Here is a 64,092-nt window from a genome sequence, read left to right as displayed (position 1 = left end):
CAAGGAGCATAAATTAGATAAAGAGGAATCATAGATGCTGAATGTGTCCACTTGGTCCCAACATTGCTAAAAAAACATCATTCTTTTCCTTTTATGTTCCAAAGTTACAAATGAGGAAACAGAATCACAGGAGTCTGAGTGGACACACACCAGCAGTGTGCTCTGTAGATTGGCAATGGCTGCATTTGTTTTTCTTCTTTGGGTGTAGCTCCAGCGCTGATTTGTACCGTCGACTCTTTGCCCTACCCTTTGTAGTAGACCTTGGAGGATCCCTGGGCACAAAATCATCAGAAGCTTGTGCAAGGGATGCAGCCTCCAACGGGGCAGTAGGACTGTCACGATCACCTGTGTAATAATCATATAAAAAGTTTAGTATTTTTGTTACTGTGCAACCAACACTAATACTCTGTGCAACCACACAACACATTTTTGTGCAACTAACTGGTTGTTGTGTGCAGTTAAGTTGGAAAAAACACCTGTAGTAGCACGACCCGTCATGGTACTTGGATTGTGTAAGTGCATCTAGTGCCACCCCTAGTTGGTTTTGGAGTATTAACGACAAATCTAGTTGAAGGACTAATGTGTTTGTGAGAATTGCAGGATAACACAGGTAGAAGTCCCTCATTGATTCGGTTTTACTACCAGAGATGATCCCTAAAAATGTATGAAGACATTGAAGTCAAAGGTGGTATATGAAGATATTCACATTGAAGACTATGATAAAAGAAGACACGTTATGAAGCCTATGGAGCTCGAAGACTTAGATCTTTCGTAGTTCTTTTTCTTTTTGTGTTGAGTCATAGGAACCACCGTACTGTTAAGTGGGGTCCAGGAGAACCAGTCAGAATGACTGAAGTGATGCCTAAACCAAAAACCTATGTCTTCGAGTGAAGACAATGAGAGCGAATCTTGTCCAGAGCCGGTCAAGTCAGCTTTGCTTGTAGCCCAAGTAAAGTTGCCATGAGAGTTTGAAATCTGACCGTTGAGATACGTGTCAGTTCCTTAGTGACCCAGGGTCATTTCGGACAAATCAGGTCGGGTTGCGAAGTGGCTATAAATAGCCCACCCCCTACAACCATAAACGGTTGGCTGCTCAGATTTCAGTGCACGACTTTTGTCGTTTGAGAGCAACCCACCTCGAAGCCTTTGAGAGAAAATTCCTAGCGAGGAGAAAGCCCTAACCACTCAGAGCCAGAGTAAATTGGGCATCACTTAAGTCTTCTTGTCTGTGTGATTTGAAGACTTATTACACTTGAGGACTGTGCATCCTCCAGACGGTTAGGCGTCGCGTTCTGAGCATCCAAGAGACATTGTGGATTGCCAGTGAACGAAGTCTGTGAAGGTTTGGGAGTCTACCTTGAAGACTTACCTGAGTGATTGGGCGAGGATTATGTGACCTTAGCTCAAGGAGAATACGGTGAGGACTTGGTGTCCTGAGCTGCGTGTTCAGGACTGGGTGTCCGGGACTGAGTGTCCTAAGGTTTAAATACCTAGCCGCTCCAACCAGACGTACAGTTGTCACAGCAACTGGAACTGGTCCAACACATCACTGTCTTCAACGAGTCACTGGTTTCATCTTCACTTTTTTTTACTTACTGTTACTCATTGTGAAGCCATTGCATGCTTGCTATATCTTTTGTCTTCACAACGTAACTGTATAATTTGTTTGGCTTCATAGTATGTTCCTACCTGATCCTAATTACACTATAGCTATTTGTCACTGTGCTTTCACTCTGTTGATACTTGACCATGGCTTGCCTAGTGTAGTCTAACTTCCGCTGCATAGTAATAGGCATATCTCTACTGTTTGTCTTCATAACTTCCACATTTTGAAGACTTTCATAAAAATCGCCTATTCACCCCCCTCTAGTCGATATAACGCACTTTTAATTGGTATCAGAGCAAGGTGCTCCCTTATTCTGTGTGATTCGGTTTAACCACCTGGAGTTTTAGCTATGTCGACTGCAGGGATAATTAAAGTCTCCGCTGCGTGCCCCGTCTTCGATGGAACTGAATATCCCTACTAGAAGAATAAGATGCGTATGCATCTTGAAGCCATTGACGTCGACCTATGGTATATCGTCGAGAACGGCGTTCCCAAGGCTGGAGAAGGTGTCACTGCTGCTGATGTCAAGAAATTCGTTCAACTGGACTCTACTGCCAAGAATATCATCTGTGGACATCTGACCAAAGGACAGTATGGCTGTGTGAGTGCTTTGAAGACATCCAAGCTGGTCTGGGACTGGCTCTCCAAGGTCAATGAAGGCATCTCAACGCAGAGAGATCAGAGAATCAGTGTCCTTCGCAACCTCTTCAACCGCTTCAAGCGAAATGACAATGAGAATGTCCAGCACACATTTGATCGACTCACTGACATCACAAATGAGCTTCAAGCCCTCGGCGCTACTGAGATCACCAAACATGAAGTCGTCAAGACGCTGCTGAGATCACTTGATAGTTCATTTGACATCCTAGCCCTGATGATTCAAGAACGCCCTGATTTCAAGACACTCGATCCATTTGACATACTTGAGAGGCTCAACACACATGAGTTTCAACTTTCTGAGAAAAGAGATATCTACGGTCCAAACTATGGGCGAACTCGTGCCTTGAAGGCAAAAGCTGTTTCCTCATCTGAAGAAGAATCTGACGGCAGTTCTGATGATCCTGAAGACATTGGAAGGGAACTTGCAATGCTAGTGAAGAAGTTCCAAAAATTCACCAAGAAGAAAGGCTTCAGAAAGTCTTCACGATCAAGCTCAAGAAATGATGAAGCTTCTGCTCATGACTACAAGAAGAAAACATGCCACAAGTGCAAGAAAACTGGAAACTTCATCTCTGAGTGTCCACAGTGGGACAATGAGAACAGAAAGAAGAAGAAGAGCAAGGAATATGACTCTGACGACAAGAAGAAGAAGAAATACACAAAGTCTTCTTCCAAGTCTTCCTCAAAGTCTTCATCACACAAAAAGAGCTCATCTGGCAAGGCACGTGCGTTTGTTGGCAAGGAAATGGATTCAGAGGAGGAGTCCGCTTCTGAGGAGGCAGAGGCGGAGTCTGAGGAGGAGTCTGATTCTGGCATTGCAAGTCTGGCTACAGCATACGTCGCCAAGTCCATCTTCAACACTGAAGACAATGACTTCATCACCGACACCGATGCAAATGACAAGGACTACTCCATTCCTACCTACTGCTTCATGGCACGCGGTGCCAAGGTAAACAAACGCACTACTCACTATCAAACATCTAGTGACGATGACTCTGATTGTAATTCAAAACCCAGTTACAAAACACTTGCTAAAATTGTAACTGAACAACAGAAAGCCATGGAACATATTCAAAAACTGTTAGACAGAAGCGATGATCTGTTGGGTGCTGAAATGACTCGATCTGAATCCTTAATTGAAGACACAAGAAATCTTCATGTTAAGTATCAGGAACTTGAAGATCGTGATGATACTCTCTCAACAACTCATGAAAAGCTTTCCTATGATTATCTTCAAAGGAAGCAAGAACTTGAGAAATTGAGAGCGGCTCATGAAGATCTTTAAAAGGAAAACAAGTCACTTCGCGTCGAATAGATCAGTTCCGCTCAGGAAGGATTTGAACCACCATGTCTTAAATGCATTGAGCGTGATAATGCTACTTCTATTGCTGAATGTTCCACTGCTACTGCTGTTGCAATATCTTCAACTGTTGATGTGGTAACTAACCCCTCTGCTGAGGATACCACTGCTATTGCTGATGAGAATGCTAGGTTGAAGACATTACTTGAAACAGGGATGTACAAAAGTCTTAAAGGACATCAGACATTATGTGATGTCCTCAAGAAGCAGATTCTGAACCGAAACCCTAGGAAAGAGGGTGTTGGGTTCGTAAGGAAAATAAATGCAGATGGCTCTTACTGGAAACCTGAGCAGTACCCCAAAACCAAGTGGGTTGCTGCAAAGGAACCTTCAGCAGATTCATTCAATTTATCTGGCTTCACTTGTGCTAACCCCATTATCATTGATGAATCCTTTGATGCAAACTACATACTGTTTAAGAATCAGAATGGTGAAGTGTTTGCCAGGTACATTGGTACTAACTGCAGGAATGGACCGCCTATGAAGAAGATCTGGGTTCCGAAAAAGTGTCTGGAAAATCTTTCTGTGAATGGCTTCATGACACCTTACTTGAAGAAGACAAACCTCAGACCAAAGGCTTCATACGGTCCAAAGGCTTCATACAAACAAAGGACTCACCTGAGTCACACTAACGCAAATGTTTTGCAGGGAAACCATACTCAGGCATATGAATATGAGAGCGGTTCATCAAACCGTCATGTTCATATGACCAAAAATTATTCTGCTTATTCTTATGAGTACTATTGTCCACCTGCAAGACTGTTTGCTAAGGCTTCAAAGCCAAAATTCTCAGATACCGCACATAGACTTATTGCTTCTAAGCCACCCTTGAAGATGTGGGTGGTTAAGAAGGCTTAACTCTCTTTTGCAGGGAAAGGTCTCCAGCAGAAAACCAAAATCTTTTGATGCTATTGCTGGGGACCTTAAAAAACTTGTAGGGCGCAAGATAAAATGCCCGAATGGCATCATTATGTACTTCGTTCCTGAATCGCATGCTACTCTCCCTATTAGTCCTAATCTGGATCTAAGTTTTCATAACCCAATGGTTTTTCAAATGTTTTTGCTTCACAATTCTCTTTGTGAAGCCTATCCCCCTAACTGCACTGTAGGGTACGACACCAGCGTCTTCAAAGTCTTCAGAATGGATTATTGACAGTGGGTGTACAAATCACATGACTGGCAAAAGAAGCCTTCTTATGGACTCAACCTTACGTCCATCTGACAAGAGCCACATCACATTTGCTGACACTGGCAAAAGTAAGGTATTGGGTTTAGGTAGAGTTGCAATCTCAAAGGATCAACACATGGATAAAGTCATGCTTGTTGAATCCCTTGGTTTCAACTTAATGTCTGTCTCAATGCTTTGCAATTTGAACATGGTCGTAATATTTGGAAAATATCGTTGCCTTGTACTAATGGAATCTGACAAGTCTCTAGTGTTTGAAGGGTATCAGAAAGATGATTTGTATGTGGTAGATTTCTCAGCAGGGCCACAACTTGCAGTATGTCTTCTTGCAAAAGCTTCAGAATGCTGGCTTTGGCATCGGGGGCTTGGGCATGCTGGCATGAGGAATCTCCACACCCTTGCGAAGAAGAAGCATGTCATAGGCATCGAGGGCGTCAAGTTCAAGAAAGATCACTTATGCGGTGTCTGTGAAGCAGGGAAGATGACGAGGGCAAAGCATCCCTCGAAGACAATCATGACCACTACTCGACCCTTCGAACTGCTTCACATGGATCTTTTCGGTCCCACTCACTACTCAACTTTTACTACTACTGCTTGCCTCTATGGCTTTGTCATTGTTGATGATTACTCTAGATATACTTGGGTGCACATAATTCTTTACAAGACTGAAGTGCAGGATGTCTTCAGACGCTTCGCCAATCGAGCTATGAACAATTTTGGCACCAAGATAAAGCACATCAGAAGTGACAATGGCACTGAATTCAAAAACACTGGCCTTGATACATATCTTGATACCTTGGGCATCACACATGAATTCTCAGCTCCGTACACGCCACAGCAGAATGGCGTCGTCGAACGCAAGAACAGAACACTCATTGAGATGGCCAGAACGATGCTAGATGAATACAAGATTCCAAGAAAATTCTGGACTGAAGCCATTGACACTGCATGCCATGCAATCAATCGTGTTTATCTTCACAAGCTTCTGAACAAAACATCTTATGAGCTCCTTACTGGCAAAAAGCCAAATGTCAGTTATTTCAGAGTATTTGGCGCAAGGTGCTGGATCAAGGACCCACATCACACCTCAAAATTTGCACCAAAAGCACATGAGGATTTTATACTTGGATATGGAAAGGATTCGCACTCCTACAGAGTCTTCAATCTCTTTTATTACAAAGTGGTTGAAACAATGGATGTGCGGTTCGATGAGACCAACGGATCACAAAGAGAGCAGCTGCCAAGTGTGCTAGATGAAGTTCCATCCAGTGAATCAATCAAGCTAATGGGAACTGGAGAGATTATACCTTCTGAAGCTCATCCTGAAGAAGAACTTATCATTTCAGCACCTGATCAACATGAAGACAATGCTCAGCCTGAAGACATTCCTCCCAGCAACAACACAGATCAGCAAGAGCAAAGTCTTCGCCCTGTACATCCTCGTGTTGCTAATGAAGTGCAGATTGATAGAATAATTGACAGCATCAATACACCTGGTCCACTCACTCGTTCAAGGGCAACTCAGCTAGCAAATTTTTGTGGGCACTTCACATTCGTCTCAATATTAGAACCCAAGAAAGTTGAAGAAGCCTTCTTGAAACCTGAATGGATTCAAGCTATGCAAGAAGAGCTTCAACAGTTTGAGCTAAATAATGTATGGGAACTGGTTAAGCGTCCTGATCCATGGAAGCACAACATAATAGGCACCAAATGGATATACCGCAACAAGCAAGATGAGCATGGTCAAGTTGTCAGAAACAAAGCTCGTCTCGTTGCTCAAGGATATACTCAAGTGGAAGGCATTGACTTCGATGAAACATTTTCTCCCGTGGCTAGGCTTGAAGCCATCCGCATACTGCTGGCCTATGCAAATCATCATAACATACTTCTATATCAAATGGATGTGAAGAGTGCCTTTCTCAATGGCAAGATTAAAGAAGAAGTGTATGTTGCACAACCGCCTGGCTTTGAAAATCCAAAACATCCTGACATGATATACAAGCTCAACAAGGCACTGTATGGCCTCAAACAAGCCCCTAGGGCCTGGTATGACACACTCAAATACTTTCTGAAGAGCAAAGGCTTCATACCTGGTTTCCTAGATCCCACTCTTTTCACGAAGACATATGATGGTGAACTATTTGTGTGCCAAATATATGTGGATGATATTATCTTCGGCTGCACCAATCAGAAGTACAGTGAAGAGTTTGGCTATATGATGCAAGAGCAATATCAGATGTCTATGATGGGGGAGCTGAAGTTCTTCCTTGGTCTTCAAATACGACAACAACGCAATGGCATCTTCATATCTCAAGAGAAGTATCTCAAAGATTGCCTGAAGAAGTTCGGTATGCAGGACTGCAAAGGCTTCACAACACCAATGCCAGCCAAACATCATCTGGGTCCTGACGACAATGATAAAGAGTTCAATCAAAAGGTATACCGCTCCATGATTATTTTTTTACTTTATTTATGTGCATCTAGGCCAGATATTATGCTTAGTGTTTGCATGTGTGCTCGATTTCAAGCGGCACCAAAGGAATCGCATCACTTAGCTGTGAAGCGAATTCTTTGATATTTGGCTCACACCCCAACTCTAGGATTATGATATCCAAAGGGCTCAGAGTTTGATTTGGTTGGATTTTCGTATGCTGATTATGCTGGTGACAAAGTTGATCGCAAGTCTACATCAGGCACATGTCACTTTCTGGGACGATCACTTGTATGTTGGTCTTCAAAGAAGCAGAACTGTGTATCTCTCTCCACTGCTAAATCTGAATACATTGCTGCTAGATCTTGCTGCGCTCAGCTTCTGTGGATGAAGCAAACACTCAAGGACTATGGCATACATCTGAAGCAAGTGCCACTTTACTGCGACAATGAAAGCACCATCAAGATTGCCAACAACCCAGTTCAGCACTCGAAGATAAAGCACATTGAAATTCGTCATCACTTTCTCAGAGATCATGTTGTGAAGGAAGACATTGATATCATACACGTCAACACTGAAGAGCAATTGGCAGATATCTTCACCAAGCCCTTGGATGAGAAGAGGTTTTGCAAGTTACGGTGTGAGCTAAATATCTTAGAATCCTCAAATGTCCTGTGATCAGGCACACATCCTAACTCTTATGCATATTGATGACTTAGATGTACAACACACGAAGTAAAGTGTATCTTCAATCAATGAAGATATACATTCTAAGTGTGAATACATTGATGTGGAATTTGACTTCGGAGCGCCACTATAATTGTGCGCCGTGTCTGGGTCTAATACTTCCTATACGGTGGGTAACGCCACCATCAAACGTTCTATTTTGAAGTGTTTCACTCATGGCGTTACCTTGCAATGTCTTCACATTTGGTTTGGCTTCAATCTCAACATGTCTTCATGATTATCTTCACTATGTTGATTATATAGAGATATATATATACTGGTGTTCTGTCCTCTACAGCATTCACTTATAGTTATGTCTTCTTGTTGAATCTTTTGAACTAAGTGAATGTGATCGGACTCTAACCTCTCTATGCTCTCTATCTCAAAATTCTATCTCTCCAAGTCATATGCATTCTATTGAAACTGTCAAATGTCTTCTCTGCGTCCTTGTCAGCAGAAGACACAGAGACAACATTTAAGTCTGTTTTCAATGCTCATTTATCCACATGAAATCCGGAGAAGTAGGAATGACCACCCGACAATCCAGGCGTGCGTGGGACGTGGAACTGCCCCCAAAATACCGCATGATGGCCACGTATTACTCTAATGCGAATCGTCAGGGGCACCTGTGTAATAGCACAGTGCCGCCCCTGTGCCTATAAATACACACTTACAGCGGTAACTATCTCTTCTTCCACCCTCGCACGAACCCTAGCGCCACCGCTAGCTCTCGACGACGCCGGCGATGAAGCGCTTCGCTGCCGCAACCTCTCCGACGCCGTCTTCACGCCGACCGCGGACATCGTCCTCTCCGCCGTCGCCGTAGGTCTCCTCCGTCGCCAAGTTAGGGCACAGACGAGTGAACTGCTCGGCCTCATCTCTCGCTCCGTCTAGCAGTTCTCAGTGTGGTAAATAAAACTGCCTTTTTACAGCAACGTTGATCCTATTGATCTGTCACTTTCTACCACAAGCAGTTTCTGCTCACACAAACTAGATCTCTCTCAAACTGCATCTCATAACATGCCTGGAATATTCACTTGTGCTCCAAAAGTAGTTAGATTCCTCACTTGTACTGATCAGTGGATTCATACAAATTTGGAACCAACTTCTTATCTATGAGTGAATGTCTTCGCACGATGAGGTCAATGTCTTCTAAACTGATTTATCTTCAAAATCTTCTGAGAATGCATATGACCTCTTCCCCTTCCCTCGCACCTTAATGTTGTCACAGGTACATGTCCGTGGGAGAATCCTTTGGTTCTCATAGTCTGCATTCATTTGCAGAATTCCTAAAGCATCACATAAATTCTCCTGAAGCCAGTTCCTGTTGGTTCAGCAAGAAAAAGCCTTTGAAGCCTTTGAACGTCTTGAAGCCTTTCAAGTTAAAGTTTATGGCTTCAGAAACAGCAGCAAGGAAGGGGGGCAGACAGCGACGTGGAGGAACATCCAAAGATCTGCCTGATGAACTGGCAGAAATGTATAAAACAGATCCTGAAGAGAATAATGGGCAGCACAAGACCCGAATCCAATGGATTCGACGCTATTGGGCAGAACAATGGTTCAAATACCGCTTCACAACCCAAGAATATGCTGAGAAAAGTGCCATCAAAAGACCGTGGGGAGACATCTTATACAAGAACCTTGTACCCAGGTCTAGAGATGAAGCTATTGCCCAAAGCTTCTATCCATGCATGGTTCGTGGGCCACAGCCTGATGATGCACATCCGTCGTCACTACTCTGGTGTCGTGACGACAATCTGTTCAAGCGCAACTTCCAGTTTGCCCAACAATCAGCGAAGCAGAACAAGAAGAAGTTGGGGTTAGACTTCAACCCTGGTCCCTCCGCACCAAGGGCAGATGGCACACGCGACACAGAACCCAATATCATCGGTCCGTATGCCAACCTTGAGGACCTCATCACCCGCATCTTAGTCCAAGGGACTGCCGTGAATGACCCTCCAGCTGACTCTGAATCTAATGAAGCTCCTGCTGTGCCGAAGCCAAAGCAGTCGAAGAAGCCAAAAGCTTCAAAGCCGGCCCCTTCACCAAAAATCTCAAGGGCGAAGCCATTGGCAACTGCACCTCCTGAAGACTGTGTGCGGTCTGAAGACGTATCCCGCGTCTCCAAGCCCCAGAAGGCCAAGATGCCTCTGTCTCACACTGGCAAAGAGCTCACAGCTGCTGCCATCCTGCGCAGCGAAGCCATTAATCTGTCGAGTGATGAAGATCTTGGAGATGACACTCTTGAGCAACTCATCAAGAGCAAAGAGGAAGCAGAAATCTTCAACAATCTGCCTCTCTTTGATGTCGCCATCATCCACAACTTCATTGACGAGTGGTTTGCCACACCAAACATTAGCTTTGACGATCTACAGTTGCCCGTTGGCCTCAGTGTCGCCTTCCAAGGCGCTATTGCTTCAGAACTTGCCATTGCCCAGCGCATAGTTGAGATGAAGCAGAAAATTGATCATGAAAAGGCTCAGTTCAAGAAGCATATGGCCAAGCTCAGCGTGCAAGAAGTAAAGAGCTTCAAGATCATGTTGCATGAGCTTAAGGAAAACTTTCTGAAGAAGCGTGCAGAAGCTCAGGGTTCACGTGAGCGAATGAAGTCTCTGGCTGACAGATGTGTGCAAGCCTACAATGAGGCTGAGAAGCGCAAGGCACTTGGGCGTCCTGGCATCGACCCCAAGATGGCCGCAAAGAAAAAGAAGAAGACTGTTCCAGCTGAACCAGAGGCACCAAGGCAGGACGCAGTTCCGCTTGTCTTCCCAACTGCAACGACTGGCTCAAAGCCAAAGAGCCGGTTAACAGCTTCAGAGCTCAAGAAGACAAGAATTGCCGAGGCTGAAGCCAGGAAGAGAAAAAGCTCTGAAGCCTCTCCTACTGCCCCCAGCAAGAAAAAGAGAAAGACCAAGAAATCTCGGGCTGCTCCCACAGAGCCCTTGATAGTTGAACCTATTTCTATGATTCACCCTGACGCAGAACGTCAACTGACGGTGCATGAGCCTGCTTCCATAGAGGCTCCTGTTCCTGAAGACATTCTAGCAGCTGATCCCATCGCTGATGAAGACATTGGTCATCGTGACAATGTAGAAGATGATGCAGCCCTTCCTCAATTAGAACACAGCGAACTCATCAGCATTGGTCATCCACTGATGCCAATTGCACAGGATGCTTCATGGGCGGATCACCCTCAAGAGGAAGAAGACAATGAGGCCCAGCCCACTCCAACCCCACAGGCGTCGTCTGCATTCCGCAGGCTTCGCAAAGGTCCAAGGCCTCAAGTCTATGCTGAAGACATTCCGGCTGCATCAGCCGCAGAAGAAGCACCACAAGAGCCCACTCCTATGCTCCACCAAGAAGCAGTTCTCCAGGAGAATGTGCGTGTGACCGACCCTCCAGCTAGTCAAGCGGAGGCTGAAAATATTGAGGCTGCCACAACCAACACTGAAGCCAATGTGGAGCCCTCCCCACCAAAAGCTTCAGAAGACAGCGAAGCTACTGATCAAGACACTTCTGTTCCTGAGTTTGCTGCATGTCCTCAATTTGATTACCATGTTGAGCACAGGCCTCATGTCCAGAAGCCAGTCCCAAGGCTGCCGAGGTTCCCAGGTCCTGCATCAGCACCTGGCTCCTTTAACATCAATAGCTTCAAGGCAGATAATACGTTCTTCAACAGCTCCAAGAACCCCTATTCAAGGGAAAGGATTTCATCAGATCGGTTCTGGAGCTATCCTCAGCGCAGCTACTATTCATGCATCCTATACAACCAAGGTCGCATCTTCCCGCACAAGCGCCTTGATGTTGAAGCCATTGCTGGTCTACCCTGTTTAGAGGAAGCGTTGGATAGCTTCAAGCAAGTGGGTCTGCTACAGTTTGTAACTGATGAAGAGCACTGGAATGAAGAGTTTCTGCTGCAATTCTATGCCACCCTCCACATCAAAGGATACAACAGAGATTCGAAGACTTGGGCCCTGCAGTGGATGACCGGCAATGTCCATCACGAAGCCAATGCATTTGATATCATTGAGCTCACCGGCCTGCCCACTCCTGGCGAATTCTTTGAGGAAGGATGTCCACTACACACTGAAGCTCTTGAGAGCATATTCCAGAGGCCTGAACCAAATATGAGTCAGATGCTCTCCATAATGAAGCCATTGCCCCACGATGCTCCTTATCCAACAGAGTTCTTCGTTGAAGACTTTGAGTACCTGCCCAGAACCATCTATCACATTATCCGGCGGACTCTCTGGCCTATCAAAGGGCACTCTCCAAATGCCAAGATCGAGGGTGCAATGAAGACTCTGATATTTTGTATACTTCATGGCAAATGCTTCAACGCACAGGACTTCTTCATACACCAACTTGCTGCATCAGGCTCAGATTTACTTGGTTTGAAATTCTATGCTCCTTGGGTAATGAGACTGATCAAGCTTCACTCTGCGATCTCATATTAGCCCTCAGCCCGCAACCATCAGATCTTCTTGCCAGATGTGGATACCTCTGCTGAAGCTATATATCCTGAGCCTGCCAAGCAATCTTTGAGTCTTCAGAATGCAGAACACCAGAGCTTCACTCAAAACGTTGAAGGTGTTGAAGCCATCTCCAGGGTGTATCCTTTGGCTGGCACTACACGTGCACCACACCCTGCTTCAACTGAAACCACTGACAGTGCAACTGCTTCCAGACCCAAGAAGCGCACTCGTGTTCTCAACGACCGAGAGCTTCTTGTGGCCCTTCATCAAAAGCAGGATAGGCATCATGACTGGTTGAAGAGACAGATGAAAAACCTCTTGGTGGATGTAAATCGCATCCGAAATCTTGCCACCAAGAACGCTTTCGTTGCCCATGAAACCTGTCGCCGCACATGGAAAGGGCTAACGATGATGCTTTCTGAAGCTGATCTTCAAGAGGATGGCTTCACTGAGAGATTCAAATTTGACTCCACACCTCCTCGAAGAGCTGTGCTGATGGGGAATCCATCTCTTGAAGACTCTGAGTTTTCTTCCTCTGCTGCCACAATCACTGCCAGAATTATTGAGGAAGAAGACGATGCTACTTCACCACCACCTGCTTCAGCACCTCCAAGCTCTTCTGCACCGCCAAACAATGCCAACAACCCTGCTACTTCACCTACTCCTCATGGGAACGAGTAGAGACTCTATGTCTTCAACCCTTTTTGGTCATTACTGACAAAAGGGGGAGAAGCATATGAGATATTGATAGTCTTCAAGCGGGTTCATATGGGCGGGTGCCTTATATTTTGCTTCGTGCTTACAACTCTTTTTTTTGCTACATTTGGTTCTTATGAGTTGTAACACTTAAACCAGATGGTCGTCTGCTACTTGTTTGCCACCCTGTTATGCGAAGATAAATTCCGCACTTAGCTCATTCTGCAGATGTTCATTTTCCATTATGCATGTCATTATCTTCATATACTTTCACATGCATAGTGGATTGTCATCATAAGCTGAAGTGGATCTCCACAAGTACAACCTGCCATGTGCATTTGCATTCCAAAAGCAAACTAACTTATATGCACATCTTCAGGGGGAACCCTTACAACTTATGAAGACAATTCCTTATTCTTTACAATTTCACAGACTATATTCCCCGTTGAAAACTTCAACTAGTTTGTCATCAATCACCAAAAAGGGGGAGATTATAAGTGCATCTAGTGCCACCCCTAGTTGGTTTTGGAGTATTGACGACAAACCTAGTTGAGGGACTAATGTGTTTGTGAGAATTGCAGGATAACACAGGTAGAAGTCCCTCATTGATTCGGTTTTACTACCAGAGGTGACCTCTAAAAATGTATGAAGACATTGAAGTCAAAGGTGGTATATGAAGATATTCACATTGAAGGCTATGATAAAAGAAGACACGTTATGAAGCCTATGGAGCTCGAAGACTTAGATCTTTCGTAGTTCTTCTTCTTTTTGTGTTGAGTCATAGGAACCACCGTACTGTTAAGTGGGGTCCAGGAGAACCAGTCAGAATGACTGAAGTGATGCCTAAACCAAAAACCTATGTCTTCGAGTGAAGACAATGAGAGCGCTTTGTCCAGAGCCGGACAAGTCAGCTTTGCTTGTAGCCCAAGTACAGTTGCCATGAGAGTTTAAAATCTGACCGTTGAGACACGTGTCAGTTCCTTAGTGACCCAGGGTCATTTCGGACAAATCAGGTCGGGTTGCCAAGTAGCTGTAAATAGCCCACCCCCTACAACCATAAACGGTTGGCTGCTCAGATTTCAGTGCACGACTTTTGTCATTTGAGAGCAACCCACCTCGAAGCCTTTGAGAGAAAATTCCTAGCGAGGAGAAATCCCTAACCACCCAGAGCCAGAGTAAATTGGGCATCACTTAAGTCTTCTTGTCTGTGTGATCTGAAGACTTATTACACTTGAGGACTGTGCATCATCCAGACGGTTAGGCGTCGCATTCTGAGCATCCAAGATACATTGTGGATTGCTAGTGAACGAAGTCTGTGAAGGTTTGGGAGTCTACCTTGAAGACTTACCTGAGTGATTGGGCGAGGACTATGTGACCTTAGCTCAAGAAGAATACGGTGAGGACTTGGTGTCCTGAGCTGCGTGTTCAGGACTGGGTGTCCGGGACTGTGTGTCCTAAGGTTTAAATACCTAGCCGCTCCAACCAGACGTACAGTTGTCACAGCAACTGGAACTGGTCCAACACATCATTGTCTTCAACGAGTCACTGGTTTCATCTTCACTTCCTTTTACTTACTGTTACTCATTGTGAAGCCATTGCATGCTTGCTATATCTTTTGTCTTCACAACGTAACTGTATGATTTGTTTGGCTTCATAGTATCTTCCTACCTGATCCTAATTACACTACAGCTATTTGTCACTGTGCTTTCACTTTGTTGATACTTGACCATGGCTTGCCTAGTGTAGTCTAACTTCCGCTGCATAGTAATAGGCATATCTCTACTGTTTGTCTTCATAACTTCTACGTTTTGAAGACTTTCATAAAAATCGCCTATTCACCCCCCTCTAGTCGATATAATGCACTTTCAGATTGTAATCGCCTATGGGCAAAACATGAAAAACAAGTTAGTTTTTTAGCTTGATCCTCAAACTAAAACAGCGCACACAACTAGGCAGCATGTTTTGTTCAACTGGGCACTATGATATGTGCAACTAAAGTCACACACCCTAGTTTTTGTTTGGAGTCGGTGAAGGTACTTACCTGGGTGATGAGCCCCCTGAGTCCTGCCTGTAGGTCCATTGGGAGTAGCACGCAGGGCACTGCTAGTTGGGCCTGGCGGGAGAGGAGGTCTTTGAGGGTTGGCATCACCTATAGGCAGAATAGGACAAACAAGTTAGTTGTGTTTATCTTTTGATGCTCGAACTGACACAGCGTGCACAACTAGGTAGCCTGTTTGGTGCAACTGAGCACCATGAGGTGTGCAACTGGAGTTACAGAACTAGTTTGATGGGGAGTTGGGGGCAGGTAATTACCTGGACGATGAGCCCCCTGAGTGCTGCCTGTAGGGCCATTGGGAGGAGCACGCGGGGGAGGAGGTGGTGGAGGATGCCGTGTACAGCCAGGAGGGGGAGGAGGTCTTTGAGGGTTGACATAACCTATATCCAGAACAGGAAAATAAGTTAGTTGTGTTATCTTGATGCTTGAACTAACATAGTGTGCGCAACTAGGCAGCCTGTTCTGTCCAACTGGCTACCATGGTGTGTGCAACTGGGCACGATGATGTGTGCAACTGAAGTTACACACCTAGTTAGATCAGGAGTTGGAGCAGGCAATTACCTGGATGATGAGCCCCCTGATTGCTGCCTGGAGGTGGAGGAGGTCCTCGAGGGTTGCCATCATCTGATGGCCCCGTGGCAGCAGTCGGTTTTTTCTTTTTCTTGGACTTGTTCAGGTGGCCGATCTCGGTACGTGCTGCACGCATATGCTTGTATACAATAGCTTGTGCTGGATTAGAACCACTCGTAAACTTTGCTAGTTTCCGAAAATCGTATATCATGTTCCTCTCCCTTATCTGCTTCTTTGATTGAGGAGGCATTTCATCTGGTTGCTCATAACCAGTCCCTGGCGCACTAGGTACAGCAGTAGGTGTCCACCGTTTTAGCAGGTACCTTTCTGGTATGACATCAACTCCAATATGGGTGAACACCTTGAGGATGTGGCACCAGAGGACGCCGTCCTTGTCCATTTTACAGCACTCACACAAATAGGAACCCTCCTCCACCCTTGCCTGCACCAAGTAGTTTCGAGAACCATATTTGGCAACAAATTCCTGGTTCGGTCTGAGCTCAAATATATCAGCACCAACTTGAAATGCATTATAACATCCAATCAGCTCAAACTCTTCTTTGAACTTGCGGTAAAGGTCCCTAGTATAGGTTTTGTAAGCTTGCTTCTCTATTGGGAAGTTGGACTACAACTCAATCTCAAGGTGTTCTGTCCTGTAATCATTGCAGCCTTCCTTGGCAAGGATGTGGTTCTGGTTTTTTTCATATTGCTTGATGAAGTTCAGCATTGAGTTGTGTGTGTTCACATATCTTTTCAGGACGGTGTTGAACCCCTCACTACGCTGTGTAGACTGGAGGAAGGGGAATAACCTGTGTTTGAAGTAGCACGGCACCCAAGTTGACCTGTATTCGTACAACTTCTCAAAGTGTATGTGTGTGTGTGTGTGTGTCATAGCCTCGTACTTCATCATTAACCCAGCCCAATTCTGCTCAAACTCGTCTATAGTGAAGCTGAAGTCAACACACTTGTTGAAATCATCAGAGAGTCTTGGATTCCGGCACAGCAGCCAACCAACTTTTTCCTGAGCCTTTTTCATGATGTGCCATCGACAACAGCGGTGCACGGTGGTTGGAAAGATGCTCTGTATTAACTGCCTCATCGCACCATCCTGATCGGTGATGAAGTTGTCAGGAGGTTTGCCATCCATAGCCTCTAGGAATGCTCTAAAGACCCAATCAAAGCTCGATGCCAACTCCTGCCTCACAAAAGCGCAACCCAGCATGAAAGATTGGCCATGTCGGTTTATTCCTATAAAGGGCGCGAATGACATATTGTACATGTTGGTCATGTAGGTGGTGTCAAATGATATGCAATCGTGGTACGCCTCCGCATAAGCTTTTCGAGCTAAGCCATCCACCCAAAATATGTTGACAACTCTGTCCTCTTCATCCTATTTCACCTTATAGAAGAAGTCTGGATCGGTTTTTTGTATATCCTTGAAGTGCGCAATTATCTCAATCAGATCACCCTCCTTTGTGTCATCTCTACGGAAACTTGCACAAAGATTTGTTATTGCCTTTGGTCCGAATGGCACCATCATCTCAGATCCATAGAACTCTGCCATTACATGCATCATTCGTCCTGCATAATACAAAAACAAACGGTATATCCTTTTTTAGTTGCACGAATGTGCACATTCAGCTGCACAGTAATAGGACATGTGTTGTCACAGAAGATAATCGCAGGAAATGGACACCTAGCTGCACCTTTTTAAAAACACTTTACAGTTTTTGCATACAGGACATTGTGTAGTTGCACAGTAAAGACAATGTAGTTGCACAACAAGCACCAAAAGTGATATACAAACAACATGGGAAGTTGGATAGCAGTTGCACAGTTAAGCCATTTTAGTTGCACAGTAGTACCATAACAGTTGCACACTGAACTACCTAGAGGGAAACTTAATTCTTTAAGGGATATAGAAAAACACCACACCTGTAGTCAAGTTGCAGTTATACAAGATGCGCAGAAACTCCTTTTCATCAGGTGAGATGCCTTGGTGGGATCTCAAATATTTGGACAATGAATTTTTGTTCATGAGCGGATGACTGTGGTCACGAACAAAGTGTGTCACCTCCCATCGCTTATCTATTAGCTTCACCAACATTTTCGCCTTGCATTCAGTCTGCTTTATTGTCTCGCGTTTGCGCTTCTTCTTCTTCTTCTTACTAGTACCAGCCTCCTCTTCAGCAAATATTGGAGGTTCTTCTTCCATCTCCTCATCACTGTCAACAGATTTTGGATCTGGAATAGGGTCCAGGACAGGAGGAGCCTCAGCTCCTCCATCATCATCTTTGGACTTCTTGAACTTGTTGCAGCAAAACTCTTGTTTTATCAATTCATTAGTGCGGGGTGCCCGTCTAGAGGTGTTCATCTTGATAGAGAAACCCATCTGTAGTGCATAGCTGTTGTAGTGATCCTTAGCAATTTGAAGGCTGTCAAACCTCATGCCAACATAAGGTTCCATAGATTGAGAACTAGCCTCATCCTCTCCTTCTTCTCCTTGCACAACTCCGTCAACAGCCCCAGCTCCTAGCTCAGTCCTTGTTGGACCAGGAACATTTGCCTCGGTTCCCATGTCATCAAGAGTATGGCTCTCTGACTGCAAAGACACCACTATAGGGGCACCACGGGCTAATGACTGGCCTGCCACATTGTCATGGCTCGTAGGGTTACCATCACGACTTGCCTGCGTGTAGCAAACAGATCGACCATTTTCTGTCCAATTTCCTTGTTGTATGCTGGGTTGCTGCTGATCCATATCATGAGGAAGCTCATTGAGATCAGCGGGCAACTCATTGAGATCAAGCATTTTTTTTCCTTTTTTTGGATGCTGCCACACACTCCCTGCACATATATAAAAGAAGAAATTGATGTCATCAGTTGGTAACCACAGAAAAGAGTATTTCAAACAACCTAAAAACTTAGTAAATAGGCAGTTGCACACCATTTTGTGATATTCTTAGTTCCAAAAGCAACATGACTGTAGCATAATCTTTATTATAACAATTATGAATTTTTTTGTTTGCACAGAGTTGTTATATTAGTTGCACGGTTTGCAGTAAATAACTAGCAAGAGCATGACTTCTTTTTACTACAGAGTTTTCTGACTTTTTCCCTTTTGTTTTGTTGCAATGATCTGCAGGTTTCCGTTTCGCAAGGAGCTCTTTTTAGATTTTTCTGCACATAATTGGATGTTACATTTGAGAAGGAAAATCCAAGTGAAAGAAAAAAGAAGAATTGGAGGACAGATTATAGTTATATGTTTTTCATCGCCGTTTATGTTTCTAGTTCTGGTATATTTGAACACATTAATATGGTTTGCAATAGGTGTGGGACCAGAATATATGTGTGGGACAAGATTATATGTGTGAATATGTTAATATGGTTTGTGGCTTCATTAGCCATGGACAAAAGTTCTTGTGTTTTTACTGTTGCACTACAGATTTTTGGTTTTCGCTAGAATAGACGTCTCAATTGCCAGGATGCATTTTTCCACTTGGCCAGCATACATATTTAGTTGGACATTCAATGTTTTTAGTTAGCTAGAATAGATGTCTCAGCTGGCCAGATTGCATTTATTTCAGTTTTTGGCCAACATGCATGTTCAGTTGGACAGTTAATGCATTTAATTGGCTAGAATAGATGTCTCAGTTGGCCAGGATACATTTTCTCAGTTTTTGGCCAATATGCATGTTTAGTTGGCAAGAAAACATGTTTTTTATTTGCACATATACTACAGTTTTTCTAAAGTGTTCACTCACAAACATCTATTGCCAAATATACTGGCCAATTTGCAGAGAAGCCCCTGTATTTTAGACAACTAGTAAGTATGCACGTGCAACACACGTATCATAGAGTTATGAAATAGAGAGAAAATTGAATCACGGGAAGGGGAGTGGTGGCATAAGTGTCGAGGGAGGAGGATTGATTATTGTGGCGGCCATGCCTATAGGTTCCCTTGGTATTTCTAGGTTAATTTTAGTGACTCCTTTGATTATGTTGGACTATTGTAGAAAAGATTATTGGGAACTTTTTTGTGTGTAAAATAGGTAATCAATAATTGGAAAGCATGTCCGTGCTCGATAGAAGAGGTAAAAGAAATTTCCAAGGTAAGATCTGAAGCTTCCTTGAACTAAATGTTGGTTATACAAGCAGTCGATGTTAGTATCTAGCGTGTCAGTTATGCACTCTGAAGAATGTAAATCTTTGAACTTGTCTATCAAGTCAAGGATACATGATTCAACTATCGACATACTTTATAAAATCTGTCAGAACACTATCTATAGTAAATATAGCGAAAGCAAGCACATGTAAGCACAATGTCTGAAAATGTCAAACTGTGTATAAGTCAATTTTACACTAAAAGTAGAAATAGATTTTATGACAGAATCTACCAACAAAGCTTAAAGGCATTGACTGGCAATATATATTTGTGAACCGAACATAACATAAACTGGCAATATAACCTCACGCCAAAGTTTGGATATAAATATGATGGTACATGACATTAACATTAAAAGTAATGTTAAAGAAATTTCAAGCCATCTGACAAAAATAGAATATCACATTAACCAACAGTCTACCCTGTTTTTCACTCTAATTCAAGGGAAATAAAACATGTTTTTTACATGATAGGGAAGACAAATGACACATGCTCCTTTTCAGTGGAAAAATAATTTCACTCCTTAAGATAAGTGTTGGAAACATGCACATCTTATTTGACACCTGAACAAGCGATTGGATTGCTTCCAGTATTACAAGGACCAAAGGTCATGAAACATCAGTGTGAATCCCATATCACATCAATTTGGATTTTTCCTTTCATATCTGCATTGTGTAAAGTTGGATCAAATTGTAATATTTATATGTGATTTAGCAAAAGTTTTACCAAGCCATTAACTATAGAATCCATATTTAGGAGTGAAAGACATATGCTAAGTATGGGGCGCTGCTCGTACCACAGTACCACGTACGAACCAGCTGCACCGAGCTTAATTACTATTGTTCCGCTTGCTGCGAAGGGATTCCCATCTTAACTGGATGGAGATTACGTGTGTGGCATACGAATTCGCTGGCCCGGATTAATCGGGTGGATCCGCTACTTAGTGGGAGGTACGTCCAATCTCCCCACAACGAGCATGCAATTAAATGGAGCTGCGATGAGATCAGGCTTTAATTATTTGCCTGGCGCTGATCAGGAATTTTGTTCCTCGAAAATGGATTTGATCCAGGATGAATTGATGGTCGATCTCTGAACCCCAGTTTCAGACAAGTTTGAGTAATTAATAGTACATGTGAAGGCATAGGAGACGTGCTCGTACCTGTCCTAGCCGCGTAGTGCTGCATGCCCACGTCACTATCGTTCCTCGGGACGAGAAGACCGGGGAGTCAAACCAAGAGCCGAGCCGTCGAAGACGACGAACACTCAAACTGGTGAACAAAAAAAGAAGTGACGGAAGTCAAGAACGATCAAAATCAAGGCCAGGGTCTGATCGATCCTCTGATCCAAACAAACAGAGAAACGAGTGCTTTGGTTTGCCCGTTATTCTCTGCCTACATGCGAACATGGGCCAGACCTTTTTCTTTTTTCCTTCTATGTACGCAGTACACAAGGCTGAGTTTCAAAAAAAAACATGATAGACGTAGATCATGGTAATTATTGCTAATTGATATTTTTTTTCTTCTATGTACGCAGCATACAATGCCGAGTTTCAAAAAAAATATGATGGCGTAGATCATGGCAATTCTTGCTAATTGATATGATTAAAATAGGCCTAGGTTGGAGCGAAATCGTGGTAATTATTGCGTAATTATGATGGCGTAAATCATGATAATTATTGTTAATTGATTATGATAAATGATGTGATACAACATTAAGGCAATCTGATCCATTGAGAGATGATAAAAGTATGGCTGAGATGTAATGTTTCTGTCACAACTCGATTGTTTAATAGTAATATAGATTGAACCCGCAGTCGTCGTGTAAGTCAACCGAACCGGTACAGAGGAGAGAAAAGAAAACCCACCCACGACCCTGCCTTCCCATCTCCGCCTCCATCGCGCCACCACCTCCCGCCCACGCCCCACCGTGCGCCGCCGGCCCCTGGCCCCCATCGCCGCGCGGTGCCCCCCGTCGCCCCCCGTCGCCGGCCCTCCGCCCCTCGGCGTCGCCCATCACCCAATCTTTCTCGTGACCCCTCAGGATTCTAACTCCGCATCTCTCATCGCCTGTCTAACTCCTCCCATAAATTGGCTCGGGAGAGAGGATGTGAGGGGCAGATCCTATAGAGACGGAGGAGCACCAAACGTCTAGAATCTTTCTTGCTTGTGGCGCACCCATGAGGTCCAATTCCTGCAGGACGCACAACGAAGGAATCCGGCGAGGCGAGGGGGAGGGAACGATGTGGGAGTGGGAGAACGACGACAAGCCACGCGGCTGAGTGAAGAGGTTGTCGTCGATTTCGACACGGATATCCTTTGTCTTCGGCTCCAAGACCAAGGTGAAGTCGACATCCATGCCTTTGCCTCTTCTATTCATCCACCGTGAGTACTGTAGCCTGTGGCTTGGTAGATTAATTGTGAGTAAGTTTCTCATGGGAAATCTGCGTGTGTAGGATTACTATGAGTTACCGCAAGTTGATTGGAAAAATCGGGATGAGTTTCATCCGTCTTCCACTGGTCAGTGTTTGCTCCAGACCTCCAGTACAGTAATCGACATGTTTCCTAAAGTTTGTAATCTGAATCCTACAATGGAAGTTGCTTATATGAAATTGTATACACGCTGCTGTCCAACTGCGGCGCGGCACGACACCATTGCTGGAGCTACGACTGCTTGCGCCTCTTGCCACGCTGGTCATGATGGTGTACATGCTGATCAACATGATGGCCACCAGCCATCCAGATCTTCCGCAGTTAGCTCGGCAACTTCCAGCTCCCCGCCGCAGCAGTGACAACAGTCACAACACCCAGGTGCTCATCTACCCTGACTGGATACACTTCCATCGTGTATAATGTTACATCTACATACAACACGTACGTGACCTCCAGGCAAGCACGGATTGGACGTTCGTCTCTTTGTCGTCGTTGCGGTGTTTGGGTCATTCTACCAGTTTTGTCAGATGCTGGGGCGCTCCCCTCCTGGTGTAGCGCACGAGGGAAGGAGGAGGTAAGCACGGATTGTACGTTCGTCTTCGTCTCTTTGTCGTTGTTGCGGTGTTTGGGTCATTCTACCAGTTTTGTCCACGGTCATCACCAAGCTCGCGCCAATTGATCCACAAGCAGGGCATCAAGAGGTGATCAGGTTATATGGTTTTCTTTGTTTTGATTTTGGGATATTCAGGTTCCACGGTCATGATGGTTGTTTTACCCTAATAAAGTTCTCCCTGGCGTGTTCATGACATCTCCGCCCGGCCATCTTCAAGGTCAACACGGAACTACAAGACTTCCACAGGCCTGATACTCCTCGATCACTAGCAATGCATGCCACGAACCGGATTTAATATCCAATTTCACGCTACTGTGGTTAGTCGTTCTCAACCTCCCCTTAATCTGAGAACCTACAACACAGTCCTTTGCAGTTTTCCGATCCCAGAAGCAAAAGTATGATTGGAGCAGGGTAATACAATCTTTTGTATGAAAAGGCAAATATGCTCTTCCTCTTCTCACCGCATTCAAGATCTTCAATGCTTTTTGTATGGTTTAGGGAGAGCATGCGGAAGAATGGTATTATTATACATATTGGCTATGAGGACGAGGCCTTCAGTTTGAAATACGCGTGGATGTATCACATTTCTATTCTGGGCAGATAAGTTTTTTATAGATACCTTGCCTGCAGCTAATTTGGTTTGTTCAAGTATGTGATATGTTCATTCTATTTTTTTCCTCATTCCCTGCTGCAGAATAGCATCAATTACTCATGAAATCATCTCCTGAATTAATTTGCTTCTAGCATTCTTAGTTTTCTGATCTAAGAAAATTTCTTTATTTTTTGGTATCACATAATTTGGTACTTAAAAAAGTTCCAAAAATTAAAAAAGAGAATTTTTAAATAAAATTCTCAATAAATCATAAAATGTTTGTGAATTCAAAATCAGTTCATATTCTTTTAAAGATGTTCGCATATTCAAAAAATATTCGCGTTTTTTAAAACAAATGTTTGGGAAATAAAAAAATCATCATTTTAAAAAAAAGTTGGTGTATAGAAAAATGTTAAGAAAATTGAACAAAATGTTCGCCAAAATGTTATTGGTGATGCAGCAAAATGTTTTCATGGACTTTGAAGATTATGTTTTTTTCTCCCGTTGCAATGCGCGGGTCCTTTTCACTCTCGATGACACCGACGTGCAGACTGTAAGTTCCCCCTCTCAGTCCCGATATATGATGCAAGACACGCTGCATTTAAACGATATTGCTAGGAACGCATGCAAATTGCATAATTTGTAATACATGTTGTTCATTGGACCTCAAGAATAGATTTGACACCTTACCATAGGTAGCTCTTGATTCCTTGAGTAAACTTGTAACTTTGATTAGTCTGTGGTAGATAACTGAGTGTGTTTAACTTATGATTTTGTACAAACAGCTTGTAGTATGGATCTTGGTATCCTTTTTGCTAGCTTCGTTCATGCCAAGATTTGCATCTTTGATTTTTTTTCCAGGTCCTTAAGATGAGTGATGAACATCCGTCGAGCCGTCTAATGTCGCATGTGGTGGCTACATGGAAGCACAAGTGCTCCCTAGGTGGTTTTGGTAATTAATATCAACATATCTCTTGTTGGACTAATACTTTTATCTAGTATGTTTCAGATAAGTTCAACAATGGAGTGGCATGGACTAGAGGATGTGGAACCCTTTCAAGATGCTAAGGACAAATGATTGGCTCAAGCTTCAAGATCAAGACTATATTTTCTATTTTAGTGATCCAAGATCACATTGAGTCTATAGGAAAAGCCAATACTATCAAGAGGGGATGAGGTGTTGCTTAATGGCTTGCTTACTCAAAATGCTTATTGATATGCTCCAAAACCCTCAACTACCTTTCCACATCCACATATGACCTAAATCAAAAGTCAAACTCGGCCCCACCGATTCTATTTATCCGGCGCCACCGAGTTTCAGATGTCATAGCCACTGCCACAAACCATAGCAAATCGGTTTCACCGATAGGGATCTCGGTCTCACCGAGATGGGATTGTAATCTCTCTATGTATGTCCATTACCAAAATCGGTCTCACCGAGTTTGAGCAATCGGTACTATCGAGATTACAATGCAAACCCTCTAGTTAGCTTATTACCAAAATCGGTCCCACCGAGTTTGTGTAATCGGTCTCACCGAATTTGCTTGACCAACTTTCTGGTTAGCTTATTACCAAAACCGGTCCCACCGAGTTTGTGTAATCGGTCACACCAAGATTACGTTATGCCCTAACCCTAATCATATCGGTCCTACTGAGTTGCATCTCAGTCCCACCGAAAATCCTAACGGTCACTAAGTTTACTGAATCGGTCCGACCGAGTTTAACCATTCGGTCCCACCGAGTTTGGCAAATTGTGTGTAACGGTTAGATTTTGTGTGGAGGCTATATATACCCCTCCACTCACTCTTCATTCGTGGAGAGAGCCATCAGAACATATCTACACTTCCAATACACATTTTCTGAGAGAGAACCACCTACACTTATGTTGAGGTCAAGATATTCCATTCCAACCATATGAATCTTGATCTCTAGCCTTTCCCAAGTTGCTTTCCACTCAAATGTTCTTTCCACCAAATCCAAATCCTGTGAGAGAGAGTTGAGTGTTGGGGAGACAATCATTTGAAGCACAAGAGCAAGGGGTTCATCATCAACACACCATTTGTTACTTCTTGGAGAGTGGTGTCTCCTAGATTGACTAGGTGTCACTTGGGAGCCTCCAACAAGATTGTGGATTTGAACCAAGGAGTTTGTAAGGGCAAGGAGATCGCCTACTTCGTGAAGATCTACCGCTAGTGAGGCAAGTCCTTCGTGGGTGACAGCCGTGATGGAATAGACAAGGTTGCTTCTTCATGGACCCTTCGTGGGTGGAGCCCTCCGTGGACTCGCGCAACCGTTACCCTCCGTGGATTGAAGTCTCCATCAACGTGGATGTACGATAGCACCATCTATCGGAACCACGACAAAAAATCCGTGTCTCCAATTGCGTTTGAATACTCCAAACCCTTCTCTTTACATTCTTGGAAGTTGCATGCTTTACTTTTCGCTGCTCATATACTCATTGCATGCTTGCTTGATATGTATTGTGTTTGTTAAACTTGTGCTTAAACTCCATTTAAATTTAAGAATATTAAAAACTGCAACTTTTGGCACTTAGTGTCTAATCACCCCCCTCTAGACACCTCTTCTCGATCCTTTCAATTGGTATCAGAGCTTTGGTCTCCATTGCCTTGGTTTAAACACCATTGGAGGAAGATGGATGTGTCTATTTTGGGGAGTCTTAGACATAGAGTGCCTATTCTTGATGGAGAGTATTTTCATGAGTAGAAAAATGAAATGCTTGAGATTTTTAATGAATATCATTTGAACAAGTACATTACTAGCCCTTGTGCATCTCATGTTGATCCTTTGCACCCTACCCTAGATGAATATATTGACATGATTCACAATCTTAGAACTGTTGAGCTCATCATTAGAGGCTTGCCTAGAAACTTGATTAGATGTTTGCCTACTCTCAAGTATGCCTACACCATATGGAGATTTCTTGAGGAACGATTTCCAGATTATTCCTTGAAAAATTTAGACGAAATTCTTCATAAGTCTATTGCCTTGAGTAAGATGAACTCTAGTGATCCTAGTTTTGGTGATTATCTATTTGAGCTTACCAATCTCGTGCGTGCTAAAAGAAATGTTGGAATCATTAGGGATATCATATCCAAAGCTATTAGAATTCATAAAGATAACCATTGTGATGATCATTTATCTAATGAATTACCCTCTTTAGGAATTGATCAATCACAAGATGATGTTGAACATGGATACTATGATGAAGATGATGATAGTGACTATGATCTTGATGATGCAATGAGGCATTTTGGTCTTATGGCAAATCTTCGCGACTACATGGCTGGAGGAAAGGAATGGGTCCTTGATAGTGGATGTACTGATCATATGACCGGAGATAAAGATATGTTCCGTGAGCTTGCTGAAAACGACGGTCCTAAAAAATATGTCACTTTTGGTGATAATTCAAAGGGTAAGGTGGTTGGCCTTGGTAAGGTGGCCATCTCACATGATAGCTCCATACAAAATGTCATGCTCGTTGAATCCCTTGGATACAATTTACTTTCAGTTTCTAGACTTGCGGATTTCGGTTTCAATGTCTTATTCATTGAAGTAGATTGCCAAGTGTTTCGTAGAGACAATCATAAAATGGTCTTTTACCGGTATACGTAGAGGAGATCTTTACATTGTTGATTTCACTAAAGAGGCTCAACCTAGAACTTGCTTAATTACCAAATCTTCTAAAGGTTGGTTGTGGCATAGAAGACTAGGTCATGTTGGTATGCGAAATCTTGATAAGCTTATTAAAGGTGATCATATCCTTGGAATAAAAGATGTCATATTTGACAAGGATAGACTTTGTAGTGCTTGTCAAGCAGGGAAACAAGTTGGAGAAAGTCACCGCCCGAAGAACATCATGACCACAAGAAGACCACTCGAGCTACTTCACATGGATCTCTTTGGTCCAAATGCCTACAAGAGTCTCGGTGGTAACTCATTTGGTCTAGTCATAGTTGATGATTTTTCAAGATTTACGTGGGTGTTCTTTCTTGATGACAAATCGCAGGTCCAAAAGATCTTCAAAAACTTCGCTAGGAAGGCCCAAAATCAGTTTGACATAAAGATCAAGAAGGTTCGGAGCGACAACGGAACGGAGTTCAAGAACGCAAATGTGGACACCTTTCTTGATGAAGAAGGGATTTCACACGAGTTCTCGGCTACGTACAAAACTCAACAAAATGGAGTTGTTGGAAGGAAGAATCGGACTCTTATCGAGATGGCAAGAACGATGCTTGATGAGTACAAAACGCCAAAGCACTTTTGGGCGGAAGCGGTTGAGACAGCTTGTCATACAACAAATCGCTTGTATCTTCACAAGTTACTTGGCAAGACGGCAGACGAGCTCCTCACCGGTAACAAACCCCAAGTTGGATACTTTCAAGTATTCGGCTCAAAGTGCTACATTCTTGATAAGCATCGTCGTTCTAAATTTGCTCCTAAATCTCATGAAGGTTTCCTACTTGGTTATGGCTCAAACTCTCACACTACCGAGTCTACAACAATTTCACCCGAAAGGTTGAAGAGACGGTAGATGTGAAGTTTGATGAATCTAACGGCTCGCAAGTAGAGCAATTGCCAATTGATGTAGGAGACAAAGACCATTCGGAAGCAATTCAAGACTTGTCCATTGGCAAGATTCGTCCAACGGAAGTGAAGGAGAGTACCTCGTCCGTCCAAGTGGAAGCTTCTACCTCACGACAAGGTGAACCAAGAGTTGATACGAAAGCATCCACAAGTGGGACACGCCAAGATGAAGAAAACGAGGAAGCGCACCAAGATGAACATCAACAACCTCCTTCTACACCACGACAAAAGAACGACAACGTCAACAATGAAGAAGGCCAAGAAGAAGCACAAGATGAAGAGGATGTTCCACCCCGACCCAAGCAAAATCTTTCACGAGTTCGAGCAAGAATTGCTAAGGATCATCCCGTCGAGCAAATCTACAATGATATCCAAACCGGGAGAATCACTCGCTCTAAAACTCGTTTAGCTAACTTTTGTGAACATTACTCATTCATCTCTAGCATTGAACTTATGAAGGTTGAAGAAGCATTGGAGGATCCGGACTGGATAAACGCTATGCATGAAGAGCTACACAATTTTGAGAGAATCAAGTGTGGACATTGGTCGAGAAGCCCGACAACAACCACAACATCATTGGTACCAAATGGGTGTTTCACAACAAACAAGATGAAGATGGACAAGTGGTTCGCAACAAAGCACGTCTCGTCGCCCAAGGCTACACACAAGTTGAAGGTATGGACTATGGTGAGACATATGCTCCCGTTGCTAGACTTGAGTCCATTCGCATCTTACTTTCTTATGCTAATCACCATGATATCACCTTGTACCAAATGGACATTAAAAGTGCTTTTCTAAATGGCAAAATTGAGGAAGTTTATGTTAAGCAACCTCCCGGCTTCGTCAATCCTAAGAAACCTAATCATGTTTATAAACTTCACAAAGCCCTTTATGGTCTTAAACAAGCTCCTAGAGTATGGTATAAATGCTTGACCAAGTTCCTTATTGAAAAAGGCTTTGAAATTGGTAAAATTGATTCTACTCTTTTTACTAAAAGGGTTAATGGAGAACTATTTGTGTGCCAAATTTATGTTGACGATATCATATTTGGTTCAACTAACCCTCATTTTAGTGAGAAGTTTGAAAAACTAATGTCGGAGAAGTTTGAGATGTCTATGATGAGTGAACTCAAATTCTTTCTCGGTTTGCAAATCAAGCAAACTAAGGAAGGTACATTTGTCTCTCAAACGAAGTACACTAAGGACTTATTTAAGAAGTTCAATATGCAAGAATGCAAATGTATGACTACACTCATGTCTACTAGTGGACATCTTATTTTAACCAAAGATGGTGAACCGGTTGATCAAAAAGTTTATCGCTCTATGATTGATTCATTGTTATATCTATGTGCCTCTCGTCCCGATATTATGCTAAGTGTGTGTATGTGTGCACGATATCAAGCTGCTCCTAAAGAGTGTCATCTTAAGGCTGTGAAAAGGATAGTGAGATACCTAATCCATACACCAAATTTTGGCATTTGGTATCCTAAGAGGTCCTCTTTTGATCTTGTTGGCTACTCTGATTCGGACTATGCCGGAGACAAGGTTGATAGAAAATCCACTTCGAATACTTGTCAATTCCTTGGTAGATCTCTTGTGTCTTGGTCTTCCAAAAAATAAAACTCAGTATCCTTATGCACCGTCGAAGCGGAATACATTGCCGCTGGTTCATGTTGCGCTCAATTACTTTGGATGACCCAAACTCTTAAATATTATGGGATATATGTGAAACATGTTCCATTGCTATGTGACAATGAAAGTGCTATTAATATTGCTCACAATCCCGTGCAACATTCTCGAACTAAGCATATTGAAGTTCATCATCATTTCATTCGAGATCATGTTACAAAAAGGGACATTAACCTTAAGCATGTTCACATTGATAAGCAATTGGCGGATATATTCACTAAACCACTTGATGAGAAAGTGTTTTGCAGGTTGAGAGGTGAATTGAACATCATTGATGCTTCAAACTTGGAGTAGGAACTCCATTTGATACATGCGGGGCATGAGCCTATGACTAATCCTCGATATTTCTCTTATGATGCTATTCATATGTCTTGGATATATTTGTACCTTGCATGTTTTCTAACCCGTGTAGGTACTTGGTTGAATCTAAATCTATGAGATTGCAACTCACTCACATCTTGAGCAATCTCTACATCACCAAGTCTCTACACAATGGTGGTTGAAGACAAGGAAGCACGAAACTATTCAAACATATCCTTTGGCAAATTCTATGTTGAGTCTCATGATTGTCATTTTGGATACACAAGTGCTCTTCCTTACAAAGCTAACCCATATAGGTAGATGAACTCAAACTCCAAGTGGTGCTCCCAACCCTTGATGAACTACATCAACCTTGAGCAACCCGCACAAGTTCAACTACATGAGCAAGATCAACACCACCATCCAAGGTATGTTATTCCATCTTAGAGAAGTTTTACTCCAAGTCATGAGTCAAAGCAACTCGACAAGATGTGAATACATCAAAAGGCTTAAATGAAAAATGGTAACCCCATTTTGAGCTTAAACAATGAGTATGACCTATGATCAAGTGCTCTCACTTGACTCCTAAGTCAAATACTCTAACACGGGTGACTTTATCGCTGACCATCTCTAGATAAAGTTCTAAAAAAAACTTCATCTAAAACTTTTAGTTTCTTTTCTTTCCTTTTTGTTCTGCATTTTCTGCATCCAATTCATTGCAAATCTTTCAGTAAATTCCTTGCATATCCTTATGAGATCTTACTTGTCTAGTGAGCTGAGGTGACAAGTGGTTTCACTCTAATGAACTCGGTCATACCGGTTTGTTCTCTTGGGCCCAACCGAAATCTTTCGGTGCAATCGAAGCACACAACTCGGAGTCACCGATTCCACCACAGGGAAACCAACTTGCCACTTATTCCTGATTTCTGTTTGCTCCAGCTCCACTCAATGATTCTTGTCCTCTACCAGCATCACATTAGACATGCTGCTTTGCTCTGTGACTCGAGGACCAACCCATTTGTATCACATGTCCAGAAGAGCCCTTCTTGGAAATTGATGTCAAAGGGGGAGAGAGAGATCACATCAAAGCTTAATCCTTCCTATAGGGGGAGAAAGAGAGAATACTCAGGGGGAGAGAGTTTCTCAACTAGGAGAAAGTAATATCATCAAAGACCTCTGATGCTTGGTGTTCAAGAGGAGAGATGTCACATGTCTTTAAGAGGGGAAAGACATGTTTGGTTGCTTGCTTTAGCTCAAGCTTTGTTGTTTCCTTTTTTGTTGCTCTGATTTTCTGTTCCCTATCTTCTCCCAATATCCCATGCAGATTCAGGGGGAGCAAGACATCTAAGGGAAGGAAATATCTGATTTTATTGCATATCTTTACCTTTGAGGACATGTCTATATCCAATGTGATACTTAGTACTCACTCTACATGTCATCCCAGTCTTGGTTCTCTTGTGGTTTCTCTTGCTTGCTCTGGTCAGTAGGTGTATCTATGTTATTTAACCTTGTTTGCGCAGGTTCATCCCATCCTAAGTCAACTCAATACCACAAGGTAAGTATATGCATCACAGTCATGTGAATGAGAAGTTTTGCTGATGTACATACTGTTGGCAAGAAGGACTCATGAGCATGAAAGTACATTTCTCACATTCACATCATTTGCTCTGATGCATATAGCCAAGATACATGTAACACATTGCTTACTCTGTCATGTTTACGCATTCACATGCTTCTATGTTCAATATTCACATGATTGCATACATGTAGGGGGAGTCTATGCATGTTACATGTCTTTCCAAAGCTTTACTTGCTATTCTCTATATCTTTATCTAAAGCTTTGATGTATGTTGTCATCAATTACCAAAAATGGGGAGATTGAAAGCACAAGTGCTTCCTGGGTGGTTTTGGTAATTAATGTCAACATATATCTTGTTGGACTAACACTTTTACCTAGTATGTTTCAGATAAGTTCAACAATGGAGTGGCATGGACTAGAGGATGTGGAACCCCTTCAAGATGCTAAGGACAAAGGATTGGCTCAAGCTTCAGATCAAGACTATATTTTCTATTTTAGTGATCCAAGATCACATTGAGTCTATAGGAAAAGCCAATACTATCAAGAGGGGATGAGGTGTTGCTTAATGGCATGCTTACTCAAAGTGCTTAGTGTGTGACGCCCGGGTAATTAAGCTACAGTGATCCTCCGCTAATGGTGCCACGTCACCTTGTTTATAGTTGCTAATCTCGAGTTAGTTCGAAACCGATTCAAATTCAAATTCAAAATAAAGTCAAACAGTTAAAGTTTTCAAAAGTCAAAACTAAAATGTTCTAAATGTAACAAATAATTCATAAGTAATGTTGGTGGAGGAACCACATTTTTATAAAATGTCTAAATGCATTCAATTAATTAAAACTGTCGGTAAAATAATAAATAAGTGTGTTGGTATTTTATAAAATACTAAACTATATTATTTGGGGGTTAAACCTTTTTGTGGCAGAGGTATAATTAGTGTTACTATTTAAGATACAACTTTTATATTTTATAAAACAAAAATAAAAGAAAACTGAAAAGAAATAGAATAAAAAAAAGAAGAAAAGGAAACAAAAAAAAAAGGAGGGAAAGAACCCCCCCCACTGGGCCACAGCCCAGCTGGCCTTTGGGCCAACCAGGCCGGCCCAGCCGGTGCCTATAGCCCCCTGGGGCGACCGAAACCCTAGCGGTTCCCCCCCCACTCGTCCCCACTTCCCCTCCCCCCGATCCCCTCGCCCCGATCCCCTCCTCCTCTCCGCTCAGTCTGGATCGGGGACGAGACCTCCCACTCCCCCCCACGATCCCCACGCTCCCCTCCTCTACCTCCCCGATTGGATCGGGGGATCGACCCCGATGCCACCGCCCTGGACCACGTCACCGGAGCCGCCACCGCTGCCCTCCACCTCGACCTCCCCGTCCTCGGCCGCCCCACCGGACCGCTTCTTCCTCGTCTCCTCCACCTCCCCGACCGGATCTGGGCCGCGCCCCTGACGTCCCCGTCGCCCCGCCGCCGTTCACCATCGCCACCGCCGCCCAGCGCCCTCCTCCTCAACCCTCCTTCCCAGCGCCCCCCCCACGCTCGGCTGGTTCTGGATCGGGGAGGGGGCCGATCCCACGTCGCCCTGCACCCCCGATCCCGTCGCCCGTCGCCGCGACGACCTCGCGTCCACGTCTTCCTCCCCGAGCCCCCACTGCCCGTGCCCTACTCCTCCCGATGTGAGCCCCGCCTTACTCCCTTCCTCTCCCTCGCGCGCTCGCGCTCGTCTCCGCGGTCCCCGCCGAGCTCGCCCCCGGTTGACGCGCTCCGGCCGCGTCCGTTGCGCGCTCACCGCGCCGTGGCCCCCAGCCCCTGCCGCCTCCGATGCGACCACCGAATCCCCCCTGCACCGGCGACGCCGCTACACCCGCGGCCAACTCCGAGCACCCTCCACCCCGCGACCACCCCTGCCCGCTCGCGCCGTGGCCGTCGCCCCCGCGGCTGTGTCCGGTGCCCGCGCCCCTGGGTTCCTGCAGTCGCCGCGGCCCGACCTCGCCCCACGCCCCTTCCTGCCTCGCCGCCGGCGGCCGGGCTGGCCCCGTCGCGCCGCTGGTCTCGCCCGAGGCCAGCGCCCGGGTTGGCCCTATCGGGCGCCCCTGCGCCCGTTACGAGTAGCGCCCGTTCCGGTTTGGCCCCTGGGGCCTATGACAGATGGGCCCCATGCCCAAAATGTTTTAATAAAAAAAAAGAGAGAAGAATTAAAAATAAAAATAAAAATAATTAATTAATTAATTAATTAAAGAATTAATTAAATTAAATTAATTAATCAGGATTAGATTAACCTAATTACTAGTTAACTTAATTAACTAACTAAAATAATTAAGTTAATTAATCCTAGATAATTAATTTAATTAACTAGTTAAGTTTAATTAAACTGTAATTAGATTAACCTAAACCCTAATTAATTTAAATAGAGAATGACAGGTGGGTCCCACTGGACCCACATGTCAGGGTTGACTAAGTCAACCCTGTTGACTGCTGACGTCAGCATGACATCATGCTGACGTCATAAATTCATTTTTCGAATTAATTAATTAATTAATTAATTAATTAAATTCCAGAAATTAATAAAATCTTTAAAAAAATCATATCTTTTAATCCGTAACTCGGATTAAAATATTTTCAACATGAAAGTTGCTCAGAACGACGAGACGATTCCGGATACGCAGTCCGTTCGTCCGCCACACCCCTCTAACCTATCGAACCCGCAACTTTCCCCCTCCGGCTCCTCTGCCCGAAAACACGAAACACCGGGAATACTTTCCCGGATGTTTTCCCCCCTTCACCGGTATCACCTACTACCGCGTTAGGGCACACCGAACACCGCGTATTGCCTTGTTATATTTTGTGATGCTTTGTTTGCTCTGTATTCATTATTTCTTCCCCCTCTTCTCTCCGGTAGACTACGAGACCGACGCTGCTGCTGACCAGTTCGACTACGGAGTTGACGACCCCTCCTTCTTGCCAGAGCAACCAGGCAAGCCCCCCCCTTGATCACCAGATATCGCCTATTCTCCTCTATACTGCTTGCATTAGAGTAGTGTAGCATGTTACTGCTTTCGTTAATCCTATTCTGATGCATAGCCTGACATTGTCGCTACATCTGTTGATACCTTACCTGCAATCCTAAATGCTTAGTATAGGATGCTAGTTTATCATCATTGGCCCTACATTCTTGTCAGTCTGCCTTGCTATACTATCGGGCCGTGATCACTTGGGAGGTGATCACGGGTATATACTATACATACATACATACATACATACTATACAGATGGTGACTAAAGTCGGGTCAGCTCATTGAGTACCCGCAAGTGATTCTGACGAGGGGGCTGAAAGGACAGGTGGCTCCATCCCGGTAGAGGTGGGCCTGGGTTCCCGATGGCCCTCGACTGTTACTTTGTGGCGGAGCGGCAGGGCAGGTTGTGACCACCTAGGAGACAGGTGGGCCTGGCCCTGTTCGGCGTTCGCGGATACTTAACACGCTTAACGAGAACTTGGTATTTGATCTGAGTCGGCTACGAGCCTATACGCACTAACCATCTACGTGGGAGTAGTTATGGGTATCCCGACGTCGTGGTATCAGCCGAAGCACTTCAGACGTCAGCGACGGAGCGGCGCGCGCCGAATTGGACTGGAACGCCACTAGGCTAGGTCTGCTTTCGGCCGCGTACGCAACGTGCAGGTGTGCTATGGGCGATGGGCCCAGACCCCTGTGCGCTTAGGTTTAGACCGGCGTGCTGGCCTCTCTGTTGTGCCTAGGTGGGGCTGCGACGTGTTGATCTTCCGAGGCCGGGCATGACCCAGGAAAGTGTGTCCGGCCAAATGGGATCAAGCGTGTTGGGTTATGTGGTGCACCCCTGCAGGGAAGTTAATCTATTCGAATAGCCGTGATCTTCGGTAACAGGACGACTTGGAGTTGTACCTTGACCTTATGACAACTAGAACCGGATACTTAATAAAACACACCCTTCCAAGTGCCAGATACAACCCGGTGATCGCTTTTCCGCAGGGCGACGAGGAGAGGATCGCCGGGTAGGATTATGCTATGCGATGCTACTTGGAGATGCTACTGGAGATGCTACTTGGAGACGCTACTTAGAGATGCTACTTGGAGGACTTCAATCTACTCTCTTCTACTTGATGCGAGACGGTGGCTGCGAGAAGCGTAGTCTTCGACAGGATTAGTTATCCCCCTCTTATTCTGGCATTCTGCAGTTCAGTCCACTGATATGGCCTCCTTACACATATACCCATGCATATGTAGTGTAGTTCCTTGCTTGCGAGTACTTTGGATGAGTACTCACGGATGCTTTCTCCCCCCCTTTTTTCCCCTTCCTTCCTTTCTGGTTGTCGCAACCAGATGCTGGAGTCCAGGAGCCAGACGCCACCGTCGACGACGACCCCTACTACACTGGAGGTGCCTACTACTACGTGCAGCCCGCTGACGACGACCTGGAGTAGTTTAGGAGGATCCCAGGCAGGAGGCCTGCTCCTCTTTCGATCTGTATCCCAGTTTGTGCTAGCCATCTTATGGCACCCTGTTTAACTTATGTCTGTACTCAGATATTGTTGCTTCCGCTGACTCGTCTATGATCGAGCACTTGTATACGAGCCCTCGAGGCCCCTGGCTTGTATTATGATGCTTGTATGACTTATTTTATTTGTAGAGTTGTGTTGTGATATCTTCCCGTGAGTCCCTGATCTTGATCGTACACATTTGCGTGCATGATTAGTGTACGATTAAATCGGGGGCGTCATATAGTGATATGCTCCAAAACCCTCAACTACCTTCCCACATCCACATATGACCTAAACCAAAAGTCAAACTCGGCCCCACCGATTCTATCTATCCGGCGCCACCAAGTTTTAGATGTCATAGCCACTGCCATAAACCCTAGCAAATCGGTTTCACCAATAGGGATCTCGGTCTCACCGAGATGGGATTGTAATCTCTCTGTGTATGTCCATTACCAAAATCGGTCTCACCGAGTTTGAGCAATCGGTACTACCGAGATTACAATGCAAACCCTCTGGTTAGCTTATTACCAAAACTGGTCCCACCGAGTTTGTGTAATCGGTCTCACCGAGTTTGCCTGACCAACTCTCTGGTTAGCTTATTACCAAAACTGGTCCCACCGAGTTTGTGTAATCGGTCACATCGAGATTACGTTATGCCCTAACCCTAACCATATCGGTCCTACCGAGTTGCATCTCAGTCCCACCGAAAATCCTAACGGTCACTAAGTTTACTGAATCGGTCCGACCGAGTTTAACCATTCGGTCCCACCGAGTTTGGCAAATTGTGTGTAACGGTTAGATTTTGTGTGGAGGCTATATATACCCCTCCACTCACTCTTCATTCGTGGAGAGAGCCATCAGAACATACCTACACTTCCAATACACATTTTCTGAGAGAGAACCACCTACACTTGTGTTGAGGTCAAGATATTCCATTCCAACCATATGAATCTTGATCTCTAGCCTTTCCCAAGTTGCTTTCCACTCAAATGTTCTTTCCACCAAATCCAAATCCTGTGAGAGAGAGTTGAGTGTTGGGGAGACAATCATTTGAAGCACAAGAGCAAGGGGTTCATCATCAACACACCATTTGTTACTTCTTGGAGAGTGGTGTCTCCTAGATTGCCTAGGTGTCACTTGGGAGCCTCCAACAAGATTGTGGATTTGAACCAAGGAGTTTGTAAGGGCAAGGAGATCGCCTACTTCGTGAAGATCTACCGCTAGTGAGGCAAGTCCTTCGTGGGCGACGGCCGTGATGGAATAGACAAGGTTGCTTCTTCGTGGAGCCTTCGTGGGTGGAGCCCTCCATGGACTCGCGCAACCGTTACCCTCCGTGGGTTGAAGTCTCCATCAACGTGGATGTACGATAGCACCACCTATCGGAACCACGACAAAAACATCCGTGTCTCCAATTGCGTTTGAATACTCCAAACCCTTCTCTTTACATTCTTGCAAGTTGCATGCTTTACTTTCCGCTGCTCATATACTCATTGTATGCTTGCTTGATATGTATTGTGTTTGTTAAACTTGTGCTTAAACTCCACTTAAATTTAGGAATATTAAAAACTTTAGCTTTTGGCACTTAGTGTCTAATCACCCCCCTCTAGACACCTCTTCTCGATCCTTTCACTACACCAGAGGTGTGTATCCTCTTTGAACGCTAATCAGCTCATAGAAGCCCCTGTTTAAGTTTATTGTTTCTTAATGGGTGCCTCTGTTTCATGTTCACAAGAGCAACAAAAGGGTTACAGATTCATCTAATTTCATGGTGATGAGTGAGCATCAGATGTTATGCAGAAATATGTTTGCTTGATTGTAAAATTGTAGGTTTCCGTATACCCTGTTGTGTTTGCTTCCTTAGGTTCATGTTCCGTATACTTTGTTTTTTCTGATCCATTCCTTGTATAGGCGCTCTTGTTGGCAGCACAGGTTGAGCCCATATTTAATTATCAACTAATTACCAAGTGGAGTTACAGAATAGGGGAATGATCATAAATGGCATCACCTACAGTATGATTTATCTTGATGAAGAGGCACTTGATCCGCAAGTAGTTTTAGTGTTTTTTCTAGATAGCTCAAGTGCTTCAGCTTTTGCAATCACTAGATGACCAGTTGCGCCAAATGGCGCAAAGACCCGTTTAAAACCATGTTCGTGTTGAAAATATTTACATTTTTTCAATAACCGTATATTTGAGTACATTTGGTAAGAACTTATACCCCTATATATAAAGGAAATTAAATGCAAATATTTCTTAAGGTAATAATGCCACAAATTAGATCATCGGTAGGTTAAGATAGTTGAGTCTGCAATTAGGAACACCGAGTAGCTGTAAACTTGCATTAAAAAAAGAGTAAACACAAGTGCCACAATAAAATGTACTTAATACATGTACTCGTGAACATTGTGTACATGAGAAGTTAATAGAAATAGTGGTCAATTATATTATATAATTTGGTTCTATACTCTTTTGTGCATATATCCTGAATGCTACCTCTTTGTGATCAACTCCCGTTGCGCCCATGCCGTAAAAAGCGAGAGAAAACCATGTATTCAAACTATACAAATAAGATATGTTATAAGATCGATAAGAAAGTCATTTAAGCATAAGGAAATATATACTTGGGTAGCATATGTTCATACATAGCAATATATATTACAATGCGAGGTAGCATGATAGCCGAAAACAACTTATTTACATTGGTTTTAAAAATCAATCTATATAGCCCTAGTCTTCTAGTCTATGGGTACGGAGGAGCAAAACATGAAGCCGGTGACACCAGGCAGAGTCATCACTTTCTTGTGGTAGAGCTTTCTCGACATCGTTGATAGATGGACCTGTTTAAGATTGGTGTCACGTAAGGATTTAAATAATGTATTAAAAAAGGCAATAATAATGGCACATGAAACATAATTTGGCCCTAAAGCATATGCTAAATAATGAGGTGTTTACTGATAAGCAACCTTGGTTTGGTATATGTGACAAAAGTTGTTGTTTCATATTAGTTTTCACCATATTCCTAGTGTGTAGTTAGGCTTGGTTAATTTCGAAAGATGATTTGCCATATAAAATAAATATGATATAGATGAAGTGAACACTGCATATAGACACAGAATTAGTGGTTTTATGATTAAACATTGCCAAGATATAGACAAAGTGAACACTGCATATAGACACAAAAATAGTGGTCTTAGGATTAAACATTGTCAACGCCACTGTTGTGGCATGGCGAGGCACACGTGAAGCGCCGCTTGCCTCTATCCCGAGGTGGGCTACTGATCCACCCAGCACGCAGATAGTCGCCTAGATCTCCAAACCAGTGTCCTCCCCACAGCACAACTCCACCATGCTGACCGATTTTGCGTACACCATGGATCGGACCAACCACCACCTCAACATAGCCATCCAGAAGAATATCCTGCCTCCATTCCCACTCAGGTCCATAGTCCTCTTTCTTTTCGGGACTGTTACCTGGAATACAAATGCCAATTTATTTGCCGGTGGTAATTGCATTTTCCATACATTTTAAGGGTTCTTCACTCAGGTGCTTGCTAATTTGTGAATAAATGCATCTATGTTCGCACAGTCTGATTTTAGATTACACTGAAATTAGAAAACAACGAATAGCTCATCATGTTATATTGGAATAAAAAATAGAAAGGAAACCAGGGGATGGGTAATCATATATTGGTCTTTGTCTCAAAAGAGGGGAATTGCTTGGTCAACAAATATATCTATCTGCACCTTGTACATAGTATAGATACTACAGATATGTGTTTGATGGAAGATGGTTTCAGGGTCTTATTATGACAGCAAAAAAAATAAACAAACTGATTGTTTGTATATTCAGGGTAGAATTAAGCTCGCAAAATAACATTATGCCAAATGATAAGCATGTATGAGGAAAACTAAAATGTTCAGTAAAGATTTATCTAGGACATATGATGTAGTGACTTTTCCTGGACGAACACATTTCGCAACAATTTGAATTATCCCAAATACAGGCCGCAAAATTTGTTCATCGTGAGGTTATCAAGATTCACAATATAGCTAAGATAATCTGTGCATCACTGATTTATGAAGATAAGAAATATGTCCGGCCCTATAGAAACACCATTCATCTTGGTAACCTTAATTATCATAGCACACACATTTGGTTGAGAGCACAAAAATATGTGTTGAGGATTTGGGCAAGTGTCATTCCTGCAGTAGAAAAGAAATTTCCAGCATGTCTGCCACTACTTTTTCCTGAAGATGCCACTACCTATTGTGAAGTTTAATATCAATAGACCAATATTCATTTCAAACTACGAAAATAGAATGCCGACAGAGACCAATGATATTCGGGCAAGTCTAGCGAGCGGCCGGCTGCTCAGTAGCCGTACCGAGCGGCCGGCCTAAATTCTAAATTGTGTGCACGTATTATTTCTGTCTATGCTACAGATTTGGTTTAATAGTCCATTTTCCTGCTACGTATTAAATGCTAGCATATGCATCTCCTCTTGTGCATGCATATGCATGTGCATGTGTTTGTTCGTATTTATTTTGTGATTTTAAAATTTTAAAAAGGCATACTTTCAATCCGTGTGTCGAAATTTAGATTCGTTTTCATCGTTGAAACCCTCGCGACGTGTTCTTCAAAAGTAGATCCCATATGGGGTTGTTTTGACGAACTAGTCTTCCTGCCAACTAAATGTCAATGTGTGTGCAACTAGACTACATTGCCGCGCTAACTGAGCATATATGTGTGTAACTAGTCCTGTCAACTAAATATCAATGTGTGTGCAACTAAACTACATTGTCGCGTCAATTGCGCATATGTGTGTGTGCAACTAGTGTCCTGCCAACTAAATATTAATGTGTGTGCAACTAGACTAAATTACAAGCCAACTGAGCATATGTGTGTGCAACTAGTCCTTCTGGCAACTAAACATCAATGTGTGTGCAACTAGACTACATTATAAGCCAACTAAACATCAATATGTGTGCAACTAGACTAAATTACAAGCCATGTAGTACTAAAGTTGGTTTAAAAAAAGTTGCATCATGTAGTACTAAAGTTGCACAATGCAGTACTTTAGTTGCATCATATAGCATCAAAGTTGGCATCAAAATTTTTTTGTCGAAACATACTCATGCGGGATCTAGTTTCGAAGATCTCGTCGCGATGAATCCAACAGTGAAAATGGATCTGAATTCCGACGTGTGGTTTAAAAGATATGACTTTTAAAAAATTTAAGAGGCCAAAATAAATGTGCCTGAATCTGTTTCTCAGACTAGTCTATACGCATTTAATACTAACAAAAAACATTCACTAACTGACAAAAAAAGATACTCCCTCCATCACAGTTTATAAGTCCTACGCGTATACCTAGGTTACCAATTTTATCACCCTAATATAAACTATATAACACAAAAATTATACCTTTTGAAAATAGAACATCTGAAGTTTATATTGGTATATTTTTTGTAATATATGACTTGTATTAGGTTAGTCAAATTGACGACCTAGGGGTACGCGCACGCCCTGTAAACTGAGAGAGAGGAAGTACACATGTGAGTAACAAGCCGGCCGCCCGTTCCTACGAAGAAGTGTGCGTGCACTTTTTAGATTTTAGGATGATATTCAACTATCTAGTAATCTCATGAGTTAAAAAGAGGAAGGCAAGACTATGGAAACATATGGGTGATTTGAGTACAGTTCAAACAAAACCTACATAGGTATACATAGGTTGCCATATGGAGCTGTAAACCAAGACAGAGGCTACCCAAGGCAGAACATCAAACAGTGACAAAAGAACATCAAAGCATTATATAGAACACTTGGCAATACACAGAGCAGAGAGCCTAATGCTTGAACTCTGATAGAGTTATCAATTTAAGCTTTAAACACTATTGTGAAGGAGTTTTACGTAGGCTGCAGCACCAGAGTACATGAATCCAAAAAAACTAACCATTAGAATTAAGTCCCATGAGCCTAGTATTTAGAAACCTATAAGTCTGGGTGAACATAAGATCATTCAGGGCACGGTGTAGGAGAATCAAACACTATATGCAGTCCATCAAAATTCAATCTTGTTCGAAACAGGGAATATCATCTGTAGCTAACAAGATCAACCATCATTGAGTCTACAAACATTCAAGAAATCAAAATCAGATTGTCAAAGAACCTATGCAATCAAGAGGAAATAAATGGGAGGAAGATGGCACAAAAGTACAGCTGCAGAAATTGTACAAATAGATGGCTAGGCAAGAACTTGATAAACTATTCTTGCCTGCGATTGAAGCAGCAAGTAAGAGGCGGTGGAAGAGGACGAAGAAAGCTTACCTGGTGGCCGGCAGATTCAATGCTCGGCGAGGGCGGACACGGGAAAGGTGAGGCCGGGGGCGGAGGGGCTGGGGCCCCGGAGGTCGGTGTATCTGTGCCGGAGGTCAGCGGTAGATACACCACCAACCCATGAGAAAATCCAGCGCCGCCGCCGTCGCCAGGAAGCTCGCCTCCGACCTCGTAGGGAAGAAGATACTGGGAGTAAGTGCGGTTTATGATTCTATATGTGCCTGTATGTGTATTAATTTCTAGCGAGACACACAATGATCATAGTAACTAAATGATATGTGTTGTGTAGCTATTTCTAAATAGAATAGCACCTGAACTTGCTTTGCTTGTACTATTTGTCAAACAGCAAGAAAACAGGGGATCAACAGGTGTGTGTATTTATTAGGCAGTATGCATAGTGTCAGCAGAAAACAAATTTCGTTCTCTGCAGGCAGCAAAAAAAATTCTTAAAATAGAGAAGAGGGAAATAGAGCGGACACATTACATGTATACTATACCATTATTCAACATTTCATGTCTATGATCGAACAATGAGCACTAATTCGGTAATTAGAAGGTCATGTCACGCACAACAGATACAAGCAATGACAGATCCTTAAACTGTCAGAACTCTTGAGCAAAATTGAACACGACAAAGCATTTAAGGTGCCAGGTTTGAGAGGTGCAACAGTGAAAATTGAACACGACAAAGCATTTAAGGTGCCAGGTTTGAGAGGTGCAATAGTGTCACCTCAGAAGAATGTGGGCCTTGACGTCCAGGATGGTGCAGTACATGAAGCGCTCTAGGTTGGACGTCTGCCACCCGCCCTCAACCCTCTACGAGTGAAGTTTGGAACAGGGCTAGAACGGCCCAAGTTATTTTTTGTCGTCATCCAACAAATACCGGTAGGAACTCTTCGCGTTCAATGGATGAATCATTTTATCCTATTTCAAAATACTAATCAAAAGCTGATTCTTCTTACAATGACATGCCACATTTAAGTTATGCTTCAGTTAATCCTACCGCAATAAAACTAACCCAGTAGTATATATTCAAAAATTTCAGATTTCAACACATGGACCATGGCAATCTGTGGTAAAACAGGAAAAAATGCTCATAACTATGTATTAATCATAGTTTAGGATATGAAAATTTTGCTTTGCAGTCATCTATATGGCTGCATTGAGTAATGACTAATTTTGATATCCTGCAATATGGATCCTTATAAACAGGATAGATACTCCTTTCTGGAACAAAAATTAATCAAACACTGTCGTATATTTAGGAACCATACAAATCTACAAAGTATGCAGCATAGTATATATATATGCATCAAATGAAGTCTCTTTCCCTACAGGATGATATTCCTATCTACGAACCGTAGGAGGCCTAAACAACAACTCAGTTTTAGGCATCACTGCAGAGCGCCGGCGGCCGGAGATGGCGCCGTCTCTGCTAGCTAAATAAGCATCCAACACAAAAATGAGCTGATCACAAACACAGATAGTTTCAATACCCAAATATGTATCGCCATAACTCTAGTTCTCCAAACTGAGGAACCAACAAAGCCTATCTTTCATTTCAAGAATACTTCAAGGTGAATATGAAACTCCAAGGCTTACATTTGCAGTAAATTTCACAACTATATTCTTTCTGCTAAGATGTCATCTATAATCGTAAAGGAAAACTGCATGAAAAGGTAAAAACAATGATAAGTTTATACGAGTTAGATAATGTGCCTCGTTGATTTGCATTCCTTAAATCCATTGCCATGGAAGTAGCTGATGCACTCAACCTGTTTTTCAGGATGATCCATCACCTAAAGAAAAGTGAGAACACATTAATAATTTGAAGGTGTTAAGCTACATCTGCGTAATAAAGTGTAGACTTAAACCAATGTTTTTCTTTGAAAGGATAGCAGGGATATGCCCCAAAGCTAGTTATCCACGATACATTTATTCTGTAAAAACTAACAAATAAAGACCAGTGTATCAGCAAACAATATATCTTTGGTTAGGAACGTAATATAGAATGGTGCAGTTTACTATCCGGCCCTGATTCAGAAATCAAAGCATATGTGTGCGTGAAAAACAATGGCATGTTTATCTTGCAAGATGCGTGGGAATCCCACAAGAATCAAATGCCTAAAGGATCTCCTCCCCACTGGATCCAGTGTCAGCAAGCCCCTGAGATGATGAACACGGTGAAAACAAAATTGAGCACCATAGAAAAATTGGGAATAAGGCAACAGGGAAAAATGCTAGACCGGAGCATTGGACCTAGGCGATGACTACGAACCTGACGGTTGTGATGGATGACGAGGACCTCCTCCTCCTACTTGATGTGGTGATGTAGGAGAAGGGCCACCCCTGCTCCTCCACAAGCACCACAAGACCAGGCCACCCTTTCTCTTCGGCGGCGACGACCTGCGCCAATCCGGAACCACGACACACCTCTCCCACGGCGGTGACCTGCGCTGATCCGCAACCACGCCCCACGGCGGCTGCAACGGGCCGTACGCTCCTCACGCCTCACGACCAGCGCACTGGCGCCGGCGGGGAGAGGAGAGGAGCCAACGGGGAGAGGCACGACCAGCGTGCTGGCGCCGACGGGGAGAGGAGAGGAGTCAACGGGGAGAGGAGCCGACGGCCGTGGCCTCCTCTTCCTCACGCGTCTGTCCTCTCCTCCTCGCTCTCCGCACGCCGCGACCCACGCACTCGCGCCGACGGGGAGAGGAGAGGACTCGGCGGCGGTAAGAAGGGATGAGGGTAGCGGGAGGAAGAAGAGGACAGGAGGTAGGGTCCGGCATGGGGCAGAGGAGAGCGGCGGCGGTGGCGGCGGCAGGCGGATCCGGCACGGGGCAGAAGGAAGGGGTGGTGGCGGCAAGGGGGGCTCGGGGGGACGCGGGGGCGGGCGACGGCTAGGTTTCTCCATTGCAGCGGACACAATTTTATACACCTGGCGGTGGCAGCAGCACGTTTATAGAGCGACGTGGAGGCAACGGTTCTGCTTGTGATGGATGACGAGGACCTCCTCCTCCTACTTGATGTGGTGATGTAGGAGAAGGGCCACCCCTGCTCCTCCACAAGCACCACAAGACCAGGCCACCCTTGCTCTTCGGCGGCGGCGACCTGCGCCAATCCGGAACCACGACACACCTCTCCCACGGCGGTGACCTGCGCTGATCCGCAACCACGCCCCACGGCGGCTGCAATGGGCCGTACGCTCCTCACGCCTCACGACCAGCGCACTAGCGCCGACGGGGAGAGGAGAGGAGCCAACGGGGAGAGGCACGACCAGCGTGCTGGCGCCGACGGGGAGAGGAGAGGAGCCAACGGGGAGAGGAGAGGAGCCGACGGCCATGGTCTCCTCTTCCTCACGCGTCTGTCCTCTCCTCCTCGCTCTCCGCACGCCGCGACCCACGCACTCGCGCCGACGGGGAGAGGAGAGGACTCAGTGGCGGCAAGAGGGGATGATGGTAGCGGGAGGAAGAAGAGGCCAGGAGGTAGGGTCCGGCATGGGGCAGAGGAGAGCGGCGGCGGCGGCAGGCGGATCCGGCACGGGGCAGAGGGAAGGGGTGGCGGCGGCAAGGGGGGCTCGGGGGTACGCGGGGGCGGGCGATGGCTAGGTTTCTCCATTGCAGCGGACACAGTTTTATACACCTATACTTGCCTGTACGTGAAATTACGAAAAATGCCCTTGACGGGGCACGAAAATTACAGGCGGTGGCAGCAGCACGTTTATAGAGCGACGTGGAGGCAACGGTTCTGCCTACAGGTTCTTCAAGGTTTATATGTTCAATGATAATCAAAAGAAGGGACCATTAGTCAGGTTCCATTAACCAAATGCTTCACATACATTAACCTATATATGTTGATAGAGATGCACGGGATTCGCAAGTAGATTTAGCATTTTAGTCTCATGACATTCATGATTTTGAGATCCAACCTTTGACTAGATTATATATCACACCCACTAATGGTAGAGCCCTAGAACTATTTGAATGCCAAATATCCTGGACGATCAGCCTTTAGTTTGAACTTCGGATCCATTTAATATCTCCAGTTAGCATGTTTTATAAATAATATCCAATTCTGTAGCGCTAGCCCGAGCCTTGAACACCATTCTTTTTTCTAAAACCGACATCAACATTCATTCAAATTCATCTCTTGTTTCTGTAATACATGCTTTCAAGGAAAAAATATATAGGGGATAAGTGCTATGCATGTTAGCTAGCAGAAATCTTATGTGTTTGAGTTTGTAATCCATATGAAACTAATAATTTTGTCACGAGCAGTCTGAATTTTGATAGGACCCTTGCCCAGATCACATAGTTCTAGCTGTCTCTATATTGGTCCAAGGTTTGGCAGTCCGTGTTTAATTCCCTGTTTGCTCCCTGTTTGATTAAAATCCATGAGCAAACAAGTTCTGTTTCTCCTTGTTTGGTTCAAGTTTGAAAGTCTGAATTTGCATAGGACCCTTGCGCAGATCACATAGTTCTAGTTGTTCATATTATTTTATTTTATATTGGCTGTAAATGACTTTCAGTTGTTAGCTTTCATAAAATTTAGTCATGTACTCTTTAGTAGTATGATATGGTGATGGTGGTCCTATGTCCTGGTTGATATTACCATGTTTGATAATATTTCTCTTATTATTTTATTTCCACAAATATCATCATGTTTTGCCATTGATGTAATACTACATTCCTTCACGGAAAGCAAACATTTCAGTTGCTGTTGTGGTCCTCTTATTATTGTTATTCAGAGTTCAAAAACCATCAATCTCAGGAATACCGTGACCATGTATTTGATTCTATTGAAGACCCAATATATGATAAGGTGCTATTTTCATTTGCTATGCCGGGCAACCATTTAAAACTCTATCCAATTCATAATTTGAATTACTGATGTGTGTTCTTTATGGCTGTACTCCCTTTTATGGGAGAGGGGTGTTTTTTGTCATGTTTCTAATGCGGAATTTAAAGTCATGCTCGCATATTTAAGTGTATTGTTTTTCTTAATTCCAGAATGTGGTGATAATTAGCTAAACTGGAGTAGTCTTGATCTATTCCTATTTTGCACATCGAAACATTCGAAACATTGCCTTTTGAGTTTGTTGATATGAACTTTTGTTGGCTGTCATATTATAACTGAAAAGTTCATATAACTAATCTGGCCTTAAATCATACATGAGAAGTCCATTGTTGAGTACAAACGCTATATATTTGGAGAGGTAATGCACCACTCAAACAGTACTCTCTGCCATATTTAGTACAATCAACAACAAAGTTGACATCTCAGGTCTGAGTTATGTTGAACTTTTTGATCTTTTTATTAACCACGTCGGTGGCTAAAAGAATTCATGAGTAGTAACACGGACTAAGAAATTGCTATTTATCTTATCTATCCTATAAGAAACCAGAGACTGAATTTTCCGACACGGAAGAATTCCTTGAGAGCACATCAGCACCTGAAGCTGCTGCTCTCACAACTCTACATTTTTTCTTCTTCTTTCCAGACACCCGACAGCCCAAGCATGCAGGAGCAGCAACATGAGGTCGTGATGTGCAACCTCAACAAAGCGCTCTCACTGCAACGAAACTACCCGAGCATCTCTGACGACAGCGTGCTTGATATTGAAGTTGAAGAGAGTAGCACGGTTAATGAGCTGAAGCCGTATGAAAACATTAACTTTTATTAAAAATAAAGATATTTCCATGTTGCACAATGACACAAGGATATTAAAACTGGATATAAAAAAGGTGCACAATAACACATGAAGCAGGTTGTGCCCCTTTTATCGCCCGGTGCAACGAACGAGCATTTGTACTAGTATCTCCCTAATAATAAAGCACGGATTGACTCTGTGGGTTCACCGTCACAATGCACTTTTTCATGTGATTTTACGCTTTCACTTTGAATTTGAAAACTTATTCGAGGTGGTACTAAAACCGTTTCGTTCGCTTCTTACCCCCGATTTTATGAAACAGCCCATCGAGAAAAAGGCCAAGCGAACGGAACGGCCCATGAGCCGTCCCCTGTCACCTATGTGGGGCCCTGGTGCTCACCTTTTCTTAAAAAAAAGATGATTTAGGCCGTGTTATGGTAATAATAGTCCCACCTCGCTACTTCGCACCCAATACCATCAACGTTTATACATCGCCCGCGTTGCAAGTCAACAAGCAGAGGACGTGATGGGATAGAGGAATTAATCACAGAAGTGGGAAGATGAAGCAAAGGAATACAAAAAATCCCCAATAATCTAGGAGGTTACAATCCACGCAGCATTGGGGTGCTTCCATGAAGAAATTGGATTAGCACAACCAGTAGCGTCCGGGCGCCCGTCCGTCGTATCATCAGATCCTTCTGGCCAGCGGCGGCGCGACACCAGACGACGTCCCCGTGGTGACGCTCGCGGCATGCGGCGAGGCTCCCGCTCATGGCCAAGGGAGAAAGGAGAGAGGAGAGCGATTGGAGAGAAGGGGGTGCACACGTAGGCCGGGCACGACTGAATCATCGGCTCCGAGAGAGGAGGTTGGTCAGGTCGGCAAGATCAGGGGCGGGACGGAGGAGGTGTGATCGCGCGCGTGCTCGATCCATTCTTCTTGGTGTGGAGGAGGGCGAAGAAGGAGGAGCAGCGCTCCTGGGTGGGTTGTTGTTGGGTGCTGGTGATGAGGAGCGGCGCTGTGCAAGAGGATAGCTCGGTGGGGATTTTTTGTGCTCTATTGCTTATTTAAATGGCTGCACCGACTAGAAAAGCTACTGGATATTGCTATGTGTGCTACCCACTGCAAATTGTTTCCTGAAGGAAGACCTATTATAATTACAGTGTTGCTAGGTAGACGGCATTTCTTGGCCGACTCTTGGACGACACAGGTCATCAAACCGTCCATGACAAGATCAAGCTGCAGCACAGTCGTTTGATTATCTGTTGTTTTCACATTGTGCGTGTGAATATCATGTGTAGAGTAGTTTCGTTATAATTACCTGCTGTTGTTTGTTTGCAACTATCATAGTTTAATGTTCATGCCTACCACATTTTATGAACACATTATCAGATACAATCATTAAAACTGAGTGAAATGCTTCAAGGAGCGTACACGTGATGGATGGTGTACGTGGCCTCCATATGAAATTTACCAAAACATATTTGCCTTTTTCATGGTGATGATGGGGAGTGAGTGTGGTTCGGTCTTTGGGCCAAGTTCAAGTAGTGCAGAAGAAAATGAACTTTATATAATCTAGCAAACCAAGCAACCAAATTTTCTTAAAAAAAAAGGGCAACTTGGTGCATGTAGCTCCCGCTTGCGCAGGGTCCAGGAAAGGGTCCGACCACTTTGGGTCTATAGTACGCAGCCTTTCCCTACATTTCTGTAAGAGGCTGTTTCCAGGACTTGAACCCATGACCTCATGGTCACAAGGCAGCAGCTTTACCACTGCGTCAAGACTAAAAAAATATATTAACATAGTAAAAACCTGTTTGCTTTCGAATATTAACAGAAAAAGTATATAAACAATCCGACTTCAATGCACCACTACTCTTTCATTCAAAATAAATTTGATTGCATTTAAATCTTTTGAAAATTCTAAGTAAAAACTTTTGATTAGTTATTAAACTATCAAATAGTATACAACAATTTCACTGTCTGTATATCTCGCTAGAAACAATTACACAATTGCTCTTCCACCAGATGATAGTGCTAAGATGAAGGAGGAGCCATCAAAGGACATGCCAATGACTTTCTCAACTTTACACTACATGGTCTGGACACCAACAATTCTTTTTTTAATTCCGGACACCAAGCGTGTGTCTGTTTTGATAAATAGTGTTTCAAATTCTTCTTATTTAAAAAAATCATGCTGTTAAATATGGTCACACTTGTTTTAAAATGCACAAAACTCTCAAAAATGTTCCAGTTTATTTTAACTAAACCATTTTAAATTGATCACAAAATTTTCAAAATTCATATCTAAAAAACATGTGTTCAAAAGAAATGTTTATCTTCAAAAGATGTTTTTGTTCTAATAAAAAGATTAAAAATTTCAAAATTGTCTAATTTTTTTATAATAAAGAAATATTTGTGTTGTTCGGAAAGTAAAAAAATAAATTTCTCAACCTTAATGCACCACTACTCTTCTTATTTAAGATTTCAAATTCTTCTTATTTTAAAAAGTCATGTTGTTAAATATGTTCACGCTTGTTTAAAAATGCACAAAACTCCCAAAAAAATGTTCCAATTTATTTTAACTCAACCATTTTAAATTTATCACAAAATTTTAAAAATTCATATCTAAAAAACATGTGTTCAAAAAAATGTTTATCTTCAAAAGATGTTTCTGTTCTAATAAAAAGATTAAAAATTTCAAAATTGTCTATTTATAGAAAATAAAGAAATATTTGTGTTGTTCGGAAAGTAAAAAATAGAACCGATTACTAGACTATTCCATGCACCACTACTCTTTCATAGATGAAAGTTGTTAGGGTGACTTATTTACATCCACGCGTCATACTTTGAAAATCGATAACATTATAAACTTGTACCGATGTTTATCAGAAATGGATATAAAAAATGACGCGCACTGTTACACAACACATGTTTTTATGAATTTTTGGCCCGTTGCAACGCACAGGCATTTGTACTACTACTAATAATAATAATCTATACCTACTAATAAAAAAATAGGTATTCTTGGTCCGTCATGCTATTTCATAGACAACTCCCTGATGTTTTTGACATTAAACCCGTAGTACATTTTTTTTAAAATATTGATATCTTCTAAACCGTAACTCCAAATTTAACATGTCATATATTGGATTTGATTAGAAAAATATATGGAATCTGAATATGATGTCATTTTACCTATTAACCATTAAAAAAATATTATCTATGGTGCAATGTTAATCAATAGTGCATTATTCGTCTTTCTTTCATATCTGTACTGATCCGGATTGTGGATGAACATCTCAGCAAAGTCAGGATTTGAGATGAAATTCATATCGGTACTGATCCGGATTGTGGATGAACATCTCAGCAAAGTCAGGATTTGAGATGAAATTGAAAATCATTTGCCCATTTCTGTACATGTATTAAATCTACATGCAAGACGTGTTTAAATAGAAGACATGTGGAATCTTGAACTTTTACTTTTGTAGGAAAAGACCATCTTTGTTTGGGCTGTAACTACAAATACTCAGATTATAGACTTTTTGTAAATGAAGAGCGCGTGGTATTTTTTTTTTCCATTGCAACGTACGGGTCCTTTTGCTAATCTATCCCTAATAATAAAGCACGGATTGACTCTGGATTCACCTGCATAATACTATTATCTATACGTACGTGAGGGTTGCGATCTTTTTCTCGCACATTGTTCCGTTGGGCCTCGACTGGCTGCATCCTGGGCTGCGTCCGTGGCCCAGAAGAAGGCCGACAAAAGCCAACGGTGCGTTAAAAAAGATTTTAATGGGTATAAGACTCGAACCTGGGTTGGGAGGAAAGCGCATGCGTATTAGAAACCAACTAAGCTAGCCAACATTATATTGAGCAAAAACAAACTTCTATATCTTTGTACCTTCTGTTCGTCTGTTCTCCACTGAGTTTGCCCGTCCGTTTCTTCGTCCGTCTACCAGATTTCGTTGCCCGCGAAGCCTCTGTCACCCACGAATCAGAATACAAATACAAATCTCAGTTCAAAAAAAAGAATACAAATACAACTCAATTCGAGATCCTATTCTTGCTCGGACGGTTGTCATCGGGAACCTTCTCCCCCTCATATAATTGTTGTCCCTTGGACGTTCCACGATTAAGTTAGACCATCGATTCGATGATGATGATCTTGAGTGCTTCACATAATCGATCGCAAGTCAGGTCCCCCACATACGACCAATCGGAGGAGCGAGGCCGGCGAGGAAGGAAGGGCAATGCAGTGTTCTCGGCTTGCCGCATCAAGGAGGCGCCGGGCCACTTCTGCGATGCCATCGTGCTTGCCTATGCCTCGCTCCACTGGTACAACAAGGTGCTCGCAACGAAGACCGTCTCGCTCAAGTTCGACTGGGCCAATGGCTACTACCGCCTCGAAAGCAATCGAAGGAGAAGCAGGGGTTTGACCTTGAGGCTGGTCGATGATACATGCCGCCACATGTTGGCGAATGGGCCAATAGCAGCACCGACCGCAAAGGAGGGCCAACGGGATGGCGCCTCCTTCTCTCCAGCCTCCATAGCAGCGGCGCCTGCAGTCCTGCACTAAACCTCGCGTGTCGCGGGAAACTGAGCAGCAGCTGGCCACTGAAGTTGTCAAGGTCGCAGGCTCGTGGAGACTACGCCCCACCAGGTCGTCTTGGCCGCTTTGGAAAGAAGAAGAGGCTCGACAACGTGGTCGAAGGGGAGGGAGATGTGGCTGGAGACAGAATAAGGTAGATGAGAGCTGATCCATGGCTGCTGAAGGAGTTGGTCATGGCGGCGTCGACGGCGACGCAAGTGTGGTGAGTTTCACTGGTCATCAAGTCTAGAAGCTTCCCTGCAAGTCGGGACTCGGGACATGTGTGGTTTTTGTCCGTCGCTAATTTTTGAATCCACCTTCAGTTCAGGATTAGCCATGGAAGTCGAGACATGCTGGATCCTAAGAGACTCACCGGAACATATCTATACAAAGTCCTTCTAGCTGACTAAATCCGGCCATATATCATACTATACCTGAACATGATCATGCAGTGATTAATAATCCAACAAAGAATCTTATATCAGGGAGCTCGTTCACAAGAGAAGCTTGAAAACATCAAACGAGCCCTTGAGAGATGAGATGTGCAGACCAAATTACCTAATTTTGAGGCAGACCATGGGGCACAGGTATGTTATGGGGATCGACTACAGTGTTTGTAAATTTCAGTTATCATTCCTACATTTATTTTCCTTTTTTTACTGACATATTTTGTCTTAATTTGAAGTTGTACATGCACAATATGGTATATCACCCAACACTTTGCATGGATTTCTAACTTTCTTTGAAACAGGAGACATCAGGCAATCAATTCTTTTGTCTGTTTCTGCTAATGAACATGTTCACTACTCCTAGCCTAATATTGACGGGTCTAATATTTTGGTAGGCAAAGTCAGCAGATGACAACACATATGTCAATGGATGTGGAATTTTCGTTACTTGATAATCTATCCAGATTTGCATACCCATCTGATACTAATGGTTGAAACACATTTTTTTGGTATGTTATATTCATAGTATCATAACTTTTTTTATAGTTATAGTTTAGTGCCATTTCTTGTTCTTTGATAAATGGAGATTGTCGTTATCTTGTATTTTGCTTCTTTGCTTTATGATGTTTTAGTTCAAGAATGCACATGGGTAACCTATCTAAGGACAATGGCACACTGTGAAGAAAGGGCTCAGAGATATGCAACTGAATCAATTGATGGATTTAGCTGCCATCATACTTTGTGCCTATTTGGGTTATTCTGCAAAAGAGATTCTACACACAGCCTAACATTTTTTGCGAGAATAAAGACATGACAAATTTGGGTTGTTCTTTGTAAAAATAATAATCAAGTTTGATGTCAATTTAAATGTGTTGTGTTTTTTAGGAGCAGGGTGCGGCATACTTTTATCTCCCGTTACAACGCAGGGGCATATGTGCTAGTCTCTTCCTAATCTATCCATCTCTACCTACTAATAAACCACGCATCGCTTCTGGTCGTACGTCGCTGGTGTTTTTGCGAAAAAACCCCGCTGTTTCTTTGAAATCAACCCACGGTCCTTGTTTAAGTGGTACTCAGGAAAAATGATTCATTTTTGCGTAAAACCCCCTGTCGTTTGGACTATTCAACACGCGGTCCAAGCAGTTCTGTAAAGAAAAAAGGAAACACAACCACACACAGAGCACACGGGCTCGCCTCCTCTCCCTCTCGCCTATGAAGTCATCGCCGCCGCCGCCGCCCATGCCGGCTGCTTCCGGCGCCTCCGGCGCAGCGCGGCACGCCCCAAGCTGCCGACGGTCCGCGCCTCCCTCCCCTCCACCCAGACTCTCTGCTCCCGGCCTCTACAGCCCGCTCGCAACCACACACCCAGGGCTAGGGTTTCGGGCATGGCTTCGCCGGCGTGTCTCCGGTGGTCCCAGGTTCGTCCTTCCTTCCTTCTTGGCCGAGATTCTCTGCCCATACACCTCACCTTCTCTTCATATTCTCTGCTGGAGATGCAGTTGGGGCACGCCATGGGAGTTCCCCATCCATCACGGTCGCCGTTGTCAAGGGATTCTTCAAGGAGATGTCAAGGACGCCATGGACATGCAGCTCCTCAAGGTTTTATCCCTCCTTTCCTCTGACATCAAGTTGTAACAGTACATTAATCCAAGCAACTGTTTTCAGATCAATTAAGGAATCAATCTCATGATGGTTGATGCTTGATGCAGCGGAGGATTGGGCCTCGCATTATTTTTTCCAGAATTGGGTGTGGGTACTCTCTAAACTGGATTGAGTGAGCTAAATCTGTGCATCAAAATTGTAGTCTGTAGCTTTATGTGTTACGTCTTAAGATTGAACTTGAAGATTGCTTTTGGGAGTAGTTTTAGTTGGTAGATGTTTCAGGCTCCAAATACGCACACATTATGTGCTTAATGTGTGGCATAAACATGATCAGTTTTATGCTTAGAAACCAAACCACTGTCCACCCATTTTATTTCTTCATGAGTATTTTGTGTTGAAATCAGATCACCGTTCACCTGTTCTCGTACTGTTGTCTTTAACTTATTTTGCCGATTCTCAATAAAATGCTCAGTTCAGGATGTGATTTTCAGTTTTAGGCATTTGATACTTTTGGCACTGAGCAAAAAAATTCCTCTGAGCGTGTACCTTCAAATGCAAAGTTCTGACTATGATTTCGCATGCGATCACACCGCCGTCGGTCGCTCTGCCTACCGAGTGCCACCCCGCCGCCTCCCCCACTCCCCCCACCTGGGACCTCACCGCCCGCTCTATCTAATATATTTTCCAGTTTTCTTATAGTCGCCAATACAAATGTCCGCTTGAGTGTCAAAAGGCAGCAGGGATAATGAAAAAAGTGTATGGGTTCGTTGCTACATTGTAGTAGTTATGTACATCTCAAATTTTCAGCCCAGGATTTTTATTTTGACTGATGTGAGTATTTCTTAGTCAGTCTTCATCTTCCAGCTTTGACTGAAAATAACTCTCCTGAAAACTGTTGGCAATACTCACAATGTGATCTACAAAGAAACATTTGATGATCTTGCTTGATAACTTACCGGCGGGCAGAAAATATATCATGTTAGTACCATTCGTAAGCAAACATGTACCTTATTTCTGCTTAGATGTTCTCTGTTTCTTATTTCATAAGTGTTTTGCATTCCCTATAGAAGCTGACCGGCCAAATTTATGTTTACTACACTAGCATAGTCTCTCAAGTACTGCACTCCTAGCAGGCCACCCAACCCATATTTAAAATCGGGTACTTTTAGTTCTGACTGCAGTCATATAGATATTCATGTATAAAATTGTTTGCCTTTTGTTCTGGTTAAATCCAGTGATGGCGCTCTAGGTGATCATGCTTCTTAGCCGCTATTAGCGGGCGAAGGCGCAAGCGTGTACAAGTATATCTTTCCACATAGAAAATAATTCATCTACACAAGCCTTCAGAACAGGGTAGATTTCCTAGAAGGCGACACCAAATAGACCATTTTTGTACCCAGGTTTCCTTTCAAGCTTAGAATTATCAAATTCTACTACAGTTTATATTTGATGCATGAAATTGACCTCTTAGCAATCACCGGTTCAACAATCTTTGTATTATATGCAACCATCAGGCTTATGCATATAATCGTTTAGGTCCTGATTTTTTAAATTAAATATTCTTAATGTTGAGCATTTTTTTTTACAGATTCAGTTCATTATTCAGGATCACAAGAGTCCAATTCTTATGTGGTTCAGGAAGCACCAATGATAATATGAGTTAGACGGCTATACAACTCGACTTATCTACTGAAACAAGATGCTTAGCGGATCAACAAGATGCTTACAGATATAGAATAGCAGGAGGGTGAGGTGTGCGTATAACATGGCAAATGATAGACCCGGTGAAGAAGGAATGACAGTTGTGCAGAGGGTTAAGGGGTGTGGTTACAACGTGGCAATAAGAGAAAGACCCGGTAAAGAAGGATTGAACGTTGTGTGGGCTTTCCATGTATGAATACTACTGGCAGTGTTACAGTGTGCTGATATGTGCTTTGTAAACAGCAGGCCAAGTGGTCCATTAGAAAAGGGCTAGATAGATTATCAAACAATGAGGGAAGCAAGGAAGAGCTCGGGACGACGGCGTAATGATTAGCCGTCTTCAAGTAGAAGATCCGGACAACCATAAGGGCGTGTGATTTTTTTCTGATGCAATGCATGGGCGCCACGACCGACCTCAACCTTCGGATTTTACAGTACTGTAGTATTCATAGAAGTCTACTTTTTTGTTTGTATTCGTAGTAAATTATAGTTAATTGATGACTAACCTGATGAAGGATTTACTGTCCTATAGCTTCTATAATTTACCGCACTATAATTTTTTTGATTGTTTGAATTTATAGCGACCTTATGTTTGAATTTACACTACCCTGTAACTTCTGTAATTTATAGTAGTAGCCTAAAGGTTGTGATTTTTGTATTTTACAGTGATAGATTTTACACTATACAGTTACCTGAATTTATAGTGCTACACTTTTTACTGGAAGAACTATTTGAAGGATATTGTGAGAGTACTGACCTACAGTTTGTCTTCTTGGTGTGACTGTAGTTTCCTGATTGTGTAGCTATTCTGTCCCCTTCTTCCTCCATCCTCTTTCTCGTTCTTATCTGATCATAAAGCACACATTGTTACTGGTTGTTTCTCCTTATTTTTACTGAAGTTCCAGTATCTTTGTTGTGATCTGGTTGTTACTGACTGGAATTTTAGTAAAATGAAACACTGTAAAATTCATCAAAGCTGAATATGTGATACACTTTAAAAGTTACTCTTTATTCGTAGTGAGATGACTGTAAATTTCAACTGAAGCCACTGTATTTAAAGCTTCATGACGACGAAATGTTTAGTATGTGATTAGTTCATCTTGTGTTGGTCATTGTACAGTAGGTTGATGATGACTTTACGGCAGCCTAATTATGAATTTATACTATGTTTGTGTTCAGGAGTTTCTTCCACAAGTATCAACTTCAGATCCTTGAGAATGCCATGAGAATTTCAGGTTTTCTTCCAATAGTATTATGAAGAAAACAAAACTGTCAATAACCTGGAGAAGCTCGTGAGAGTACTGTCCTGGCAGTGTTGCTTTTTGGGCCCTTTCATTGCTTGCTCATGGATCATAGAGTGCATAGGTCATACACGTGCCATGTTTGTAATGCCTGAAAAAATTGGTTGAATGCCCCTTTATTTTCAGTCAAGTTTTTTTTTCCAGTTGGTGTCAGATTTTTACTAGTTGGTATATTTGATTGAAGGCCAATTCAATTTCAGTCGATTGTAATATAGACACTCCTTTTTTTTCAATACCAAAGTGTTCTCTATGGGGGAAGCCTATACGGCGCTTCCGCGCGCTGGGCGTTCTCATGCGCAAGCCCATTTTTTGTTTTTTTATTCGTATTTTCTTTTTCTTTCTTTTTTTCCTTTCATTTTCTTTTCTGTTTTCCTTTTTCTCTCTTCTTTTCTCATCTTTATTTTTCACTTTTTTTGTGAAATTTCTTTTCAAATTCGCAAAGATTTTTTTGTTCATTGAATTTCAAAAAATGTTCATGATGTAAAAAAAGGGTTAATCGAATTCAATTTTTTCATCGGATTTAAAAAACATTCATCAAAATTTGTTCACCGACCTCAAAAAAATTCGTTAAATTAAAATTGTGTTCATCATTTTCGAAAAATGTTCAACAAATTCATTTTTTACCAAATTAAAAGTTTTTATTCAAGTTTAAAAAACGTTCATCATTATTAAAGAATGCTTATAATTTTTTCCAAAAAATAAAAAATTGTTCATATTTTTTGAAATCATGGACGTTTTTTGAATTAAAGAACTGTTTTTGAGAAGTCAAAACGAACAATTTTTTTGCAATTTTAGAACCTTTTTGTAATCACAAATCATTTTAACATAAAATAAAAATGAAAAGTACAACAAACGTATATATCTAAAAATACCCAACATAGTAAAAATCGTTTTATAATAAGCACACAGTTATATGTATATATTCACACTTTTTAAAAACTGGTCAAAATTCCCAAGAGTTGTTACATTTAAAAAATGCATTTAGAAATGTTCAGAAAAATGCTTTTTTTTATAAACCATTTTGTTTTATTAAAAAAGTTCATGTTTGCCGAAAAGAAAAGAAAAAGATTTAGAGACTATTCCATGAATTATTCTTCAATTAGCCGAAGAATGTCGAGGTGGCTTCTTAATGACCAGTATTCAGCCGAGAAACAATAATCATGTTTATTAGAACGGAATATAAGAAATGGTGCGCAATGATAAAGAACTTCAGGACTTCATGGAGTCCAAGGTTTGCTGGGTGCGACGTTTGGCGAATAAAGTTGCCCATGTTTTATTTTCGAGCCTACCGGCGTGATAACTTCAATAAGTCACAATGATTCCAACCCAAAAGTTGTACCTATTGACACATTGAGTAGATTTTGCAAGATTCCATGCCCGTTGCAACGCACGGGCATTTGTACTAGTAATAATAAAACACGGATTGACTCCGTGGGTTCACCGTCATAATACCTTATTTCTCTGATTTTACGCTTTCAGTTTGAAAAATACGGTACGGTCGATGTGGTACTAAACAAACGGATCGTTTTGACTCCGTACTTAGCACATCCACTCGCGCTGCATTGGGCCTGCTTTGGCCTGGTCCATCCGTGTGCAACTTCCCGGCCCATCACTTGTGCCGCAATCAATTGTGCTAGCCTATACTTGCTCTAGAGGAGGGTCCTTTCTACAGTCAAAATAATCCCATCTTACTCCTTCAAATCTAATCTCGGCGGTTTATATACGTATGGCCTAGAGAATCATCAAGCGTCCCTGAAATCATGAAGGGAACGAAGGAAGGGGCAAAGGAATCAGCAAACGGCCCCTGAAGAAATTAACTCAGCAACAACACAGAGGAAGCGGCATCGGAAATCAGAAAAATGAGGGAGGCCATGTCTGAGTAGGAAGGTGCCGGGGTAGGGGCGGTGGATGCCGACCCATAGCCAGCAGGAAGTGGCAGACGTCCATGGCACTCGGTGGGGCGCGGACCAGAGAGAAGAGAAAGGAGGATTAGAGAGAGGAGAGAAAACGAGGCGCGGCTGCGGAGCTCTCTCACCTCGCCGGTCTGACTCTGCTGGGCGACAAACTAGCAAGGAAGGGGAGGCGCAGGAGACTAAGGGCACACGCGGACGGGGAGGATTCAGGTAGTAGAAGGGGCAGACTGCAGAGCAGACGTGGGCGCAGGGCAGGTCGTAGGCGATGGAGAAAAGAGGCGGAGTGATGGCGAGCTTGTGGATAAGATAACGCACGCACTGCTCGCTGGGCTAGATGGCTACTGCTTTTTAAAATCAAACTTAAATGTTGTGGCCGCACCGATTAGAAGCTGCTGGATGTCGCTCTATGTGCTAGCATCGAGTACAATTGCCTTTTTTATGGACCGAGTACTATTACGAATACATTAGTAGTTACAGTAATTAAAATACATGTGACTGGATTTAAATAATTTGGTACTTCAAAAAGTTCCAAAAATTTAAAAAGAAAGCTTTAAATCAAAATTATAATAAATCATAAAATATATGTGGATTCAAAAAATGTTCTTAATTTTTATATAAATGTTCACATATTCATAAAATCTTCGCAATTTTGGAAACACATGTTTGGAAAATAAAAATATATTCATAATTTTTCTAAAAAGTTCATGTATTAAAACTGTTAATGAAATTGACCAAAATGTTATCGGTGATACATCATTATGTTTCTATTGCCTTTGGAGATTAAAGGGGGTTTGCTTCTGGTCATACGTCATATAATTTATCCTATTAGTTGACAAAAATTACCCACCAATGCCACCTGTAAGTCAAAAAATGATTTATTTTTTTCTAAGTCTCCGCCATCCTAAGTTGTTTTATAGAGAAGATGCCAAATATAATTTGCAAACAAGCGAGTAGTGCATTGGCTAGAGCCTGTCCGTTCCACTGCCGACACCACTGTTCGCTCCCCAGGACCTGCTGATTTTCCTTCTCCTTTTTGTTGCCCACCTCCTCCCCGGTGCGCGTTCATTTCGTCTTTTCTTTTCTTTTCTTATTTCTTATTTTGTTTTTCCTTCTTTAAATTAATTCGAGATTTCCAAATTTCAAAACGTTACGAATTTTGGAAAACATGTTCAACAAACTATAAAATGTTTGTGAATTCAAAAATGTGTGAGAAATCATAAAATTTTCGTAGTTTCAAAAATATTAGTGATTTTACAAAACTGTTCACAAATTATTAAAAGTACAATTTGAAAAAAAATATTGGGAAATAAAATCTCTTCATGATTTTGAAAAATAATCATGTATTCAAAGCAAATTTGTGAATCTGACAAAAATGTCCATGAAATTTTAGAAAATATTAAAAAAAACTAAAGAATGCAAGTTTGTGGTCGATGAGATTTGTTTTTAAAGTTTTTAAAGTGTGTCACGCAGTGACAAACTCATTGCCTTGGGACTCACCATATCGAATACATTGTGATTACGTCGACATCGCATCCATCATAAGCGAGGGTGGGAAGAAAGATAAGTGCCAACATGACGAGTCACTATGTTAAAATAGATGACACTCATATGTTAGGGTATTGTGTCATACTTATTTGGCTAGCGTGCATTTTTTCTCTCTCCCGTTGCAACGCACGGGCATGTTTGCTATAAAATAAATAGATATTCTTAGTCCGGCATACTATTTTATAGAAAACGACCTGATTTTTCTAACATTAAACCCGTAGTAGATATCAAATTAAATGTTTTTTAAATACTCGTATCTTCTAAACCGTAACTCCAAACTTAACATGTTATATATGAATTTTGATTAGAAAAATATATAGAATCTGAATATAATTTTTTTACCTGTTAACAAATTAAAAAAACTATCTAGGGTGCAATCATAATCAATAATGCATTATCCGTCTTTCTTTCATACCGGTAGTGATTCAGATTGGGGATGAATACCTCAGGAAAATCAGGATTGGACACGAATTGAAGATAAATTTGCTAGAGACAACCAATAAATAAGGACATGCATGACAAGAAATAAAAGAAGGACCCAATAAAAATGGGATGTCCGTTGTAAAAGAAATTAAAGAGAAAATGCAGAGAAGATCCAGTAAAGATGAGATATCGCGCTATTCTCCTATATATAAGAAGAAGAAAGAGAGGACATGCATGACAAAAAGTAAAAAGAAGACATGCACGACAAAAAATAAAATAAAAGACATGTTTGACAAGATATATAAAATGATGAAACAGGGACCAATACCTATGACATGTATGGCAAGAAATAGTGATGAAATATAGACGCAAGTACCTGCGTCCACATGAGACCATATAAAAATGTTCTTTTCCAAACAAAAAAATATATCTCTTTATGCTTAAAAAATCATGTATCTTTTTAAGAACTCTTCATGTATTTAAGAAATATGCATGTGAAAAAAAGTGTTCAAAAGTTACCTTAAGTTGGTGATGCTTGAACTGAAAACCGCCCTTAATGCTTACATGTCCCTGTAGTGTGCTAATGTGTCATTGTCTATTTTTGTCATTTTCCTTTACCGACCCGTAACAATACCCCATTTCACACATGACATGAATAAATGCATGATCACTTGCCCGTTCCTTTGTACGGATTAAATCTATATGCAAGCTGTGCTGAAATAGAATACCTGTGGAATCTTGAATTGCGCTTTTGTGGGCTAAGACCATCTTTATTTGGGCCGTAACTACAAATTCTCAATTTATAGACCATTTTCTGTAAATTAAGAGCGTGTGGTATTTTTTTCCCTGTTGCAACGCACATGCTTTTTTGCTAGTCTATCCCTAATAATAAAGTACGGATTGACTCCGTGGGTTCATCGTCACAATACGCTTTCTTTTCATGAATTTACGCTTTTAGTTTTTTTTTCTGTAACACATCTATATTTATTTACCATATCCAAAGTGGAACTAATCTATCTGTATATATCCCGGCTGCGTTGTTGTTTTCCCTCGCCGACCCGGGAGCTCCTTGCCGCCCCGCCGCCTTCGCGCTCGGCCTCGCCACCGGCTGCCGCGCCGCCGGACCTCCACGCCTCACACCCCTCTCCCTGCTCTCCCTCTTCTCCGTTTCCTTCCCCTCTGTTTCTCTCTCTCACACAAGGACTGCCTCTCACTTCTTCTACAGGAGCAGCCATGGCCAATGACTAACGCCGCCTCGCCCAGATCAGGCCGGAATCGACCTCCTGCAGCCGGATCCGCGCCATCCCGACCTCGCCGGCCTTCCTCCCCGTCTTCATCGCGATCCATCACCGGGATCGAAGACAATCCCATTATGTAGCAGCAACCGCTGCTGCCGCCAGCAGCAGCAGCAGCAACAGGCGCGGCCGAGATCGGCGGAGACGGGGGAGCATGCACGCGCTCCCCGACTCATCCCATCTGCGCGCACGTTCGCCATCGCAGGCGCCAGTGGCTACCGCGCCCCGGAGGTGCTGGACACATGGCAGCCCACGCTGAAGGCGGACGTCTACTCCCTGGGAGTGCTCCTACTGGAGCTCCTTACCTGCAAGTCCCCGACACACGCATCCATGCAGGACGATGTCGGCGGCGCGCTCGACCTGCCGTACGTCGTTGGTATAGTCGGTGGTGCGCGAGGAGTGGATGGCTGAGGTGTTTGACGTGGAGCTCGTGCGGCTGGGCGCCATCACCGATGAGGAGATGGCTGCGCTGCTGCAGGCACCTATAGAGCTATGGGCATAGAGGCAGCAACTCGAAACTCCATGGTTTGCACACAGCAGCACAACGCCACGGTCTACATGCGGCATGACCAACTCCACTCAGATTAAAATTATGTAGCTGTATACGATCCTCCCTTTTGTTCAGGTTTCCATGATTTTTTCAGTTGAATTCAGTTGCAGATTCATTCAACCCATCTCCATTGCCACACACAGAAAGGCTCTGATTTTTATTTTTCTCTGCAAATTGTAACCATTTTTCATATCACACTAAGCAGGCACCACTTGTCAATTTTAGTAGAGTCTGTACATTGGGTCGGTGAGTATGACAGCTGAGCGGCCTCTGCTGATATGAAAATTCTTCTAGAATCTGGTAAGGAATTTTCATCGGACGTATATTCAGCTCCTGAGAAGTACTTAAACATCAAAGGATTGCATACTTTATATGTAAATATCTTACTCAAAAAAGTAGATCATGGAAGAGTCATCTGTACAGTCATTTTGAAGATTATGTTACCCAAATTACAACTCACATTAGAAAAAAAACTGAACATCTGCAGCTTT

The 64,092-nt window shown here is 42.9% G+C and overlaps 1 protein-coding gene and 2 long non-coding RNA genes across 5 annotated transcripts; 2 read left to right on the top strand and 1 right to left on the bottom strand.

Moving 5' to 3' along the window:
- The first annotated feature begins 21,778 nt into the window (after window positions 1-21,778).
- On the top strand, window positions 21,779-24,714 carry LOC123153393 (uncharacterized). Its single transcript, XR_006476470.1, has 3 exons — window positions 21,779-22,269; window positions 22,384-22,738; window positions 22,817-24,714. It is a non-coding gene; the product is annotated as an uncharacterized lncRNA (long non-coding RNA).
- A 14,638-nt stretch (window positions 24,715-39,352) lies between these two features.
- Window positions 39,353-45,485, bottom strand: LOC123153384 (uncharacterized). 2 transcript variants are annotated; one of them, XR_006476468.1, is made up of 4 exons: window positions 44,862-45,485; window positions 42,575-44,749; window positions 42,201-42,375; window positions 39,353-39,717 (listed from the first exon to the last, which is right to left on the bottom strand). It is a non-coding gene; the product is annotated as an uncharacterized lncRNA (long non-coding RNA). The 2 variants fall into 2 exon arrangements; XR_006476467.1 differs by lacking the exon at window positions 42,201-42,375 and having other exon boundaries at window positions 44,862-45,484.
- An 8,926-nt stretch (window positions 45,486-54,411) lies between these two features.
- On the top strand, window positions 54,412-55,406 carry LOC123146937 (formin-like protein 5). Of its 2 annotated transcripts, none has more exons than XM_044566197.1 (3): window positions 54,412-54,689; window positions 54,771-54,870; window positions 54,937-55,406. In XM_044566197.1, the coding sequence occupies exons 1-3, from the start codon at window positions 54,484-54,486 to the stop codon at window positions 54,943-54,945; spliced, it is 315 nt and encodes a 104-aa protein (XP_044422132.1). In that variant the 5' UTR covers window positions 54,412-54,483; the 3' UTR covers window positions 54,946-55,406. The 2 variants fall into 2 exon arrangements, with proteins under 2 accessions (XP_044422132.1, XP_044422131.1); XM_044566196.1 differs by having other exon boundaries at window positions 54,981-55,385.
- The last annotated feature ends 8,686 nt before the right edge of the window (window positions 55,407-64,092 follow it).

This window comes from Triticum aestivum, chromosome 7A, assembly GCF_018294505.1.
Source record: "Triticum aestivum cultivar Chinese Spring chromosome 7A, IWGSC CS RefSeq v2.1, whole genome shotgun sequence".
NCBI classification, from domain to species: domain Eukaryota; kingdom Viridiplantae; phylum Streptophyta; class Magnoliopsida; order Poales; family Poaceae; genus Triticum; species Triticum aestivum.
This window is presented reverse-complemented; position numbering and strand designations above follow the sequence as displayed.

Excerpts from the sequence above, each read along its gene's own strand:
- LOC123146937 (XM_044566196.1), top strand. The coding sequence starts at position 54,484 with ATGAAGTCATCGCCGCCGCCGCCGCCCATGCCGGCTGCTTCCGGCGCC. Across the intron at positions 54,690-54,770 it reads CGTGTCTCCGGTGGTCCCAG|TTGGGGCACGCCATGGGAGT; the intron begins GTTCGTCCTTCC and ends CTGGAGATGCAG. Across the intron at positions 54,871-54,980 it reads TGGACATGCAGCTCCTCAAG|CGGAGGATTGGGCCTCGCAT; the intron begins GTTTTATCCCTC and ends TGCTTGATGCAG.